Source organism: Gracilinanus agilis, chromosome 4 (genome assembly GCF_016433145.1).
Source record: "Gracilinanus agilis isolate LMUSP501 chromosome 4, AgileGrace, whole genome shotgun sequence".
Taxonomy (NCBI): domain Eukaryota; kingdom Metazoa; phylum Chordata; class Mammalia; order Didelphimorphia; family Didelphidae; genus Gracilinanus; species Gracilinanus agilis.
In genome coordinates, this window is record NC_058133.1 from 63,108,765 (window position 1) to 63,180,853 (window position 72,089).

The 72,089-nt window shown below is 36.8% G+C and overlaps 3 protein-coding genes across 4 annotated transcripts in view; 1 reads left to right on the plus strand and 2 right to left on the minus strand.

The window, feature by feature from the left end:
* Nucleotides 1–15,627, plus strand: part of BLZF1 (basic leucine zipper nuclear factor 1) — a 19,126-nt gene extending 3,499 nt beyond the window's left edge. The window contains exons 3-7 of the mRNA XM_044672199.1: nt 3,627–4,069; nt 8,679–8,878; nt 10,643–10,771; nt 12,951–13,170; nt 14,253–15,627. Of these exons, the coding sequence (XP_044528134.1) occupies nt 3,627–4,069; nt 8,679–8,878; nt 10,643–10,771; nt 12,951–13,170; nt 14,253–14,435 (1,175 nt within the window). The 3' untranslated portion in view covers nt 14,436–15,627. The remainder of the gene's footprint in view (nt 1–3,626; nt 4,070–8,678; nt 8,879–10,642; nt 10,772–12,950; nt 13,171–14,252) is intronic.
* Nucleotides 15,628–19,952: 4,325 nt separating this feature from the next.
* CCDC181 (coiled-coil domain containing 181) lies at nt 19,953–44,343 on the minus strand. Its single transcript, XM_044673925.1, has 5 exons — nt 44,207–44,343; nt 38,658–39,611; nt 29,840–29,986; nt 24,537–24,691; nt 19,953–20,287 (listed from the first exon to the last, which is right to left on the minus strand). The coding sequence occupies exons 1-5, from the start codon at nt 44,321–44,323 to the stop codon at nt 20,125–20,127; spliced, it is 1,536 nt and encodes a 511-aa protein (XP_044529860.1). The 5' UTR covers nt 44,324–44,343; the 3' UTR covers nt 19,953–20,124.
* Nucleotides 44,344–69,412: 25,069 nt separating this feature from the next.
* SLC19A2 (solute carrier family 19 member 2) overlaps nt 69,413–72,089 on the minus strand; it is a 29,849-nt gene continuing 27,172 nt past the window's right edge. For both annotated transcript variants that reach the window (XM_044672097.1, XM_044672096.1), the window contains one exon: nt 69,413–71,175. In XM_044672097.1, the coding sequence (XP_044528032.1) occupies nt 71,047–71,175 (129 nt within the window). In that variant the 3' untranslated portion in view covers nt 69,413–71,046. The remainder of the gene's footprint in view (nt 71,176–72,089) is intronic.

A 72,089-nucleotide genomic window follows, 5' to 3' on the forward strand; every position in this document is an offset into this window, starting at 1 on the left:
CAGTCTTCTCCTTAACCTGCTCACTTCTCTCTTGCAATCCCACTTCTTAATTCTTCCCTTTACAAGAACTGCTCTCCAGAATTACTGAAGTTCTTTTTTATTGCAAACTCAGTGGATTTTTCTCAGTCTAGCTCTTGATCTGAACATCTCAGGAATAATCCTTTTCCTTTGACTCCTGATATTTCTCTCTACTGTTGCTTCTCCAATTATTCCTTCAGTTGCCTTTGCTAGATCGTCATTTTTCTAACCATAGCCATCTTCTAAGGCTCTACCTTGGGCCCCTATCTCAACTCTCTTTACAATCTTTTGATGCAGATGACTCCCAAATCTGCCTGTCCCTAAGCTTTTTTTCTGAACTGAAATCAGCTCAACATCACCATTTTCTTCAAGAACATTTCTACATCTAGATATCCCAAAGACTTCTCAGACTCAGCAACATTCAAAACAACTTATCTCCCCCCGGAAAAAAATTCACTACTCTTCCAAACTTCCTATTTCATTTAATCATACAACCAATCTTCCAGTCTCCCCCATATACCATCTTCAGGCATTTCCTCAACTCTTCACTCTCCTTTGTTCTATTAGCTTTATCCATATCCTTCCCAAACTAGTGCCCAAAAGTGCTCTTTTGCCCATTTTAAAAATTCCATTTTTAGGACTTGATATACAAGGAATCAGAGCAGCTTTAGATGCTTTTTCCATTTGGAAAGATGTTAAAATCTTTAAAGATTAAGTAGTGTCCTGTGTTGTTATGGCTTTACATTTCAAAAACCATTTAAGGACTCCTACAGTGAATTTGGATGGAGATTAAGAAGGACTTTGCTATAACACCATCAGTTTGACTGTTCTAAATTAAATAGAGCTACAGTGAAACTTTATTACTATAGCTGTGTCTTTGAGGTTTCTCGTAAATTTTCTTTTGTTTGACAGCAATTCTGTCTCAAGTTTTTAAAAGTTTTTTTATGCTTAGAAAGTTTTGCTTCACATTCAATGAAGGTATTTGCTTTGGGGTAACACATCAATATATTCATTTAGAGACTGGTACAGTCCCCAGCCACATTGAGTAAAGCAGTACATAGTAGAACTGCTTATGTACAATTCATTTGGCTACCTGAGATCTACATGCATCTTCTGTATTCACAATTCAATTTTAAGCAACTTGAACATAAGGACTATTTCTTATGTCTTTGTGTCCCTGGTGTTTATCCCATATGCAATAAATGCTTATTGGTTGTGCTGTTGATGATGAGGAATCAGGCTCATTATGAACATCATTTGTTGTATTGTGCTGTAATATGTTAGTTTTTCTGTCCCTTTCTGAGCACAAGTATGCCTACATCAGCGATTTTTCTCTTTCTAATTTTTTTCCTAATCTTTAGTGGCCTGGGAAATAAGATAACCAAGGTTGTTAAGAGTTGTGCATAAAATAAAAAACAATATGCTTTAAATATTGATGTAAGGGCATCCTCTTTCAAGGAAAATGCATTGATTTTAATGCCTAGTCTTTATGACAGCTATTTCAGATTCCTCCTATTTTGCTTCTGTGGGGTTTTGTTGTTGTTGTTGGAGGTTTTGGGCAGGGGGGTGTTAGATTTTGTTTGTTTGTTTGTTTTTTGGCTGGGCTTAATATGACTGACATCAGAAATCTGACCTTTAGATAAGCAGGATGTTACTGAATAAGTTAATATGGTACCTAATGGCTAGGCTTAACTACATGCTCAAAATTCCCAGGCATTTTTTAATTTATCTCATTGCCAAATTCCAAAATCAGGTGTGGTCTATTCATTGAATCAGTGTTATTTCTTTCTCAGGAGAATGACAAAGTAAAGCATTTCCTAGTTTATTCACTTTAAGACCGGGTGGAAGGGAATAATCTGATCTGTGAATGTTTTTTATTTCCTGTGTTAATTTCAAAATATAAGGAGGAAGCCAGTTCCAGTCAACTGATATTTGCCAAAGATATAATATGAATTCAGGACTATTAAACATTGTATAGGATAGAAAAGAAGCATAAGATACAGGCGTATTGTCCTTGAGAGCTTAGGCTCATAAAGAGACATGAAAAAATTATAAAGTGGTAAAACCTAAGTTTATGTTCCAGAATAAAATAATTTAGCCAGTATTTTGCTTTATAAATCAGAAGTCAGAGATCACTATGACTGGAGCAATCAAGGATATCATAGAGAAGGAGATGGGACTGAATCCTAACATATGAGTGAGAATTAGGAAGAAAAAAAAAAATAGGGAAGCCATCCTAGAAGAGTAGGACATGACAGAGAAAAAGACATGTTTTTGAAAGTAAGATGAGCAGCTAAGTGGCTCAATGGATAGAGGGGCACACCTAGAGAAGGGAGGTCCTAGGTTCAAATGTGACTTCAGTCACTTCCTAGCTGTGTGACTCTTGTCATTTGGCCCTAGTTGCCAAACCTCTAAGACTTTTCTGCCTTGGAACCAATACTTAGTACTGATTTTAAGACAGAAGGTAAAGATTTTTTTTTTTTAAGTCAGAAAGAAAGGAAATGAATTATTACCTTGATTTTTTTTCCCCCATTTAATAGAAAAAAATCTAGGTAAATGCTTGCAGTTTTATTTACATGTAATTCAGTTCTTTACAATGTAATGGTATCCACCAGTAATTTGGGAACTTTTGTACAGTAATTTTATGTGTCCTTAATTTACTGACTAGTGTATAAGGTTGTTTGTTTTTTTTTCCTGAAAGATTATAGATTTAGGGAAGGAGTGAGTTGGGTGGCCTAGCCCTTACCACTCTTCTTCCTTGGAGCCAATACACAGTATTCCCAGACAGAAAGTAAAAGTTTAAAAAAAAAAAAGATTATAGATTGGGGCCAGATGAAAGATAGCTTTGAACCCCACCCCTGAGATTCATATATCTTTCTTCTTGTAATGGGGGAACCAGTAAAGGTTTTGAATAGAGAATTGACATGAAAAAAAATAATGTTGAAGGAATATGAATCTGGTGGCAGTTAAGCAGAATTTTATAATTGCAGCAGGTGATTATTGAACATATAGAGTTTACTCTTACACTGAATTCTTCCCATAGTCCAAAATAAAAAATAAATAAAAGAAACTCTCTCTTCTTTACCACCACCACCCCCAAATACTGCTACAAGTTACAAAAAATAAACTGGTCCTATTTAGGGGTAGACAAGCTAACATTTTACTTATATTTCTGTGGCTACTATAACACTAATTGGTAAAGGAAGAAAGACTATTCACTTGTGAAAAATCTAATGAAATGAGAGGTAAATCCTTTGAGAAAATGTGTATATTTTTAGGTGGAGCGGTAGATAGATCCTTAGTCTTGAAGTCAAATAGACATCAAATCCTACCTCATACATTCCTTAGCTGGGTGACTGTGGGGAAATCCCTTAATCTTTCTGTGCCTCAGTTTCCTCATTGGTAAAATGAGAATAATAATAGTTTCTCCCTGTCAGTTTTGTTGTGAGGATAAAATGAGATAATATTTGTAAAGCACTTTGCAAACCTTAAAGCACTATGTCAATGCTAGCTATGAATTATTATTTAATATCAATAATTTTAAATTATAAAGCAGAGCAGAACAATTTTATTAGTAAATTCTTGTTCCTTTGTTTTCCACATGATAGTAAGTCCTCCTTCTGTACCAATCCGTGGAGCTGGAGATGGAATGGAAACTGAGCAGCCACATAAGTCTGTGGAAGTTACCTCTGGAGCTCATTCCCTAAGCTGTCACAACCTCCGAAGCCCACGGAAGAAACCCATTCCATCGCTGAGCCCAGGAGTGCTTCAGTTGGGCAAGGTTATTGCTGACAAAGCTATAGAAGTCGAAGCTGTTCGGATCCTGGTTCCCAAAGCTGCAATAACCCATGATATCCCTGCCAAAAATGCCAAACTGGTTAAGTCTCTGGGACATCATAAAGGAGAGCTTTTAGGTCAAGCAGATGGAGTCCTAGATCCCAGAAAAGAGGTGTCAGAGCTAAAAAATAGAATGGAAAAGCTCAAGAACTCTGAAAAGAGATTGCTGCAGGATAAAGAAGGGCTTTCCAACCAGCTCCGAGTACAGACAGAGGTAAGAATAGCCTTAGGGAGTAATACTCTTTACACTTGAAACCTCCAAGGTCTTGACATTACACGAAGTGTATTTACAGGACATTTTTTCCCTCCCTGCACATTGAGAAATGCTATTACAGCACCCTCCGCTGCCTCCAAAACACACACACATATACCCTGTCACACCTACTCCAAGTTTCTGGAAGTAGGACTAGAATTTGGATTTTCTTGATTCCCTTCAGTTAGAAATGATTTTGCTTAAATTACTCAGCACTTTGGAACTCTCCTTTGTACTTATCCCATTCTATCTTATGTTATAGTTATTTCTGTAAGGGTCTTTATCATTTAGTTTGAGAGCAAGAATTTTATCTAGTGCTGTATAGAATCTTTACACATACATCAACTTTAGGAGCATGTGATTTAGCTGGTCTGAGGACAACCCTCACATCACAATGCCAAGGTGCAGCCTCCCTATAACTTACAGTTAGAACATAGATTAAAGCTCAGATAAGTTGAGGAATGTGGTCATAATAATGCATATATTGAGTAACAGGTCAGGATTTGAACTCAGGTTCTCTTGACTCCAAGCCTAGTACTCCACAATGCCATGCTAATTCACACATGCTTTGTACATAGTAGATGCTGTATAAGTATTTGTATAAAATATAAATATTTGAATTTAAGTAGTGATTCAGTGTTATAGGTTGATCAGACCAATTCCAAGGGTTAGAGAGGTGATCAGATTAAAGAAATAGTAATGTTCTTATTTTCCTACACCACTAAAAGGTGAAAGCAAAGCCAACACTCAGCTTGCAGGGAGGACTGGAGTAACTGACAGGTCTTGGATGGATGAATAATGGGTACGGGAAGTTCAGCTATTCCTCTCAGCTTGGATACTCCAAATAAAATTCGTCATCCTCCAGGCCCTCTAAGTTTCTTCAGGTCCTATACTTGCTTTCTCTGTGTGCAAATAAGTACCTATAACCATGTGAGGATAAGAGGTTTTTGGCAGCAATGTGATTTGAGGCTGGTTTGTGCCAAAACTTGTTTTGCTTTTTTTGAGACTTTTTTTGGCAGGGAGGGGAGGGTTGGGGGATGACTCTTATTCTTGAAGTGTTCTTGAGGAATTATAAGTACTAATTGGCCAGTAGTATTTGTCCAAATTTGTAGATGATCTTTCTGAGTGAGTACTAACTGACCATACTATTAGACACTAGTTGATGGATTTCTGTACTTTTAATATGTGTCTGACCCACATTTATCTCTTGGGTAGCCCTCTGTTGTCAGAGGGAACCTATGATGGGCTAATTAACATAATTAATCTAAGGATGACATATGGCTAGTGACTTTGGGAGATGGTGGTTATCTCAAGATGGTAAATTGACTGATTGGATACAAATAAACATCCTAAAGCCAACCTTGAAGGAAGGAAAGGAGAAAAATTGTATTTGCTTACAAAACCTTTTGTAAAGGGAAAAGGAAAGGGAAAAATCTTGAACTTTTAACAAACTAATTTAAAGCAGAATTCCTTCAAAGACTAACTCAACATCAGGTACAGGATCTAAAGAAACTTGGCAGGCCTGGAGGAGAGTGAATTTTATTTGGAAGTATCCAAGCTGAGGAGAGTAGCTAAGCCTCCTATACTTGTTATTCATCCAAGATCTGGCAGTCACTTCAGTCCTCCCTATAAGCTGAGAATTGGTTTTGCTTTCACCTTTTAGTGCTGTGGGAAAATAACCAAAAAGGAATATAATAAACTCTACTTGATGGAAAAATGTCTTCTACTTAGAAAAGGAATCTCCCAAATTTGGGGTTTGCTATTGTAGTTACAGTAGAGAGCAACAACCACAATAATAATATAGTCTTGACTGAACATACAAGCTGCTCTTCTGCATATAGAAATTCATATTTTTCAATATAATCTTAAACCACAGCATGGATTACACCAGTCAAAATAAGGTAATGCCCAGTGAAAAGCAGGTCCTCTAGAATCCTGGTCCATCAGTATTTATTACTTGCTTATTTTGTAGACTAAAGTAAGATGTCAAAGGGCATTTTAGCCAAAGATAGAAAAAATATATCAGTGACATCTAATATAAGTAATAAAGGAATATTTGAGGCCTGCAAATCTCACATATGATATCCATATATCAATTACTTAGAGGACATGAGCTAATGGCTACTTACAAAGTAGGGATGATAATTAGCACCTACCTTACAGGATTGTGTGGATCAAATAAGACAATATATTTAAGATGTTTTGCACAACTTAAAGTAGTGTATAAATGATGATGGTGATGATGATGGTGGTGGTGGTGGTGGTGGTGGTGGAAAGATGCAGGGTGTGATGTTAGTTTCCAGATCTGCTACCAGATCTTTGTTTAACCTAGTTAGGTTTCCAAGATTGACCATATGGAGAACTCTACCTTGATTGTCAACAAGATCAGAATGCATCTAAAAAAATGGCCAGCTCATAACAATTGGAAGCTAAAGGCAGTCTTCAGTCAATCAACAAGCATTTGTAAGAATTTAAATGTAGGTTCTATGCTAAATATGAAAGTTCTAAAGTAATATTGTGGTCGCTGATTTTTTAAAAAAAATTAACTCTTTAAGTCACAAGTCTGTTAGCTGCACTTAACAATTTAGTTTAATAGAGATATAGTAAAAGAGAGAAATGTAGGAAGGAAGTAGAAAATATTGCCTAGCTAAAAACCCTATAATTTCAGTTCAAAGAAGTCTAGCTCACTACCCGACAAGGACTCTCAAGCCCCAATCTCCATGTGGTATCATGGTAGTCTCTTAAGCTAGGAGTACCAATGGTGTCTTCAGCAAGGGTTCCACCAACACAGCCTCCTCCAGGAAAGGAAGGCCTCTCCAGAACCAGTCTCTCCAGAAGCCAGGAAAGGAAGACCAGCTACTGACCCAGCAAGCCACCGCAGGATCCAGGGAAAAAGTCTCCTCTTTCGGTCTAGCTCACCAACACAGAGTGTCCAAAGATGAGTTCCAAAGGAGAAGTCCCCTGGACAGAGGAAGTTCAGGACTTTTTATAGTCCTTTTTTCAATGTCACTTCTTGTCCTTTCCCCACTTTACAGGAACCAATCACAGTCTTTCAATTTGCCTAGCACTGCCCAGGGGTGGGGCAGTGGCCTGTGGGGCAGTGGCCTCTGGACTTGTCATCCTATCTTCACACATTTATTAAATGACTGCCATGTGACTACTCTATAAAATACAATTGGGAATACAAAGACAAATGAAGTAGGCTTTGCCCTAGAGGAAGTTGATTTTGATGAGAGGAAAACACATAGAAGTAAATTCACTCATGAACATATAAATATGGAGGTACATACCTAGTAACAAATGCTAGAACTGGGACCAGTAAGGCAGGCAGCATTTGAGCCAAAGTTTGACCAAAGCAGGGGAGGTGAAGAAGGCACACTTAGGCATGGGAACCAAGAAAGTGGGCAAAAAACAGCCAGAGAAGGGAGGCTACACACAGGGGTAGAAGAGAAGCCAGTCTTACAGAAACACCAGATCCAAGTGGACAGAAATGTGTAATAGGTCTAGAAAGGGATGTTAAAGACAGATTGTGAAGAGCCTTAAGTGACAACCTGGTGTTTGCATTTTATTATAGAGGCATCAGAGAGCCATAAGACTTTTTGATGAGGGGGATGACTTATGCTTTGGGAAGATCACTTTGGCAGCTGTGTAGATTTGAGAGGGGAAGAAATTAGAAACAGGGAAATGAGTTAGGAGGCAGTTAAAATAGGAAAGAAGTGATAAGGCCTAGCCTAGGTGGCAGAAAGAGTAGAGAAAAGGGGATGGAACCATGCAAGAGATATTGTGGAGGAAAAATCAGTCAGACTGGTTAACTGATTTGCTATGGACTAGAATTAAGGAAAAGTTGAACTCTGAACCCTTGTGAGCAAAAGGATAATAGTACCTGTGTTTTAGGGAAATTAGAGAGAAAAGTGAGTTTAAAGAACACTCTTGTGTATGTATGATTTTAATCATTGTGGTTGTGATTGAGTAAAGATTCACTCTTTCCCCCTTGTCGATAGCAGACTGTGAGCCTCCTGACTAAAAAATAGAAAAACTGTATAAAGTAGTTGATAGCACTTTCAATGGTTGTCATTTAGAGGGGAGTGATTAAATTTGGGGAGACTCATTGCCATGTTAATGCCAGGGGATAATAGATTTTCCAGTCATAATTTTCGGAGACTGTCTCCTAAGTCTTAGGGGGTTGTACTGATAGAAGGAATACTCTCACCAAGAATATATTGGTGATTTTCTTCACTCAGTAAATGTCCCTATGTATAGTACACTATACTAGGCACTAGGAGAAATGATAAATAAGGTATCATCTCTGACCTCAAAAAGTTGATTTGTGCCATTTTACTCGAAGTTTATACCAAAACTGTACAGATCTGGGTATACGAGTAGCTTAGATTTGAAGTTGAAAAACATTATGTAAGATATTCTAAGTTGTTCTGGTGAACATAATCCTGTGTTCCGTACTATTTTCACAAACTGAATTTTTTATCTTAGAACCCTATTCCATGTTACTTCATTAAAGTTAATTATTTTAATTAATTAGTCTTTACCCTGAATTATTGATGTTCTTTTCTAGGTGAATCGTGAATTAAAGAAGTTGTTAGTGGCTTCTGTTGGGGATGATCTGCAGTATCATTTTGAACGTTTGGCTCGTGAGAAAAATCAGCTTATTTTAGAAAATGAGGCCCTGGGCCGGAATACAGCTCAGCTCTCTGAACAGTTAGAACGTATGTCTATACAGTGTGATGTGTGGCGAAGTAAATTTCTAGCAAGCAGGTACTGTGCCATTTCACTAGTTCTGTGCATATTTCAAGCCTTTGATCCATAGACACATAAAAACAATTCATTGTTGAGAAATATTGAGGTTTTGAATTTAAAGATTTATAAGTATGTTATCCTAAAACCTTTCATTTAGGGATGTCAGCACATAAAAGCTATTACAAGATATACTTTCTCCTATAGTAATACCATATATTTATTTAGTTTTTTCCTAGTTACAGGGTATTTTTTATTTATTATTTTTATTTTATTTTCTGAGGTTAGCAATTCAAGTTTTATTATCTGCATTGTGAAAATGAGGATAGGGACAGATTTCCAGATAGGGAACTGTTCTTCACTTCCCATGTAACAATAGAATAATAAGAACAGAAGAAAACCAACTCTTTTTAAGTCTCTTTTCAGTAGGCTTCCCAGTACTTTCTCTATTAGTGTCAATAAATCAAGAAGTAATAGGAACTATAAAACTTGCACCAGAATCAAGAATCCTGAATTACTTGTGTACAGATTGGTATAGCTTTGGTTGTCTGGGCAAAAGACCACCCACAGACACCATTTTCCCCCTTGCTCTCTTACTAGAGACTTCAGATAGCAAGGGAGGACTCTTACCAGACTTAATAGCAAAACTAGGAGAGCTGTTACTTCTTCTGAAAACACTAATGAGGTGTTATATTTTCTTAAAATACACTATATTAAGAATAAAAATAGCAACATTCTAATTATAAGAATACTACAAAAAAAAAAACCAGGCTTTTGGGCCATCTAGAGAAACCTGGATTATACTTTAAACAGAACTACAGGAGTGTAGATTTGTGGCTGGAGAACTGCCCTAGGGGCCAGGAAGCCCTCAGTTTGAGTTCTGCTTTAGCACAGACCAGCTGTTTAACTGGGCTGAGCAGGTACTGGTCCACATTAGTAAAAGTTTCATTACAAAGATTCTGATACAATGTAATTTCAGATCCAATTTGCCCTCCCCTTCCCAAACCCCCAAACAGTAAAAGCAAACACAAAAGGTGTGGAAGGAATGCTTAAAAGCAATACCCCATGTTTCAAATCTGTGAAAGATAATTCACCAGAGATTTTTAAATGAGTTGTATTCTAAACATTCTAATATAGAATTGACTTTTTGGGAAAGATAGGTTATAATTGATTTTGTAAAAATACTAAAAGTTCATTGATTTTCATTGAGCTACTTAAAAAAATCCTATTCATGATTCATTTATAGCTCTTGAAAAGCTTATTGCTGAATGAACAATAATGAAGCTTGTTGTTTGTTTTATTTACCTTCTAATAGCATTTGAAAAGAATTACTGTCTCTCTTTGTCAAATCCTTGTTAAATTTAAATTTTGAGAGTGCATGAGACATTAATTGCAAAATACTTTTCACTTTATACTGTTAAGTGATCTCAGTGAAAAAGCAGAATTTTGAGACCTTAGTTGTTATTCATGTGGTTGTTAGTTGGGAGGAAAAAAAACAAAATTTGAGATTTGATAATTCTAGAATAAGACTGTCAGACATCTGCAGGAATCATTATATTCAACTTGTGGTCTTTTCCTCTGTTGTCTTATACATAACTTTATTGGAAACCTTCCACAAGCACCAAACTAAATTAAATTAATCAAGATTTTTAAAGATATTTCCATCTATGTCAAAACTAATTTGTCAATTGGAAAATAATAGTGTTGTGTAGGGTTTGGGGGGGAGGGTTGTTTGCTTTACTTCTAAAAAAGATTTTATTCATGGGGATATATCATCTTTTGCAGGGTTATGGCTGATGAATTAACAAATGCCAGAGTAGCTTTACAGCGTCAAAGCCGCGATGCTCAGAGTGCTATCCAAGACCTCCTCAGTGAACGGGAACAATTCCGACAGGAAATGATTGATACTCAGAAGTACGTCACAGTTACATTATGTTCTCTGTGGATTTTCTCCCCAAACCTGGGCTTCCCTTTGAAGTTTCTTCTGCATTTGTTCATTTGTTAAACTGTCTGCACTGTGTCTGAAGTTTCTATCTCCATGCTGGGAAATTCTCTGAGAACACATGTAGAATGTGCTTTTGAGCCTGCTTACTCTAGAAAGCTTTTTGAGATGATGCAGAAAATATCAGAAGGAATGTCCCTTACATGCTTTTGAATACTTAATTTCAGACTTCAGAGAAGTTAGTTACCAGTTACCAGTTTACATTCTTACAAGTCTGGTGTTGTTTCATAGATTTGGTTCAATTCAACAACATTTATTAAGTACCTGCTATGTTTTTAATAGGTATTAGGGTACAAACACAAAATTAATAAGTCTCTGACCTCAAGCAGCTTTATATTTTGATTCAGTCACTCACTAAGGGGAAATAAAATGTAAGCAGCCTGTAAAGATACACTAAAGCCTAATTACGAAGAGCTTTAAATGCTTTGTATTTTACCTTAGGCACACTAGAGCCACTGAAGTTTCTTAAGTGAGGAAGTGAAGTGGTCAGACTTAAGCTTTAAGAATTAAAACTGGGATGCTATGTGGAGGTTAGGCTAAAAAAAGACTAGAGACAGAGAACAATTAGGCTGTTTTAATTAATAGTTTTGATAAGAAATCATGACTAAGGATGTGACCCTATGGGTGGAGGCTAGGAGATGGATATATTGTGTAGAGATACTAGTAGTTACTAAAGAGTTAAAATTTTATATTATGCTATTCCGGGTTATAACATGACTTTGTGAAAACATTGCCTATTGTGGTAGAGCCAGTTTCAGACTGTGCCTCTTGCAGTCACCCACTATATGGCCATGATTAAATGACTAAACCTCTCTAAGCCTCAGTTTTGCTGTGTGTAATACAGAGATAATCCCTCCAGCATCTACCTCACAGGGTTGTTGAAAAGGCTTTGGGGTCTAGAGTCATGTGCAGTAAAAATCCTAAATCACAATCACTCTTGAACATCCTTTTGATTTCTCATCAAATACAATAGCACGTGTCATTAAACAGTGATAGCTAGAAATACGTATGATGTCTTTAAAGGAAAGGTCAGATGGGTCTGAAATGGTTGCTATGGAAATAATTATCAGTTCTCTTTTTCACTACACCCATTTAAGCTTTTAATCAGAATAGATGTTGTAACCAGGACTTGTACTCAAAGGGATAAACCAAGCCAAGGTATGTATTTAGAGGGGGAAAGGCTTCTTACAGCAGGTGGTGTTACTAGGGCATGACCACACTACCACAGAAGCATTTCTTCTTCCTTTTTCACCATGAGTTAAGAAAGGCCTTAAATCAAAAGGAGAATCCATGCAAGGCTGGTCTAGCTGGCCAAGAATGCTGGGAAAGCCAAATGTGGTGGATCCTCTCCTTACTTCTACCAGCCTAATAAGCAAAATGGGGCAGACTATCTACAGGAAGGATAAAGAGATCCTGTAATCACCTTCAGCAAAGCAAGGTGCTCACACATGAGAGGCTTAATGTGAGCCTCCTGCTGCAGAATACACTCATTGAGATGGCATGAAAAGAAGAGTGGGTAGAATTACCCATGCTATTTAAATCATCCTGTGCTTCCCACACATATACTAACACACACAAATGTCATATAGTTGGGTTTGCAGAAGTTAAATGTGCATATAACATAACTTCGTTGTAATATAGATATGCCTTGACAACTTGGAGATGCTTATATAAATGCCAGACATCATTATTACCATTTCCTTCTAGAGCAGGGGTCGGCAACCTTTTTGGCCGTGAGAGCCATAAACACCACTTTTTAAAATGCAATTTCATGAGAGCCGTACAGTGCTCACTGTGCGCCCTTGTAGCAGCGCCTGAAAAAAAATTGACTTTATGGCTCCTGCAGAAAGAGCCATACGTTGCTGACCCCTGGTCTATAGTAAGCAGAATCTGAGCCAGACTTCTTTTGTCAGCTAACTTACCTACCCTCCCATACCAAGTTTGTCTGTTTTGTCTGGATTTTTCTTTTGTTTTATTTGAACTCTATAGTGAAGCATTATACAAATTCAAATAAATGTTTCTTTTTATACTTTGTATACTTGGCTCGTAATAAGATGTCATCTTATTATTCAGTGTATGTTTCTGTTGCAGATTACTGGAGGAACTCTTGGTTTCTTTGCAGTGGGGTAGAGAGCAGACTTACTACCCTAGTGAACAACCCCACAGCACTGCAGAGCTAGCATCCACAAATCACAAATTGGCCACAGCACTGAATTCCCATCTCCTTGGAAATGTCGGCACTAAGACTCCAAAAAAGGCTTCACCCACATTTGAATTCTGTAGTACTCCAGCAGAGAAAATGGCTGAAACAGTAAGTTATTTTCAGAACTGTTGTCGCTTGAGCTTCTAGAAAGGGATCCTGTGAGAGCCAGTGGTTGTTAGGGGGAAAACATCAGCCTTGAAATCAAGAGCCCCAAGTTCTAGGCCCGGCTGTAGTGCTAAGTGGTAATGGGAAACTTAGTCAACACACTCTTTGAGTCACTTCTTCCTCATCTATAAAATGTGTAAGGGTACAGTTGTTTTTAAGGCAGTCCTATTGCCTAGGTAGTGACACAATTACTACAACTCTGGAAATCAAACTTTGTAGTTTCTGTGTGCCTGATTCTGAGCAATCATAATAACCAAAAATGAATTCTTTGTCTATGTCATCACTCTTACAAACCACATGCAAATATGACTATCAAAAGAGACAAAGTCACCCAATTGCACACGTATCAGTTTAGACAGATTTATAGAATGACATGCAACCACGTCAGCAGCGGTACAAGAGCCATCCTTTCATGTCTCCTTTGACAGTATTATAAGGAAGACACGTTTGTCTCATTTACCTTCTCTGATTATACTAAACGTTTATAGTAGGTGGTCACTTGGGAATTTTTCCTGTTTCTCACTAAGACCTCTGAATGTGTCACTTCTTTTCTGGGAAAGAATTCTCTGAGCCAATGAATCATTCCAGTTTTGCCTAACTTTTTTTTTTTTCAGTTAAGTGAGTGGGGGTAGGGAAAAAAAGCCTTTTGTACTTAAAATTACTTTATAGTCTAAAAACTCACATTTAATTTTTTTAATTATTCAAACACCTTGCTCCCCCAAACCCGGCACCCAATGAGATTGTGCGTTTGTTTTAAGGTAAAGGTGGAAAATCATTAACTTGTTATTGATCATTCTCTAGGTGCAAGGTACTGTAACTAGTCATTGTTAATTTGTGAACCTTTTTATCTTCTTGCCTCATGTTTAACACTCATTTTTTATATTAAATTGTTAGTAGTAGTTACATAATGTTTAATAAGGCTAAGAACTTTTAGAGCAATATTCCTTTTCAATATGCCATTTTATTATCTTAATGTTGAAACACATGTACTGCTTGCATCTGATCCGAGCTTTTATTTCCCCTAGATTCTGCGAATTTTAGATCCAGCTACCTATACAGAAAGCTCATCTGAAATATTTTCAGAGTCTTCACCAGCCACTTTGCTTTCTACAAAAAAAAATATTGGACGATTCCATCCATATACCAGATATGAAAATATAACTTTCAACTGTTGCAATCACTGCCAGGGAGAACTTATTGCCCTTTAAAAGAAGTCAAGTCAATGTCTTCAAAATGTCCTAGAATCTCTTATCATACTAGAGATAACTATAACTGTTTTGGGGTTAGGGTTAGGCTACCATGTAATGGCACTCTTTCTACTTAAATACTGGATTTCTCCAAAGAACTTCCATGTAATGAACTTTAAATCTTTTTCATAGATATCTACTCAGGGTATAAAAAGCACAAAACTCAAAAAATGTTAATTGACAATAATGCAAGCTTTCCCAAGCTTCACACTGTGCTTTCCTTAAAAAGGTAATCTTGGAGTTCACTTGGTAATTGAGATTTAGAAATCTCTCCAAAAGGTAGAATTCAGTTTAATTCTAAAGCTTCTCCAGGACCAGATTATTACTTACCTCCACTGGATTTGTGCAATGGTTTTTGTGCTCCTATTAAAATCCAAAATGATTACATTGATTTTTCTACCAGTTTATAAGTCTCCCCCTGCCCCCCTCCAAAAATATGCCATAGGCAATTTTGAAAAATGTTTTCCTTACTGGAAAGGAGGAAAAATGTTATAAGCTAGATGATTCTGAATAAACGATTGATAAGAAGGTATGTTGTTCAACATAAAGTGTACATGTAATATTGGGAGTTTTTTAGATTGAGACTGATAGAGGAAAGAAGTGACAATTTTAACCATTAAACTGAATTGTAGCAAATGTGATGCACAATAGTGGTGATATTGAACGTATATTTTACTTGTTTTTCAAAGAAATATGCTAGTCTTGATTTGTACAGATCTGGGTAATATGACTTTAAAGAGACCCCTTAAATTTGAAAGACCCTGTCTGTACAGCATGTATTTTTTTAAATAATGTAACATAACAGACTATTAATATCTTTATAAGCCCAAAGAAGAAAATCAGTCCATTGATTGAAACTTTGTTTTTAGCATTGTATTATTATGTATCAGTGATCGAGTCCTTAAAAACAGTTCATTTTATGCCTTGATACAGGGCTCATTTAAAATAGTCACCTATGTTAATTATACCAAATCATGCAGATGAGTTACAGAAGTGCCTATTAGAAGAGAAATCTTCAATGGTCAGGTATAAATATAATGTATTGAATATGTATGTTTTTTTGTCAACTGAATAATTGTTTCTGGCTGTTGTGTTTGGATTAATTTATTGTTTCAAATGGCAATAAATGTATTTACCTTCTCCAGTTGTAAAACTGCTATGTTTATTTTTACTATAATGTTCACCATGAATGTTGGTACTACTCTAGGTCAAAGTTTGGTCGGCCTCGGAATCAGAACTGGATCCTCCCCAATTATCTCCTTTGCATAACCTTTTAGCTGTGATTTTTAACTTTACCATCTCCATATAGGCTTATAGTAGTCTAAACTATATAGCTAATCCCACTACAGCTGGAATGAGAGAAATAATTCAGGAGTTAATAAAACTGATACTAGAAATTAGTTATTTTTTGACAGGCAAAATTATGTTTCATGATTATATAAACATCAATTTGCAAAGTGCCTTCATGGTTTCTTTTTTTGGGATGTTTAGTTTAGATTAATACATCAATTTGTGACACTGCAATCTTGGAACAAGAACTTAAAAGTACAAGATATAAGAAATAGTCTGTTTCTTGGGTACAAAACTTAAATATGGAAAGGTTTTGATTTTGAAATATGTAGTACAATCACAATTAGGTTGCACTGAGGTTGGGGTGCCAGGCCTAGAATCGGGAAAACCCAAGTTCAAATCCAGCCATCGACTCTTAATAGCTATGTGCTGCTGGACAAATTTAACTGTTTGCCTCAGTTTCCTCATCTGTAAAATGAGCTGGAGAAGGAAATGGCAAACCAGTCCAATATTTTGCCAAGAAAACCCCAAATGGGGTTATAAAGAGTCAAGACATAACTAAACAAAATCACTGAAATGGTTTGATCAATTTATACCACTATTTAAAAATTTGTGAATGTAAATTTTATTGTATGCAATGAGTAATCTTCCACTGAATTCACTTAAGTATGTCATTAATTTCATAATTTCAGTACTTCATTTTGATAAATTATTCATTCATCATCTTCTCAGAATCAGATATTCTATAACTACCTGCTTATCCCAAATCTTGTCTTATGAAAAGCCTGGATTTTTCCCATCTCTTCCAAAGCCAAAATACATTTATAAGTTGTCATCTTTAAAAAACTAGGTGATATTATACTCTCCAAGTTCATGGAATCATGCCTAAGCAGCACCCATAAAGTATTTTGACAAAGAGCACCCCCCCGACTGGCTGAATTCTGGAAGCTCCATTAGAAAAATATAATCAAAATAGCTATTTTGAAATCATTTTTTTTCTTTACAAGTGTCATTCAGGAACTCCCAGAAAAGCTGCAACAGATAAAAAATTAACCATCTTTAATGTGAACCTCAACAAAATAAAAATGGTAAAGACTACACGAGGCAAAGAACACATAGCTTTGAGATCAAGAAAGCATCAGAACATGGTCCTAGTCCAGAAGAATCAAAGTGCCTTGGGACTAATCACATCCACATAACATTGACCATCAATCCAACACTGAGATAAGTGTATATCAAGGTTAGGATAGAAATGTTCACAACTGCACATTGCTAGTTTCAATGATCACAATAAAATGGTGGATTCACAATAAAATTGAAGAAAAGCATCATAGGCGATCATGTAGAGTTATAAGGAACCTTAGAAACCATTTACTCCAATCCCCTCATTTTATAGATAAGAGGCCACAAATAGGTGATTTGCCCAAGAGAACACCAGTACTGTCTGAAGCAAAACGTGAACCCAGTTCTTCCTGACTCCTAAGTGCAAGTCACTATCCATTACACTATGTTGTAGGCTCAAGTTTGTGACCATAGAGTATGCAAAAGAAATACCATAAAGAATCTACACACATTTACACTTTTCTCATAACTTTGTGATGTAGCTAATATGAGAATTGTCTCAATTTTACAAATAAACCAAAGTCAGAGGAGATATTTGACATGCCCAAAGACTCAAACCTAGATCTTTTGATTAAAGAATTGAAAAAGGTTTAGACAAGGGTCCTAAAAATGGAAATTCTGAAAATAAAGTAACCAACTTTTTATCATTTATATAGTTTTCTTTCAAATTTATCTATTTCCCCTCTATATTTACCTTTTGGGGGGTTATTTTAGGTTTCTGTCTTGGCTTTCCAAATTTTTAAATACATAGTCAATTCTCTTCTATTAGCATATGTCTCTGAGGATATAACTTTCCCTCTGAAGTCTGTGTTAGCTACATCCTAGAAACCCTGATATGGTTAATGCATCATTTTCTTTTAAATGTTTATTTGATTTCTTTGACTCACTATTTTTGATTGTTATATATTCGTTTTGGTCTATGTCTTTTGTTTGTATTTCTTAACTGATTACTATTTTTTACCCTGCCATGGTCTTTAATGGATGTTTTTACTATTTCTGCCATTGCACATTTATTTGCAATATTGATGTGCCTTCATATATAGTCAATCTTTGTGAAAATTCTGTAGGGATCTGAGAAATGTATATATTTTCTTACAGTCCAACTAAGATGCCATAATTCTTTTAGTTTTACTATCTCTAGTGATTTGTTAAATTCTATATTTTTATCTTAGTTGGATTAGTTCAGAACTGAGAGGGACATTGAAATTTGTTGTAATATTGATGTCTCATATCTGCTTGTAATTTAGTTACTTTTTCCTTTATTAATTTAGATGGGAAAGCATTTAGAATATAACATTAATATTAATAATGATTTGGGGAGTGCAAATCCTTTCAACATAAGGTAATTACTTTGTGTATCTCTTTTTTCAGGTTGTGAGTCTTGATTTTGTTTTATCTCACAGTATGATAGTAACTTATTTTGGATTCACTGGATGCATAGTAAATTTTGCTACAGCATCTCATTTTGTGTCTGTTTTTAAGGTGTATTTAATATAACAGATTGTGTTTTTTAAAATAATTCACTTATTCTTTTAATGGGATTGTTTAATCCATTCACATTTAAATTTGTTCCAAGTTTTATCTCCTCCATTTCCTGTAATATTGTTTTTTTTCCTAAATTATTTTTTTTGTTCCTCTTCCTCTAAAAAGATAGTATTTGACTCTTCAGTTGTGTTTTTCTTAATCTACTTAAGGCAATCCCATTCCCATCAACTATCTTCCCCTCACTCCCAACCATTCCTCCCCCTCCAATTTATCTCTTTAGAGTTTTGCTTAGTTTATTAAATTTTTTTCTTAATTCCTTTAATCTATCTTACTTAAAATTTATCTATTTTATCTAATCCTCAGGCACTTTTTCTCAGTTATCAAGTAAAATCCTTTCTCCTCCCTCTCGATTTGTTTTTAAATTTCGTTTTCTGCACCTTTTCCTAAAAATACTGCTTTCCCTCATTCTCTTCATTATATTCATTTCCAATTAATTCTTGACTTTTATTGATTGATGACTCATACTTATTCCTCAATTTAGTCTCTGTATTCCTTGTGGAATTAAACTTTATAAGATACCTATTTTGAGTTCCCACTTCTAAACAGTTTCTGTTGTTGCCTTGAAGATCTTGTCCTTGACCCCCTCTTTTTCTATTGTGCTGTTTCACACTTAGAGATATTTCCTTGGGTGATATAGATGGTAGTATCACTCTCTGGTAAGAATTTTCCTTTGTTCCTGATTGGAGAGTTCTTTTGCTTTCTCCATAATAATTCCCGCTCCCCCTCCTCTCCTCCCCATTTAACATGAGATTGCCCCCTTAGATCTATGCTTTTCCACTCTTTGGTGAGTCAGCTCCAGAGGTTTTAAAGGTTGGGATGATTGAAGAAAGTGTCTGGTCCGCCATCTTGCTGATCACATGACCCAGAGACAAACTATCCAAAAGACAGTTGATGACTCGGAGCTAGAGCTCAGGACTATGACTGACTGACTACACCTGGATATACAGATTTGGAAATCACAGATGTGATCATTGAATCCATGGCAACCACAATAACTAAGTGAGATTGAACCAAAACAGAAGATTGGAAGATACCCATTGTTAATGGGCATGGCATAATAAAACAGCCCCTCAATCTGCTTCATGAAATGTTTTACTACAAGTCATAAAGTATTTGGGGGGCCAGACCTATGATTTCACTGATATAATGCACTCCCAGTGAGAAAACTCCATCCACCAATGCAGAGCAACAACTTGTATGCTTAAGAGAGTTGCCTGGGCCATTTGGAGATTAAGTGACTTTCCCAGGACCAATGAATCAGTTTGCACCAAAGGCCTGACTTGAATATCCAGGCCATCCTGACTTCAAGGCTGCTTTAATCCAGGCCATACACTGAGCCAGGCTGCCTTAAAATAGCATTATGGTGTTTTCAAAGCAATAAATTCTTTTGAGTTTTTTTCAATAACTATGTTAGTCTAGCAAATTAATAGTAGTGAAAACAGATTTTATTCATTTTGTTTTCCATTTGATTGAAACAATGCATATGGAATACTTTACAACAGTGAAATAAAAGGCATTTATTCAGTTCTAGGATTTTTTAAAAATAGATAAATTCACTGTCACCGAAGGATGAGTATATTTTTCCATCATTTGGGATAGGACCAAAGCACACAGACCACAACAAGGAATGAGAATCCACCGCTGTGAGGGAACCCTGGCTATCGATTTAAGAATCCAGTGCAAACAGGAACCTTCAACTGTAATGATCAGTGAAACGAAAGGGCTTGCTTTCTGAAATGTTGTACAGGAGGTTCTGTAGCTGTTTTGATCGCCGAGCTTCAACACGCAGCTGCCTGGCTCTCTCTTTGGCAGCTTGTTGCTCTGCCAGCTTCTCTATTCGTTTTCTTTTTAGCCATCTGGAGAGATATGAGGACATTTTGTGAGTACCTAAAAGAGCTACATTCAATTGGAAATAAAAGGGACTTGAAATCCATTTAAAACAAACAAAAGCTATAGTCCCAGGAGATGATATTAAGGTGACAGGCTCTAACTGTCTCAAGCATCTGATACTCAAGGAAGGAAACTCAATTTTCCTATAGTCTAAGCTGGATTCAAACATCAAGAAACAGTTTATCCTATCAAGTTGCCAATCCAGGGACCCTGTTTTATTCTAGGGGCAAAGAACTTTACAGATTTCCTTCGGTAAAGAAACCATAGTCTTTCTTTAATTACTCCCAAGATTTAAGTTTGTATAATCAAATAAGTAATTTTTAGTCAAGCCAGGAAATCAGCAGAGAAGGTGAATAAAAACAAAGTCTTTTTTTCAAATGTTGGCTTTTCTTTTTGCAATGGAAAAATGAATAGAACCATAAACCTTCCCAGTGTATGAAATATATTTGTGCTGTCTTACAGATGGGAAAATAAAACAGTAAATTTCTAAAAAGGCTTACTAAATTAAAATGCTAATCTATAGAGGTCACTTGGGTAAAATATTGCCAAAATGGCAACCTAAGATATCATCCAATCCAACCTGCTCATTTTTACAAATGAGAAAACTAAAGCCCTAGAAGGTCCTATAATGTGACCCCCAAGATCACAGAGGTACTCCCTGAAATGAGACACTCTGTCTCTAGCCTCTCCATCCAAGGTTCTTCCCACTCTAGAGTAACACTCCCTCTGGGAAGCAAAGGGACAAATCTGCACTTACTATGCAAACTCATCCTCTCCCACCTCTGCCTCTTCCTTGAACGCCATTTTTAAACTTTCACTGGTGCCTGCAAGCACCTCAAGCATAGGAACGTTTCTTTTTCCTTTCAAGCCAAATTCCTTTATGTACTCAAAATTTCTATAACCTCTTTATCACTTTTAGAACTACAGATTCCAGCCTTATTCATGGACCTCAGAGGCTACCAAGTCTCTTAACTGCAAAATCTAAAGGCCTTTCCTTAGTCCTTCCCCCTCAGTCTACTCTTCCTGACACTGGAGGTAGGCCCTTCTCCTTCTGGACACATTTCTTCTCCCCTTGCTTCAGCCACTGCCTGCCCTGGCTCTCCCTCCATCAGTGGGATTGTCCCCCCACCCACAGCACCCGTGAGGACAATCCCCTTCTTTCAAGCTACATGCACCCTCACTTGGTGATCTCTTCAGTTCCTAAAAGGTTCCACTTTCATTTCTATACAGATAACGATCAAATCTACACATGCATCCCTTCCTTTTCTCTCTTCCAAGCTGCCTGCTTACAGACATGTTTGGACGTCTAGTTGCTGTTGTTCAGTCCCTCTGACTCTGTGACCTGGAGACCCCACTGTCCATAGCCAGCATACAGTCTGGTTTGCCATTTTTTTCTCCAGGAGATTAAGGTAAACAGGTGAAGTGACTTGCCCAGGGTCACACAGCTAGTGAGTGTCTGGTTTTCTTGTGCTTGGCTCTTACCTTACTCCCCTACTCAATAAACTTCAGCGGCTGCCTATTGCTTGTCAGCTAAATTTAGTTTGACCTTTATAGTCCTTCACGCCCCAGCCCCAACCCACCCCTCCAGGCTCATTATACCTTATTTTCTCCAGCAAAACTGGCCTTCCCTGTGCTCCCCACACAGTGCTCCATCCTCTCATACTGCCATATGCTTTTGGAGCTATTGTCCTCTGGGTCTGAAAGGCATCCCCCGCCCCTGCCTCCCTGTACCCCACCTTCCTTCCTTCCAGATCAGATAAAGGCTTTGTGAAGCCTTTCACCCCAAACGTTCATGCTTTCCCTCCCTTCATCCTCGATCTCTTTTTTTTTTTTTTTTTTTTTTTTTTTTTTTTTTTTATTTTAAACCCTTAACTTCTGTGTATTGACTTATAGGTGGAAGAGTGGTAAGGGTAGGCAATGGGGGTCAAGTGACTTGCCCAGGGTCACACAACTGGGAAGTGTCTGAGGCCGGATTTGAACCTAGGACCTCCCGTCTCTAGGCCTGGCTCTCAATCCACTGAGCTACCCAGCTGCCCCCTATCCTCGATCTCTTTTTACATAAAGATGTACACGTTGCCCCTGAAGAACTTTAAGATCTTTGGGAGTCACAATTATTGCATCCTTTAACTCTAAATATTTAGTGCCCAGCACGGGAGGTGGCGGGCAGCTAGGGGTGGATAGAATGGACCGAGCTCCAGGCCAAATCCAGCCTCAGACACTTATTTTCTGGGTGACCCTGGGCAAGTCACTTCACCCAATTTGTCTCCATTTCCACATCTATCAAATGAAGTAGAGAAGGAAATTCCAAACCACTCCAGTATCTTTGACAAGAAAACATCAAAAAAGGAGCCATGAAAAGTAGGACACAACTGAAAGCAATGAAACAATATATGTAGCCTCTGATAGAGTTGGAAAAAACTTATTATGGTTAATTGATTAAAGTTTTCCCCAACAGGGCTCCAAACAATTTTTCTCAGCTGAATACACCTTGGTCCCTTCTCTCTAAAATGTTCCATCCCTGACTCTACAAGACTTTTCCTCCATGGCTGGAGTGTTCATCCTCCTCCATTCTGCCTCTGGGAGCTGCGAGCTTCCTTCAGGACCTGCTACCAGAGGCCTTTCTTGACCCCTCTAGGGAGTGCCGAAATCAGTCTGTATGGACTTTGTACTGACTTCTCTGGGTACATGTTCTTTCCTTCCAGGAGAATGAAAGCTCCCTGGAAGAAGGAACTACTTTAGTCCTTTGGAACCAAGTACCAGACCTCAGCACAGTTCCTACATAGCGAGTGCTTAACAAATGCTATTGAACTGAATTTTAATGCTATTTTAATATTTAATGTCTTCATCACTTCCATTTGTCCTAAACTTCCAAAGAGTTTATGTTTCCCAACTCTTTTGTTTGCTAACATTACCAACATCTTTATGTTCCAGTATCATAAATCCAAGCCTATTACTTTTCCAAAATACTAAAGAAACTCATTACTTTATTTATTTCTCTCTCTGTGTCTGTTTCTTCACATATAAAATCAAGGGGCAGGGTTAAATGATCCCTTAAGCTTATTTCAATTCAAATGCTATAGTATGTAAAATGCACCTCTAGATTTTTGGATTTAGGTTAGACTTTTGCTCAAATTACATATCATAAATTTACATTTTTTCAAAACTGGCATCAGCATTTTCCAAACTGGCATCAGCATTTTCCAAACTGCCCTGGTATTCCATATTACTGAAAAATGATTGCATGAGAGAATTTTTATGGTATATACCATATACCATATGTAAAAATACCAAATGTGACATATAACAGAAAATAATTTTAATCTAACGGTTTTTCACTATGAAAAAATGCTTTTACTTCCCCCTTTTTGCATGGAACTTCCCCCTTTACATCTCTTTATCCTAAAAATATTCTCTTGTCCAATGTCTCTTGAATCAGTATGAGTTTCATATATTTCATACCCTTAAATATCTTGTAGCCAAATTAGTCTATAATACCCAGCTCTAAACTGTTAGACCTCCTTTCACTCTTGGCCTTCTCTCCAGGTTAAATAATCCCAAGGATTTTAATCTCTTTGTAGAAGACTTATCCTACAACTCTCTAATTGTCTTTTTGGTTCTCTTTTGGACCTTTTTCAAGGTCTTCTCTTTTTCTTCTAGTTTTGGAAGTCAGATCCAAACAGTCCTCTGGTGAAAGTCTAACCAGAATATAATAGGAAAATAATCTCATGGTTCTTTCAAGCTGTACTGTTACGTATGGCATATTTTTGTTAGCCCCGTGGTTAGCATCCAACAGATCTTCATTGTAATATAGTACCTAGCAATCTCTGGTGATCCCTTATGTAAATAAAACTAGACTAAAAACCCAAATGTATAATCCAAGGAATGAAATGAATGCATTTTTAGTCCTAATATAGTATTTAATCACTGAAGCTTTATTCTTTATGGTATGAGGATACCAGATCCTCTAATACTCTTCCAGAAGAAGAGAAATTTTAGTAATGGGCACCAAGCTAGAAAATCTTCAACTATGGGATCTAAAAGACTGTCAAATGCATAAATATAAAGCTAACTTGCTAAATTCAAAGACATACCACACAAATGCATGAAGAAACGAAGTGTTTCCACACTAATTAAATCAGAGATTCTTTAAGTTATCAAAGTAATTTGTCAAAAGCAAAAAGGATGCCAATATTGTACAGCTCTCCTTTAACTTACTGTTTAAATGCCCTGTCGCGGCCTTCTGCCCCTCTAAGAAAAAAAAGACATTCTTCTTGTCGCCTCAGTTCTTCAATCTGTCTCTCTTTAATCTGTTCTTCATGCTTTTTTTTAAGCCATAGTCTAAAAGCTTGCTGGGGATCTCTGTTTTCTTGCTGTTGGGGAAAAAAAATTTTACCAAGTTTATCAAATGGGAAATGTTTATCCAATTCATATCTACAACAATGACAGCCACTTCCAATAGACACATAGTAAAAGGATATTATTAATAGGCAGTTCTCAAAGGACAAATGCTCAAAGGGAGATGAAGATGTGGAACTAGAGCTCAAGAGAGAACTGAAGCTGGATATAGAGATCTGGGAATCATCTGCCTAGAGTCAATAACTAAACCCGAAGGAACTAAGGGGAACACTAACAGGAAACAATTTATATAGTAACAACATGTAAAGAAAATCAATTATTATTATTATTATTATTTATTATTCCTATTGACTCCCAGAGGAGCATAGGGCCGCAACCATCTCACGCCAACGGACTCTGTTCTGGGCAACTTCCCCCAACTGGGCATCTCACGCCAACGAACTCTGTTCTGGGCAACTTCCACCAACTGGGCATATCTTTGCCAGGTCTGTTTTGGCCTTCCGACTTTTCTCCTCCCTGGTGGGTTCCATATTTTTTTTTTCACAGCGTCCTGTCTGATGGGATACTGAATTGTTATTTGTTAATTGATATTTGTCTTTCTATCTGGGGATCTGGGGGAGAGAGAAGAGATAACAACAGGATTGCCAAAAAAACAAGGGTAAGAGCATCAGTGAAGCAATTTTTTTTCAAAGCACAAAAGAGAACTAAAGGAAGTTCAGAAAGAAACACAGGCAGGCAAGACAACTTTGGAAAGTGGCCTCTGTCTGTCTCAGTTTCTGCAACTGTAAAATGAGGCACCTACCTTCTAGGGCTATTGTGAGGATCAAATGAGATAATTGTAAATGCTTAGCACAGTGTGTGACACATATTTGCCCTTCTTGCCAGCAGGGGTCAGGGTAGCAAGTGTTAAAACTGAATAGCTTTATTTTTTTCTCTTTTTTAAATTTTTTGTAATAAAGGAAAGCTGGGGAGTAGATAGAGTGAAAGGGTAGGAAGAAAAATATTGGGAAATAAAGGTAATTTGAAAACCAAAGCTATCGATTTTTAGAAGGTGCTCCTTAACATCAAAATATTAATAAAATAAATGCTTATTTCCTCTTTTCTCTGTTTCTTCCAACCTTTCTTCGAGGTCAAGTCAACCTTTGCTCTGTCACCAGTTCCTGCTCTGGCAATAAATATTATAAGGAACTCCAAGCTCAAATGCCTTTGCTCCAGTACTATATTCAAGCCATCTGTTCTTACTGCTCACTCTTGATTTAGCTAGCTCCTCTACCTTAATATTTCTAAATTCTGAATTAGTTCTTCATTCAAATAAAACCTAAAAATATCATAATGCAAAATAAATCTAACACTTAAAGGTTTTACTGTGCTTATGGGAATTCATAATGGAAGGCTAAGCAGTTGGAGACAGTAAAAAATGAAGTCAGGGCACAGAATGAAGCCCAGGTTGAAGACTAAGTTCTATAAAATGAAGCTACATTCTGCAGGTGAAATGGTAAGCTGGCTGTTTACCAAGTAAACCCAGATCAAGCAACAATATCTGAGGAGAGCTGCTCAGATGCCAGAAGCAGGGGGATTAGGAATGCTCCACAAAGAAACTCCTAGAAACCTGTGGCACTCTGGGTATCTCAATGAGTACAGCTATATTTTAAAGGTGATGGGGGGCCCTTTTGTTTCTGCCCTCTCTTGTTCTTAAAGTGACTTATGACCAGATTGGACTCTTTCATGGGGTCAGACAAGAAAGATTTATTTTGTCTTAATCCACAAATAATAAACAATTATAATCCTAAATGCCAAGAAAAGTCCACTCCAAAAATAATGACAAAACTCTCCAATTCTTTAGCTTGTATTATACTGATCTTAGCTTATACTCTTATATTTATTTTATAAAATAATTTCCCTTGTAGAAGTACTTTAGGGCTTATGTTCCTATGTAGATACTTACATGTATTTGTTCATTCATTTTCAGTTGTGTCTTAACTTTTCATGACCACATTTTGGGATTTCTTGACAGAGATACAGGAATGGTTTACCGTTTCCTTCTTTGGCTCATTTTACAGATTAGGAAATTAGGTAAACAGGATTAAGTGACTTGCCCCAGATCATACACTTAGTGTCTGAGGCCACATTTGAACTCAGGTTTTCCTGACTCCTGGACCACCACTTAATCCACTGAGCCACATACCTAGTGATATAACAGACAGAGCAGTGAAATAGGTGTCAAGAAGCAGGCTGGCTCCAGTTCTACCAGTTGTGGTCACCTGAATCAAATCATGCACCTGTCTGAGCTCCAGGTTCCTCATTTATTTGAGGACAGCAATTTCTCAACATAGTTGATGGATAATGAACATAATAGAACTTTGAAAAACATAAAACACTTTAAATGTAAATTTAAAATATCATGTGTCAATATACATCTGAGTAATAGGTCTCACAATCTTTTGCTTGGATTATTAAGATAATTGCCCTCACTTTTACACTCAAATTTGGAAGCAGAGAAAAACCTGATTTGTTTTGTCCGGTTTTGATTTCTGTCCTTTTGAGACATTTTGTAATGGTCAGTTGGAAGGAGATTCAGAAGGCTCCTGCCACTATGACACCATCTTGTCTCTGCCTCCCCATACAGCAGTCATTTGAAAGAGACCAAGATCTCATTCTCTTTTCAGAGGAAGCTAAGTGATATTGGCCACCAGCCTTTCTTGGCTCTTCACCATGTCTTGATATGCCAAAGCATAGATGTCTATACATCTTTAATTTTTTAAACTAAAAACATTTATATCATGAAGCCAGAGGAAAGGGGCAGAGTTCTTAAAAGTGACAGGTTTAGAGATTTCTCTGGTACAGTGATACCTCTGTTTTCATAGATAATCTGTGTGAAAACAGTGAGCGAAATCCTGAACCAGTGAAAAACCAAGGCAATTATTTCCATATGAATCAATGTAAATCCAATTAGTTCATTCTAGACACTCCAAAATACATACCAAAAATATAGGGAATACATTTAAATACATTTATAGGGAATAAATGTAGTGTTTAATATTAAAAACAATGATATATTAATATAAAATGAATATAAAAGACTAATGTAAAGAATAAATGAACATTTAAAATGGCATTACCCCCAACTGTGTGACCTTGGGCAAATCACTTGACCCCCATTGCCCACCCTTACCACTCTTCTACCAAGGAGCCAATACACAGAAGTTAAGGGTTTAAAAAAAATGGCATTTACCTTTCTGAAGACTTATTGGCATATGGAAGATAGCGAGGAGGGGAGAGAGAGGTTATTGTTTGGAAGGGGAATCCCCCTCCATAAGGACCTTAGGTATCAAGGCACTACCTGGAAAGACTGGAAAGAAGCTGATGTGTAGAGGAGTTGTTACCTTGATTATGTCCCTCTTCTCAGTGGATATACTATTGGGAGAATTTCTACTTGACTAAGATGAGATATCTCACTCCCAATGAGAGAGTTCATTCATTTTGTATATTGTCAGGTTTATATTCTCCTCTGTATGCTTTATCTGAATTTCATTTGCTATCTGTATGGATAAATGGATTTATTTGCTTTTCAGGGTGGGTAGCCCTTTTTTTTTCACAAAATTAGTAGCATCAAGGTCAAGTGAACACACCAACTAAAACCAAGGCAACTGAGAAAAACCTTGACAAATGTTTCATGGAAAAAAATCAACAAAAACCGAAACCAACAATAAATGGATGTCACCGAAAACTGAGGTATTATTACACTAACAATAAAGCAAGAGGCTCCAAAGAAATTTAATAAGGGCTGATTTTCCCTCTGTTAGTCTTTTAGAGGGTTCCATTAAGTTTGTTTATCATATGTGCTTTAGCCACACTCCTGTTCTCTTGCTTTAGTAATATGGGGAAGAGTAAAGGGCAACTAATATAAGAAGAAGTTAGTAGTGATAGAAAAACAGATCAGAGTTAATGCGAATACTGTAGCCAGAAGAACATTTTTTATGGATGAAAGAATTAACCAAATCTATCTGCCAGGCTTATTTCAGACACATACGAGGATGGATTTTTATAGGACGATGCATCCAACAGTTGAGTTTAGCAGAACTAGACACAATATTGCAACTACACTGTGTTTGAGTCTTTGTAGTAATAAGTAGACTAATATTGAAGAAGACAGCACATCTTCCCTGGTACACCACTGTCCTTCTTCTACTCATATCACTGTCTCTGGGTCTCTAAAATCATTCCACAGATCCATTATCCTAAGAATCCTCCTCTTTGCTGCCATTCCCAGGCTACCTGGAGGGGTTTCTAAGTACTAATCAGTTGTTATCAGCCAAACACACTGTTCTCTATTCCCTACCAAACTCATTCTGCACCAAAGTCTTTAAAAGCTTTAATTCAAAAGACAGCTCAAACATAGAATATGGAAATACCATAGGGCAGAGCTAGGTGGTATAGAGCTGATAGCACTCTGGGCCTAGAATCAGGAAGACCTGACTTCAAATCTGACTTCAGAATTACTAGCTGTGTAACCCTGTGTAAAGTCACTTAATCCTGGCTGCCTCAGTTTCTTCATCTATAAAATAAGACAGAAATGGCAAACCACTCCAGTATCTCTGCCAAGAAAACCCTAAATGGTGTCACTGAACAGTGGAAATACCAAAAGTCTAACAAAAATCCCTCTTTATCCAAGTTTTCAATGATATGAACATATCAATACAGGTCATGTGGTGCAGATGAAAGGGCTCAGGAGTCAGAAGGCCTGGGTTCAAATTCTGAATCTATACTTAATGCTAGTACAAACTTGGGCAAATTCCTTAGCCTCTTCACACCTCAGTTCCTTCATTTATAAAATGAAGGGTTTGAACAAAAAGGCTTTTGAAGTTCCTTCCCAAACAAATCTATGATTTTTTGGTCTTAGGAATCAAAAAACCTTAAGGTCTGATTATGATATATAAGCCCCAAAGGAAATTCATTGAGTTTTCATAAAAATTGAAAGTGGCTCAGTTCTTCCACATAAATTCAAGTTACTCTTTGTAATCAGATCATTTTTGTCAAACCATAACTTTGCTTACCTGATCAATATTATTTTAACAAGTATTTCCTAACAATTTCCAGGTGAAAACTTGGGGCAAGTTTTATATGCATGTTCACTCCATTTCAATAAGTGAAGTTTTACTCACTCTGCTATTCATGTCTTCCATTTCCTTTGCCCTCTGAATTCTCCTCATTTCCATAAAGTGCTCTTTTTTCTTTTGCAACCAGGCTCTAAACACCATTTCATTCTCTTTTTTCTTCTCTTTCTCCTCTTCTCTTTTCCGTTGTTCTTCCTGGTAAGAACAATTATAAAGAAATAAGTCAATTTGTAGGGCAGGGAATACAGAGTATGTGTTATCAGAGCAAAGTACCATGATTTCAATGCCAGACTTTCTTAGGGTGTAGGGTGAAGCAAGGATGCACATTATTCCCACTATTGTTCAATATTGTACTAGAAATGTCAGCTATAGCAAGAAGAAAAAGAAAATTTAAGGAATTAGAATAGGCAATGGGGAAACAAAACTACCATTCTTTGCAGATGATATAATGGTATTCTTAGAGAATCAACTAAAACTCTATTTGAAATTATTAACAACTTTAGTCAAGCTACAGGATATAAAATAAATCCACATAAATCATCATCATTTCTTTACATTCCCAAAAAAGTCTAGCAGCAACAGGTAGAAAGAGAAATCTCATTTAAAATAACTGTGGATAACATAATATTCTTTGAATCTACATGTCAAGACAAACCCAGGAATTTTATGTACACAATTACAAAATACTTTTCACACAGATAAAGTCAGATCTAAACAATTGGAAAAATGTTAATTTTCATTGAGTAGGCTGAGCCAATATAATAAAAATGATAACTCTACCTAAATAAATTTACTTATTGAGTGCCATACCAATCAAACTACTAAGAAGTTATTTTATAGAGCTAGAAAAAAATAAAAACAAAATTAATCTGCAAGAACAAAAGATCAAGAATATCAAGGGAATTAATGGGAAAAAATGTGAGGCAAAGTGACCCCGCCCTACTAGATCACAAACTGTATTAAAAAGCAGTGATAATCAAAACAATCTGGTACTGGATAAGAAGTAGAGTGCCAGATCAGTGGAGGAGACACAATATACAATAGTACACAGTATACATAGTCAATGAACATAACAATCTAGTATTTGATAAATCCAAAAATTCAAGCAGCTAGAATAAGAACTCACTAATTGACAAAAACTGATGGGAAAACTGGAAAAGAAGATGGCAGAAATGAAATCTAGGCAAACATCTCACATTGTATACTAAAATAAGGTAAAAATAAATACGTGATTTAGACATAAAGATGATACCATAAGCAAATTAAGGGAGCATGGAATAGCTTACCTTTCAGATCTATAGATGAGGGAAGAATTTAGGACCAAACAAGAAATAGAGAAGCATGACAAGATTATATTAAATTAAAAAGGTTTTGCACAAATAAAACCAATGCAACCAAGATTAGGAGAGCAGAAAACTGGAGGGAAAGTTTTATGGCAAATATCATCTCTGACAAAGGCCTCATTTCTCAAATATATAAAGAACTATGTCAAATGTGTAAGAAAACAAGTTATTCCTTAACTGAAAAAATGGTCAAAGGATATGAACAGTTTTCATAAAAAGAAATCAAAACTCTCTATAATAATATGAAAAAATAATCTAAATCACTATTGATTAGAGAAATGAAAATTGAAACAACTCTGAGATGCTACCTGACATCTATCAGACTGGATGATATGACAGAAATGGAAAATGATGATAAATGTTGGAGGGTTGTGGGAAATTGGGACATTAATATATTGCTGGTGGGGCAGTGAATTGATCCAACCCTTCTGGAGAACATTATAAAAGTACCCATACCCCTCTTTGATCCAGAAATACCACTACTAGGTCTGTATCCCAAAGAGGTTTTTAAAAATGGGAAGGGACCTTATTTGCACAAAAATATTATAGCAGCCCTTTTTGTGGTGTCAAAGAATTAGAAAATGAGGGGATGTCTATCCATTGGGAAACGACTGGACAAATTGTTGTAAATTATTGTAAAGGGATACAATTCTATTAGAAAATGATGAGTAAAATGGTTTTAGAAAAACCTAGAAAGACTCACAAGAACTGATGCAAAATGAAGTGCCAGAAGAACATTGTTCATAATAACAGCAATATTGTATAATGATAAAATGAATGACAGATATTCTGAGCAAATATGATGATCCAAAACAATTCCCAAAAAGAGTTCATGTATCCACCTCTGGATAAAGAACTGATAGAGTCTGAATGAAGACCAAAAGATAGTATTTTTCACTTTATTTTCTTCTTGAAGTTTTTTTTTTAATGTGTTCTCTTCTACACCATGACAATATGGAAATATATATATGATTTCAGGGACCTGAGCATGTTTGTAAGCAGAGAAAAAGGCACCATTAGCAAGGAAAAGACTGAAGACACTTTAAGGAGGAGGATGTCTAAAAGCTGGGAGAGATGAGATTAAGTGAGATTAGGGTTCCGGAAACATCATTAACCTGTGGGTAATAGTACAAGTGGTTCTTTTGTGCCTGAAAGAGGGGGAAAGGAGAAATTTTAAAGAAGGAAAGGGCGCTGAGTGAGTTAATGTTACATAATCTTACCCTTCTTAGTGAAAGAGGAGGCTAAGTCATTTGTTAAAGAGTGCTGGGTGGTGAGGATAGCATTTCTAGAGAGAAGAAAATGTCCAAAATAATTGCTTTAGGGGAGGACGTAGGAACTCAGTAAGGATTGAACAAAAAGATTGAGCAGCATAAATAGTCCACTTGAAGACATGTGCCATAAATCTGTACCAGGTAAAGTTAACATTATTTCATTTCTTTTCCCAGTGACATCTAGTACTCTTAAAGCACTGGTGGGAGGTATTGCAAAAGAAGGGATACTGATATATTAAACCTCCATGATGCGTCTACTTCAAGTATTCCTAAATGCATTGTTTTTCTCTTATTTTGGCCATGGGCAAGGCTGGAATATTTGCTCTCTAAGTTCCATTTATAGTCCTGTAACGTTCCTACCATTGTCTAATAATGTTTCATGGATTTTTAGGCCCAGAAGATATTTCATATATGTTAGATCACTATAAGATTAAATTGAGAAAAATGCAAAATGATTCTCAGGCATTCTTCCTCTTCTTCAGTGACCGTGGTAGTAAGGGAAAGAGAAGATGTTAAGAATCACAGGTTTTGACCATTTATGAACCTTCACTGAATTGTTGGTGCTCTAAATGTGAATCCCTTGTCCAATAACTAATGAATTATAAAGTATACGGAAAATTCAGTAAATTCTCCAAAAAGAAATCACTACTTGGTGATTTCAATCAATACTTAGAATTTAAATGCAAAAGGTAGAAATAGATAAAGATAATGAAAAATATATTGGAAAATACAGATCATAAATAAAAATTGAGAGGCATCAAAGACTTTTAGAATAAATAAAAGATTGAATGTTTATACATGATGAATAATTTAAAGAAAGAAAATGACAGGTGCCAGACATGATGAACATAAAATTTCACAAAAATAAAAATGAATATACATTTCAAATAGAAAAGAACTGAGTCATTAAATATAAAAGAAAAGAGATGTGGCAATTATTCTTGATTTACTATTTAGGTACAATCAGACCACTTGACTTAAAAAAATCAAAATAATACAGAGCTAAAAGAATGAAAATATATAATGTGGAATTAAAACAAAAATTAAAAAAGACATAGAAAAACATGTTATCTTCACTCTTTAGTTTTACTGATGCAAATCAATTATCATAATGAGGTAGGTAGCACAGTGGATAGAATGTGGGACTTGGGAGTCAGGAAGACCTGAGTTCTAATGCTGCCTCAGATACTTACTGGCTGGATGGCCCACAGAAAGTTACTTAACCTAACTGTGCTTCAATTTCCTTATTTCTAAAAACAGAGATAATAAGAGCACCTCAGGGGATTGTTATAATTATTGAATATTTTAACATAGATAAGGCACTTTTGCAAATCTTAAAGCACTATATGAATGCTAGCTATTACTACTATCATTAATATTAGCACCAAGACAAAGTAAAAAGCACTTTATTCAGTCAACCCTTGACTTAACTGCCAAGTGGAGAGATACAGCAGTCAATAACAACAATCAACTGAAAAAACAATAGAGAGAAAGATGATGGAAGATTAAAGGCTGCAGTCTCTCATTAAACAGAGAAAAGAAGTGGCAAAATTAGTTCAAAGAAACCTTGACAAGATTCAGTTAAGCAGAATCACCCTAAGAGCATTAAAGATGACAATGGAAGGAGGGCACAAATAAAGGAAGAAATGGCCATATCTACAACAATTTTTATAACAACCAGTTTTCATCATCAAAGAAAGACTACCACAATTTAACTCTTAACATAAAAGATGCATTTAGAGTAGAGGTAGAAATGATACTAAAGAGAACAAGCATTATAAATGCTGCAGGCTAGACCCAATTATGCATAGAAGTGATCTTTGCTGGGCACAACATAATTGTAAAAGCGTGAGGACTTGATTTAAGACTAACAAAAGGTAACCAAGATCGTATCAAAAGTACCAAACTATATTCCTAGATTCCCATCTATATCAAAATTAGAGGACCATACTTTATACACACCATTAATGGTATCGTATCCTCAGTGAGGATATTACAAGAAACAGGCAGGTTTTTACAAGTGATATTCTACACTGGATAGATCTAACACTACACAGCTGAAAGATTCAGGAAGCACAAGAGGTCACTGTGCCTATTGTTTATTATTTAAAACAAAAAAAGCAACAGAATTTTATTCAGGAGAGCAAAGCACCACTTAAAGGCTCTCTATCAACAAGGCAACTGTTGTAGCATAGTCAATAAAGAACTGGCCTCTGAGTCAGGAAGATCTAGGTTCAAGTACCTGAAGAAGCAAAACAAAGATAACCTTGATAAATGACTGCTAATCTCAAATGAGGCATAAAACATGGAGATCGAGGCTTGCTCAAATAGGTTCACCACTGTTGGGAAGAAGAGGTCCCATGCTGAGGCCAAGCTGAAGGGTGAACATCTATAAGTAGTTGCACCCTTCATATAGTTTTGTTTGGGAATGAGATGGTGCTGGTTACATCAAGTTCTGGAATACTGCAGAGGCTCTTGGAAGAGATCCATAACCACTCAAGAGAGTTTGGCCTAACCATCCAAAGAGGAAAAACTGAAGTGAATGAAAAGAGCATCTTTACAGATGTATAACCTATGGCAGTGATGGTGAACCTTTTGGAGACTGAGTGCCCAAACTGCAACCCTCATGCCTCATGTGAGCCACCCCCTTACCCCACACAGGGGAGGGAGGAAGTGCTCCCATTGGGCAGCTGGGCAGAGGGGTGGAGCATGTGAGAAATAACCTCAGGCAGATGGAGAGGGGGATCCCTCTGGCAGATCCAAAGCATGTGTCATAGGTTCGCCAGCACAGACCTATAGAATTCATCAATCAGTCAACAAATATTTATTAAAAGGTTTACAAAGAGGGGCAAGCTGGGTAGCTCAGTGGATTGAGGCCAGGCCTAGGGACAGGAGGTCCTAGGTTCAAATCCAGCCTCAGACACTTTCCAGCTGTGTGACCCTGGGCAAGTCACTTGACCCCCATTGCCCACCCTTACTACTCTTCCACCAAGGAGCCAATACACAGAAGTTAAGGATTTAAAAATTTAATAAAAAAAAGGTTTACAAAGATAAAACTAAAAACAATCCTTGCCCTCAAAGAGCTTACATTCTTTCAGGGGAACAAAACACACAAAATAAATATAAGATCATTTCTAAGGAGAGGGCATCAGTTACTGGGGGATCCTTAAAGGCTAAATGTGTAAGACTTAAGCTGAATTTGGAAGGAAACATGGGACTTTTACAAAGGTGGAGCTGGAAAAGATTTTTTTTAAAAAGGGAAAAGGACCTCTTTGTACAAAAATATTTATAGCATCTCTTTTTGTAGTGGCAAAGCATTGAAAACTGAGGGGACGTCCATTAACTGGGGAATGGCTGAACAAGTTGTAATGTATGATTGTAATGGAATATTACTGTGCTACAAGATAGGATGAGACGGATGATTTAAGAAAAACCTGGGAAAGACCTACCTGAACTGATGCAAAGTGAAGTGAGCAGAACCAGGAGAACATTATACAGAGTAACAGCAATATTAAATGATAAGCATTTATGAATCACAACTTTTCTTAGCAATACAATGATCCAAGACAATCCTCTCAAGCACTCATAATGAAAAACTGCAATCTACCTCCAGAGAAAGAACTGATGAGTCTGAATGCAGACTAAGACATAATATATTTCATTTTATTTCTCCACTTTTTCTCTTATTTGTCCAAGTTCTCTTTCAAAAATGACTAATATGGAAAGATATTTTACACTAATTAACAAACAAACAAAAAGGCATTCCTGGCATGGTGGTCAATCAGTGCAAAATCACAAAGTTTGGAAATGGAGTATTAGATGTGAGGAAAAGCAAGACTACAAGTTTGGGCTGACCAAAGAATGTGGGCAGCTGCCTTTAAAGAGTGAACAGAAGAGTTAATATGTGTCCCTAAAGAAACTAGGAAGCTGTTGAAGTGAATAGAATGGAGGTGTAAGATAGTCAAATTTGTACTTTTGAGAAAATCATATTAGAAGCTCTATGGATTATATAAGATGAATTAGAGAATGGAGAGACTTGAAGTAATAGCTACCTAAGAGAGACTGCAATGTCTAAACAAGGATGGTAGTCATATAAGTAAAGAAAAGGCAATTCAGAAATCAATGGTCATTTGAAGAGAAATAGTTTGATGAAGTAAGAAGTCTCATCACAAGGCTATAAATTATATCTGTATGTGTGAATATATATGTATACATATATATATATATATGTGATAGCCATCATTCTATGTATATATCTGGGATAAACAGATCATATGGACAATGAGTTATGCCCAAAACAGGAAAAGGAGAGTATGTTGGATTAACTTTAAGAAATTAAAAACTTCTTTTAATGATCTCAAAGTTCACTAGAACAAAAGGTCATATTTTTAATGACAAAAAATTTCTACCAGTGTTATACTATGAATGCAAGTAATTACACCATAGTCTTTGAACAATTAATTAAAAATGACCATCACTTGAGAGGGTAACAGAAGTTGTAAGTAGGGTACAATATATAATGAGAAACTATAATGTGTTTTAAAAAAAAAAAAAAACACCTTACCTTCCATCTTAGAATCAATACTGTGTATTGGTTCTAAGGCAGAAGAATGGTAAGAGCTAGGCAATGGGGGTTAAGTGACTTACCCAGCTAGGAAGTGTCCGAGGCCAGATTTGAACCCAGGACCTCCCATCTTTGGACCTGGCTCTCAATCCACTAAGCTACCTAGCTGCCCCCTGAAACTATAATGTCTTAAGAAATATCATTAATGACAAAATAAAGAAGTCATCAGAGAAATGCACGTTTGAAAAATATAAGCTGATCATGGCAAGAGCAAGAAATAAAGCCCTGAACACTACAAGCTTCATGAAAAATCAAGGAGTTCTACCAGAACACCAGTCTTGCTGTGTTGTGTGGGGAACTTATGGGAGGACACAAACAAGAGTTGCATAAGATAACTAGGCAGAGACAGGATGCAATCAGCACTACTGGATGCACCTACATGGATGAAATCACAGATCCATCGAAGGATTTGAATAATAGACAGAAGTTGATATTTGGGTCTCAATAACCTAAATACAGCTGTACAGTGTAGAAACAGGGAGAAAGTGTGGCATGGTAGAAGGAACACAAGAATACTAGAGAGAAGAACTGTGTCTTAGTCCTTAACCTTCAGGAAGCCAAGTGACCATGAGCAAATCATCTAACCTCTCTGAGTTTGTTTATTCATCTATAAATTACAGAGTTACATGCAATTCTCTCTACAACAGCCATTCCCACTCCACATTTTTGTGATTCTATAACTTGAATTATACAAGTTGATATCCTAATTCTCTCATTAGTATCTAGATTCAACGTACTCTGGTATAATAAAGTAGAATGATTTCCTGTGAAGGAAATAAAAAATAAATGAATAGAGGGAAAAACCCTACCAAATACAAGGACATAAAAGATAATATCTTCAGAATGTTTTTCTGATTCTAGGCTGCATGCTAAAAGTTTACTATAAAAGTTATTTCAACTGCCCTTTTCTCCTTCTAGTTACTACTGAGATGAATCAGCAATTTCTGCTTCAAATGATTGACATGAGGGGATAACCAGGCTTGTTCTATTGTTATTTCCAGTGAAAATGTCTCTTTGTAATAATATTTTACATATGCAGCTGAACATTCCTATGTTTAAGTTCAAACAAGTCTAACATTCACTGAGACCAAGAACTGGACTGATGACTTTCCAATTCCTTTTAGTGCTTCACTTCTATTCAAATATAAAAATATACTGAGGGCAATATTTAAAAGCATAATTGAAGTCCTTGAAAAACCAATTTAGAATATGCTATATTGAAAATGTGTAACACAAAGATAATAACTACATTATTCCCTTGGTCTTAAACCAAATCAACAATCCTGTCAGAAGGCCAAGGACCAGAAGGCTCTATATATTAAAGTTATGTACATGAAAGAGTAAAGGAAATACAAATTGATTTTGGTGGCTCATCCTTAAGGCAGAGCCACTTGATATCTAAATTTCATCAGTTTCAGTGTGTTATACAATTTAGTTTATTTACTGTGCTTTGTAAATCTTAAGTGAAAAATCCTAAATAATGATTATCATAATTATAAATTTTTAATATAATTCTGACATTAAAATAAAATATTTTAAAAATCATTCTGGGCAACAATTTCAATTTGTCATATTTACCCAATGAAACCTTGTTCTACTTCCAATGTCTAGTTTACCCATGTTCTCACCTCTCTCTTTATTTTTTCTTTCCTCATTTCAATTTGTTTTTGCCGCTCTTTCTGTCGAGGTGAAAGACAGTACGTTGAGTTTATTGGTGATATGTTCGCAGATTGTACTCTGCGGCTAGATTTCCCATTCCCTTTGCTTCTTCGTGTGTTAACTGCGGAGCTTGGCCGGTATTTGGGATTGGGTGGTGGTTGTGGAAAATAAACCACTGGCTCCCCTGTTGATGTGTGAGCGATAACATGTGACTTAACTAGGTCTTCCTTTTTAATCCCTATCATCCCATTGGTAGTTGAATTGGAAGATCGAGGTGATAACTGCTGGTTTTCAATCTCAGTAATGTTAACATTAATGGGGGGCAAAAAACCCTGGCTCTCAATGTCTTGTAAACTCAGAAGCTCAAACTTCCCATCTCTCTCTACTAGTATCTTTCCATCCTTATATTCTTCACTATTGCCATTAGACAGTGAAAGGAGCACATTCTCTGGTCTAAGTTCGCCAGAAATACGTAGCTGTGACAGTTTCCCAGACACATCTCTCTCGTTTTCATAATCATTTCTATAGGTTTCTGTGTCTTCCAGTGGTGGGACTTCCAGATCTACTAACTTTTCCTTGAATTTAAGTTTTCTTTCTCTCTTTTCATTGACAGGTTCTTGAGTCTCCAAAATCTTGTTGGCTGTTACAATCTTTTCCATAATGTATCGTTTTACTTCTTCATCCTCATCCTCATCCAGATCCTTTTGGGTTTCTATCTTGTTTTCTTGGAATGAGTTTTCACTATCTGAATCAGATACAGGATCCAAAGGTTGAATGCTAGGTACTGAAATGAAGTTATTTCGTCTTGGTGACAGTTCCTCCTTTGATAACTTCTCAGGATCAGGAAGCTGTTTTGTGTCCTCGCCTCCTTTTTCATTCTCTTTCAGTTCTTCATTAGTAATTTCTTCCTTTTCACTACATATCTAAAAAGAAACCAAATTCTCTTTTAGTCAGAAGATTCAGAAATGAGGTTCCCCAAATCAAATGCAAGAATTTTTTATAGTTATAAAACTTTCTACAGGAGAAAATGTTACTTACTTACAATTCAGATATGATACTCTATTGTGATTACATAATGAAAAATTCATTACAAGAAACTCTCTCTATATACATACACACACACATATGAAAGACCTTTTTGAAATTTTTACTAAATTTTATTTTGGTATAATAAAAAGTTTCAGCTAAATGCTGCATTAATGTGCTTTAAAAACATACATATTTTTGGTCTGCTTCATTAAAGGAGTTAACTGTATAGCTACCATTTTTACTTGGGAATTTCCTATTTGTATATCTCTCCATTTACAGTTTAAAAAGAGATTTAAAAATATATTTCCTCCACATGATTCTCCTCTTCAAACTAAAAAAAAAATCCTAAAAAGTAATTAAAATGTAACCTACATGAAAAAGGAGACTTTAACATAGTATATAGTACATATGGTTGGTACTTGATGTGAGTTGATTTTAATTGAAACTTATGCAGACAGAGCAAATGACTCAAATTTTTCACCTCACATCCAGAAAATTTACAAAAATGACAGAAAACGGGAATAGATAATGTTGTCAAAGCTTTGTCAAAATATGTATGTTAATTCAACATTGGTGGGACTGTGACTTGATCCAGTTATTCTGGGAAGTTGTTTTAATTTGCATTTCTTTTATTACTAGTGGTTTGGAATAATATTTGATAAGTAATATTTCATAATTTTTCATTCAATTCTTTTGAAAACTTTGCCTTCTTTGACAACTATTTTTTTTTTATCCTGGGACTCCATTCTAGGAGCATAGGGTCACAACCAGTAAAAGCAACGGGACACACAGTCGCTCAGGATCACCCAGCTGGGAAGTGTCTGAGCCCGGATTTGAACCTAGGACCTTTCATCTCTAGGCCTGGCTCTCAATCCACTGAGCTAGCCCAGCTGCCCCTACTTTAGGTTGCAGTTTCTTTAGCAGATGTAGTTTTTACAGGGTGGGGTTGTTAGTCCCACGCCCAACCCTCCTCCTTTTTTCATCTGGGCTAGGGACCATCCTTGGCCCAGGAGTGGTAAGGGTGGGCAGTAGGGGTCAAGTGACTTGCCCAAGGTCACACAGCTGGAAGTGTCCGAGGCCAGACTTGAACCTAGGACCTCCAGTCTCTAGGCCTGGCTCTCAATCCACTGAGCCACTCAGCTGCCCCTTGACAACTATTAGGGAATGATTATTGGTCACATATATCTCAAGCACACAAATCTGACCTCCAATGTTGGAGGTCAGATTTGTGTGCTTGAGATATTTGATATAAAGATTTTCCTTGATTAACAATCTCCCTCCTTATCAAAGGCATATTGATCTTGTTCATGTTAAAGCTTGAAAATTTTATGATGTTGAAATTGTCTGTTTTCTCCTTTACAATCACATCTGTTTATTTGGCAAAGAATTCTCCTTTTGGCCATAGTTGTAAGAGGTATTTCCTTCTCCATCCTACTCTAAATTTTTTAAAGAGGTGACTTGTTATAGTTAGGCCACCTGTTCATTTGGAACTTGATTGTAGTGAATAATGGAATTTGTGGTAAAAACCTATTTTTTTCCGTATGGCTTTCCAGTTTTCCAAGGAGTTCCTGTGAAAGAGTCCATCTTGCAGAAAGATTATTGGTTTAATTGAGTATTAAGGCTACTGTTTCTGATTCTTACTTATCTAGACTGCTGCACTGATCTATTTTTCTGTGTTTTAATTATCATAAAAAATTTTTATGATTACTGACTTATCATACAGTTTAATGTCTGGAAAATATCATCCCCTCCTTATCCATACTATTTTTTTTCACTATATCCCATGACATTCTAGACATTTTTTCTTTGAAATAATTTTTTTGTCTAGTGGGACAAAGTAATTCCTTAATGATCAGCATTAGGGGTGCATGTTTGATCAGCAAAGGCTCTTTGGGGGCCCTTTTCTCTTTTTTTACATTCTCTCTCTGGGACACCTATTTCCAAGGATTTTAAAAAGCATTTATGAAATGGCTCCCAGATCTATATTCTCTAACCCAAGGTTCACTTCTGAGTTCCAATACTCCATAACCAATTGCCTACTGGACATGCCCCACTGGCATCTCAATTTCAACATGTTCAAAACAATTTATAATCTTTCCCTCAAAAAAAATGTCTTCTTTACTTCCACATTTTTGTTATAGGTACTACCCCCCTCCTTAGGAATCATCCTAAACTCTTCACACACATGCCTCTCCATCAATCATCAAGACTGTTGAGTCTCTCTACACATCTCATGCATCTATCTCTTTTTTTTCCTATTCCTATACACATACTCCTATTTCAGGCTTTCTTACCTGATAGCAAAATTGGGAGAACTGGTCTCCCTCCCCCTAGTATTCTCCTCACCAAGCCATGGCCCATAGAGCTACTAAAACGCTACATAAAGCACAGGTGTGACCATTTCTCTCCCCTGTTCAATTAATTTGTGCGACTCCCTATTATCTCTTGAATCAAGTATAAACTATCCTATTTGGCATTTAAAGCTCTTTGCAGCCTGATCCCAACCTATTTAGTTTGCCTAATACTTAGCTTGAATACTGCTTTCTATAAGAAGCCTGTCCTAAACCCTACCTGGTGGCATCTTTTCTCAGAAAATTATCCTGATTTTATTATTCCGTATATTTCTATGTATTTGGCAGAAAGATGCTTTTGATCCTTCTAGAATGTCAGCTCCTGGTGGGAGGGGGGGGGAGTCACTACATTTTTTATTCTGTATCCCCTGCACTTAACAAAGCACAAGTTTAGGCACTTGGTAAAGAAATGCTTGTTGATTGATTGACTGACTGGCTCTCATTTTGAGGAGTGTGCTGCAGCAGGAAGAATGATGGCTTTGGATTCCAGAGTGACCTGGGTGCAGGGAACTTAATGCCTTTGATTGCTGGTTTCCTCATCTGTAAAATGTAATTATTAAGATCTAGAATGTCTATCTCACGGGGGCACAGAGTTGGGGTGAGAGCCTCTGTGTCCCTACACTGTATGGGCTACTACCGTCGTTCCTTTGACCCATTCTCAGCTGCTCCTGCTGTCCCTTCCTCTAACCACCCCCTAGAGATGCTCTTCCTCTCAGAGGCGAGCCTCACTGCGATGTCACAGCACCTCTCCTCCAAGTCTCCTTCTCCCTACTCCCAGGGCCTGTCTCTGGCCGGAGCCCAGCCTCTCATCCTTTAATTCCCAGCCTCCGGGAGCAACCTTCAGCCTCTCCCCACTCCAGTCTGTCCTCTTCTTGGGTGCCAACTGATCTTCTAATGCGAGTGTCAGATCTCATCCCCTCTTTCTTCATTAAGTTCCAGGGGCTCCCTATTACTTCCAGGATCAAATATAAAAATCTTTGGTTCGTAAAGTCCTTCACGACCTGGCCCATTTCTTTCTTTCTACATATACTCTATGATTCAGCTACAAGGATTTTTTCTCCCCGTGCACAACATATTTTATTTGCAGAGTCAAATCTAAGCCTTTTAGGGAAAATGGCAGCTCCCAGATCAGTCTCCTTCCTCTTTCTTGCACATGACACTTCCGTGCCCAGATTCAAAACTCTTTACTGAGCGCCTAGCCTAGAAGGCTCTCCCTTTTGACTCTGACCTCCGCCTCCCCTGGCCTCCTTTCAGACTTATGCAGGTCTTTCCCAGGCCCACTCCCCCACCTGGTGCCTTCCCTCGGAGATTACTTACTATTTACACTGTATATCGCTCAAATGTACCATTTCTGCATGCTCTGTGTATTTCTTATGTTTATCTTGTTATTTACACGTTGCAGCCTCCCCTCCCCCATTGTCACTCAAATCAGGTTTGGCATCACCAACCCCCTACGACTGTTCTCCAGAGTTATCAGTGAACTCTTTCTAGTCAATCCATAGACTTTTTTCTCAGCTCACATGATCTTCAATCTCTCTGCCTCTTCTGACATCACTGATTATATTCTCTTTAAAGCACCTTTCTTTGTTCATAAATTATTCACGTAATACCAAGTTTTGGTTGTATGTAATAACTCTGTCACTCACATTTATAACAACTCATTTTAAGGTTTATAAAAAAAATTCTCCACAACAACTCTGTGAGGTAGGTAGTCCAAGTATTATCATCCTCATTTTACAAATAAAATAACTGAGACTCAAAAGAAAGTTAAGAGACTCACTGCCTACAAAAACTTGGAATCACATACAGATTTTCTAGCTTACTTCATCCTCCCAAGTCCAGTCAACAAACATTTATTAAGCACCTACTATCTGTAGTCTTCTTGTACAGTTTCATTTATTAAGAGAACATCATTTCATAATCTGACCTAAGCTACATCCAAATCGTATTTTGGGGTTAATGTATTCACATTTTTCTTTTAATGCACTTAGTTATGTTTCAATTCAAAGACTCATTCAAAAAAAATTTCTTCTTCTATGTGAGGAAAACATTGTGCTAGATGCTAAGAGAAAAAGAAAATGAAGAAACAGTACAGATATAGCAATATATTAAAAAAAGTTATTGTCTAGAGTAAATACCTCAACACTGCTGACATGGCTTTTTTCTTCTTCGTTAATTAACCATTCAAGATCCTTTTCAAAGTCATCTTCATATTCTCCACTTTCCATCAAATCAGTGTCTTTCTTTTCATTCATTTTCTCTTTATTAAACAATCCTTTAAGATATAAAAGATACAGTAATATGTTCTCATAGGAAAAGGAATCCTATAAAAAATCTAGAATTTCCAAAGGAGATAATACTGAATATAACATTGATTTCACTAAAAAAAACTTATTTAAAGTTTATAAACTAAAGAATCTTTAAGTAATGAAAAAATTTCCTGAATCACATTCAGAATATCTTCTGATAACTGCAAAGAAGTTTGAAAGAAATATATAGGCATACCTTCTTGTATTGTGCTTCGCTTTATTGTACTTCACAGATACTATGGTTTTTTTACAAATTAAAGGTTTTTGACAGCCCTGAGTCAAGAAGTCTCTTGGTGCCATTTTCCCAATAGCATGTGCTCACAACATGTCTGTCACATTTTGAAAATTCTCTCAATATTTCAAATTTTTTCATTATTATTATGTCTGTTATGATGATCTGTGATCAATAATCTTTTATATTACTAATGTAATTGTTTTAGGGGACCACAAATTGTGCCCAATGGAGCAAATTTAATCAATAAATGTTGTAGGTGTTCTGACTGCTCCACTCACTGACCATTCCCTATCTTTCTCCCACTCCTCAGTCCTCCCTATTCCCTAAGATATGCTATTGAAATTAGGTCAGTTAATAATTCTACCATGGCATCTAAGGGTTCAAGTGAAAGGAAAAGTCAATCCATGTGGCAAACTTCACTTTGTCTTATTTTAAGAAATTGCCACAGCTACCCTAACTTAGCAACAACCACCCAGATCAGGAAGCAGGGATCAAAACTGTGGCAAGTCTCTCCACCAGCAAAAAGATTACAACTCTCTGAAGGATAAAATGAAAGTTAGCATTTTTTAGCAATGACATATTTTTTATTTAAGTGATGGGTCTTTTTAGTCATAATATTGTTGTCCATTTAATAGACTACAGTATGATGCAAACATAAGTTTTATATGTCCTGGGAAACCAAAAAAATTGTGGGACTCAATTTAATGCCATATTTGCTTTATTGTGGTGGTCTGGAACTGAACCCTCAATTTTTCTAATATGTCTATATCACAAAAAGCCCTGAGATTTTAGAGATGAAATTTTCAGTCCTTTTCCCCCTATCCCACCTCTCTCTTCTAATTTCAGAACTCATGGTGTCAGCCAAGGGCAATTTTCCTTTTGAGTTCCATTCACTAATTAGAGCATAGAAGATTGGCAAGAAACCACCAGTGGGGGATGCTCCCACTCAGAGATCCCTTCTGGTTGCAAAGGGACTCTTTACAGAAGAAAAAGAAATTGGGAATTCAGCAATGATGGCAACAGAACTGCTTTGGCCTGGTATTTCCCAGTCAAACAGAGCTGGTTGCTAGGGTTTTGGATTGTGAGATTTTTAGTTTCCTCAAACACACAACTGATTCATTCTTTCCTCTCAACAAAGACAATTGGTTATGCAATGGGAAAGAATTGTAGAATCTCAGAGCTGAGAAGAACCAAACCAGACATCTAAAACTATCCTCTATCTAATGTACCCAACAAGTATCCATGTACCTTTCATTTGAAGATATCTAATAAAGAGAATCTACTCCCTTCCCAGGTAGCCCTTGACACTTTTGGATAGTTTTAATTAATGGAAAATTTTCCTTTAACTCTAAGAAAATCAAATATTGATTTTGTATTTCATATTGTATTCCATTCTGTAATTGACTCCATTCTGTAACTGCCTACGCCATGTTATTTTGGTCTCTGAGTTAGGTTCAGAAGTTCATGAGTCCAGAAGTTCAGTTTTCTTTTCTGAGTTGTTTCCCTAACAAATAAAACTGTTATCTTTGAAGGATATAGGTAGATTCCAGGGAGTTTGGTCTATTATCTCTGCAACACTGTCTGCCCTTCAAGAAAAGTCTGATCTGGTATTGCTGTGACACTAACTAGCCATCCAAGCAGACATCACCAATGAGTGTTCCCTAGCAACAAGATGGAAGGAGAGATTTCCATCCAATCATACTGTTTTCCATCATTTGTGATACTTCCAACTTTAAAACCAATCATATTGTTTTCCATCTGTGATGCTTTTGGTTCTGTGTTCCATTGTACTTCCTAAGACTATATGAAGGCTAATAGTCCTATCTTGTGGTTTTTTAGCTTACTGAGGAGCTGAAAGAACTACTTTATTGATAATTGCTAGTCAATAAGTTGCCAAATAAGTTATCAAGAAATTAAACATAATCACAACTTTATGCCTCAGTTTATCTTAATTTCAATTGTAACGCCTCAGATCTTAATTTGCTTCTTTGTACTTTCCATCTATTGCTCCTAGTTCTCTCCTCTGGGGCTAAGAGGAACAGCTCTATTACACCCTCTTCCACATGGCAACCTTTCAAGTTCTTGAGGTCAGTTACCATGTACCCCTAAATTTTCTTTTTTCCAAGGAAAATACTTCAAGTTTCCTCAACAGATTTGCTCTCTCTAGCTACTCTCTAGTTTACCAAGGACTTTCCTAAAACATGGCACCCAGAAACTGAACCCAGAACTCCAAATGTGATCTTATCATCAGAGTTTATACAAGCAGAGTTGTGGTTCCCTTGCTAGTTCTTACCCCATTCCTCTCATGACACAATGGCCTCATTCTCTTTTTTGACTTCGATATCAATCATTATTTATTCTATAAGCTAGTAGTCCACAAAAAACCCCAAATATTTCAAAATAAATGGCCAATTATTACTCACAAGTCATTTATTTCCACTTTTTAAAAAATTCAAATGTTAAAAGATTTTACATTATTTATATTAAATTTCATCTTATATTAGGTTTTACCCAATGTTTTATTCTGTCAGAAATTTTTTTGGAGAGGCAGCATGGGGCAAATGGAAAGAGCTCTGAATTTGAAATAAGGAGAACCTGGATTTTTTTTTAATCACCTCAGACACTTAATAGCTATGTGACTGGTCAATCTGAGCCTCACATTTCCTGATCTGTAAAATGGGGGCAATTATATTATCTCCCAAGCAGGTTTTTTTTAATGATACTGTTATGAAAATATTTTTTGTAAATTGTAAGGCACTGAATAAATATAATTAGCAGGTGTTGCTATGGAGCAAGGTTTAGCAGGGCACCCTTTTTTTTTTAAACTTCCTCATCCGAATAGGAAAGGGAAGGGAGAGATTCTTGTCAACCTCCCCTTTCTCAACCCAATGAATGGCTCTAGGGTATAGTCTCCCCAAGGTCCACATCGTTATTCCACCCCCCCTTCCTTCCTCAGAGATAGAAGATTTGTCCCTCTCGGCTATTTTAGGAGTTTATATAAAGATTATTATTCATGAAAGCATAACCTTAAGACCTTTTTATATATATGAAGCTCATGGAATCTCTGCAGGGTCAAAGGGAAGAAAATCTTGGTCACCCAAAAAAAGGTTAGTCCCTTGACCAATTTTTTAATTCTATCTGTCCCAATTAATCACTAGCATCCTCAGTTTTGCCCTCTCTGATATAGAATGAACATAAAGATACACCACCACAGAGTTAGAATCAAGTAGTTTCTATTTCAAGGGAAAATGTTTTCAAGGATACTAATTAAGTCAAAATGTATTAAACAGAGAAATCAAGAAGTGAATGCCAGAAAGGAAGGAGGAAGTTGAAACATTTCACAGGTTCCTGCAATCTCCTGGTGAAAAACAGTTTATCCACATTGCACTCACACTTATTTCTTTATGATCAGAGGCTCAATCATAGAAACTATGCTGAAAATCTAATCTCTGCAATAACTATTGCTGCTTTTCCCATTTCCCTTATGGCAGGTCTTTTGCTCAGGGAGATACCACGGCAACCATTGCTGCACTGTCTCTCCTCTAAAATTCTGATCTCTCTGCAATGTCTCTCCTCTAAAAGCAAAAGTAAAAAAAAAAATAAAAACAAACAAACAAACAAAAAAAACATTCAGGCTTTCTTCCCAGTCACAGAACCCAATCTAGCAAGAAAGTGGTCTCTCCCAAAGTAGAAAAAGTTGATGTCTATCCTGTTGACAATCCCAAATTCCAATTCCCAGTATTCCCAGTTAGATTATAAACCCCTTTCTCCCTGCCCACAGGACATCAGTGCAAAAAGGTCTGGTGACCTAATTATACAAATAGAAATTCTTCTTCTTCTTCTTATTATTATTATAACTACTATTATTTTATAATCTGACTATCTTCTTAATCTGTAAACTATCATTTGCCAGCTTTCATGACATTTGCACATTGCACAAAAATGCTGCCTATGACTATCCAACTTATTAATTGAAAATAAAGTGACAGCTTCCCAAGTTGAAATTGAAATCATGATTATTCCTTTGTTTCAGCCATTCGATCAGCTTTGAGTCCACCTAATTGTGCCCCACCTGTTCAACATTCATATAAGACTGGAGTGAGAAACTCAGCTTCTCATCTCAGGATCAGGACTGAAAAGGGAGAGACATTCCCAAATGACTAAGAAGTCCTTTCTAATTTTTAACTATTTAGCTGTCTTGTCTATAACTGTTGTATCAGTTTTTATCCAAGAATGTCGATATTAGAAGGGGTCTAAGGCTAACATTCTACATCAGTGGTGTAAAACTCGAATTATTAGGAAGGTTTTCCTTAGACTGACCCTGTACAGTGCCGTGACCAGGGAAGAAGAGCCCCATGATCTCTTTTTTTGTTTTGGGGGGTCTGGAGTTTCACAGGACAAACAGGAATGGTTGTGGGGCTCTTACAGATGGCAGATCTCAATTCTTTATCTTTCACTTCCCAACCCACCCCTCTTTTCAAACTTCCCTTTTACTATCAAGGGTTTCACCACCATTCTTCCAGTCACACAGATTCACATCAGTGTCATCTGAGATCCTTCACTATCCCTCCCGACACAGGGCTAATCAGCTGTTAATCTTGTTTCCACCTCCATCTCTCTCCCATCTGTTCCCTTCTCTCTCACAGAAAATCACCACCTAATTCAGGCCTTCATCACTTCTCACTCAATAATTAATGTAACCTCCAAATTGTCTCTCTCAGGTCTCTCTCCTTTCTCCAAATTATCATCCACAAGGACCAGAATGGTTTTCTTACAGCTCTCCTCTGACTAGCCATCCTTTAGTCATAAAGTGGTTGCTTATTTGTGCTAGCATCCCCCATAAGAATAAATATGATTTAATCTTTTTGATATCCTTTTTAAATTTATATTTTGTATTAAGTTTCATGATGTCCATAATTATAAGTGCATTTCCTATTATAAATAATGTATAAGTAAATAAATATCTATAAATTGGGAATATGAAAAAAATCATACTGATGATGGAGTATAATTTTAAAAGTTTAGAGGCCACTCATTTGCCTCTTAAAATACACTACTTTGAACTTTTTAAGCTAATGTTTTCTCCACCTAGTTCTCAAATTAGATTTTTAAGCTCAATGAAGGGCTGTATCTTTTACTTTGTTTCTCCCAGTGCCTAGGATATTTTGCATACTGTGGGCATCCAACAATATTTGATTGAAATAATGAAATGATAATGTAATGAATCTGAATTAATGTGATAATTAAACAAGAATCCAAGATTAATAGAAGTGTTCATGTAGGCATAAATGCCATTAGCACTCCAGGTTATAAAATATAACAATAAATTCTATTTTTTGAATATATATGCTCTGTATTCAATGCCTTTTAAACAAGTCAGTGCAATATTCCATTTCATTTTATGAGTTCTAAAAACAAATTATTTCCTACTTGGATTATTTCTAGTTCATAAAAGTTCTTTAGGTATGTTATGTGTATTATTTAACTTCAAAATGTTATCTTTTAATTACTGAAAGGAAAATAAATCAGTGTTTACCCTAATTCCAAAACTGGTCATGGAAATCAGAACAGCAGGGCTTCAAGACTAGCAAAGCCACTGGTGTTTTAGTGGGGTTACTCAGGGTCATATACATCTTTTATTCTTAACCTATCACCCATATTCTTAGCCACACAAAAAATAAAAACAGAAGCAGGCCTTTAGAATAGTGGAATTACAAAAAAAAAAAAAAAACAATTACAAAGCCACTAAAAGAAATTAATGATGTTTGGATTATGCAGAAACAGTTTTATCTATTAGCTTCAAATTCCTCTTCCATCAAATTTTTTTTTTACTAAGTCTATTAACTGAGCAAATTCATTATTTTTCTTCACTTGTTTTTCAACTTCTAGTAGCTAGCTAACCACTAATTAAAAATAAAATACCAAAATTTGATTATCAGCGAGGGGAAAAGCAAGTTTATTATTTTCAAGCAAATTCAAAAATATATCCTTTAGCACCATCCATAGTAAAAACTGAACACAGATCAGAACACACATCCCTTAAGTCTTATTCAGATGCGTCATAGGGCACTCAACTCCCTTTAGTTCTCTTAATCTTCATCCCTAGTGTACAATCCATATGGTACAAAATCAGTATGCTTGAAAGGAGACACTTGGGCCAAATTCATTAATAATGGTATTCCTGTCTTATTTTTCTACTGTGAGTTTAATATATCTGAACTTCACAATGTTTATCCCTGGTAAGCAAAGATGTGATGTCTTGGACACCCCAACCTTTTCAAGACATATTTTAATAACAAAAGGAAATTAATTCCCTCCCTATGGATGTCTGCTAAATCCCCTAGTCTCCTAGTAGTTAGGAGACTAGAGATCTTTTAGTCTGAGTCTGAATTAACACATCTATACTTATTTCACAAGGTTTTATTTTGGAGATTCTTATTCTTTCATAAGCAACTGAATCCAACCAGGGACATAAGTCCTTAGATAAAATTCTCTAAGAATTCTTATGGGAAATTTTGGAGTTCTCGAAGTAAGACCATACATTATCAAGTTGTAAGGTAAAATAAACTGAAGAAAGGAAGAGGAAAGAAAGAGAGAGAGAGGGAGGAAGGAAGGAAGGAAGGAAGGGAGGGAGGGAGGGAGGAAGGAAGGAAGGAAAAATAGAGGAAAGGGAAGGAGAAAGGAAGTCGTTTTAGGAAAGAGAAAATAACATCTGGCTCATAGCATCTGGGCTGTCTATCCAGGGCTATTGTCATATGTAAAACCCCAAAGCTCATAATTGTGCTCATGCCATGACAACTAATGATTTTTACAATCACTCCCTTTGGGGTAGGATCCTTGCTTTTTAATCAGAAGCTGAACACGAAAAGTTCACATTAAACAATGCTTTTTTCATGTAAACTCAAATTCTCTCAAATGTCTTTTGGGCTAGGGACAAGGATGGCCATTCTAAAGCCGAGTAGTCTCCGGTCCGAGCGCCCAGGACGCCAGTCCCCTGGGGGGCGCCCCCACCCCGTTCCCACGCCGCCCTCTTCGGGTTCCCCTTCTTTTTGCCCAACCCGCCTCCCTTTCTCCTTCCCGTGCGTCCCCCCTCCTGCCTGTGGAGGTGTCACCGAGATGGAAAGGAACAGGGACGGATGAGGGCGGGACAGGTCCTCTCTTGCTTTTGGCTGGCTTCAGTGAGTGAGGCGAGAAAAGGCAAGGCTGCAGCCGCAGCAGCGGCGGAGGCAAGGGGAGGAGGAGGCGACGGCTGCAGAAGAAGAGGTGGCAGCGGTGGCTGGGACCGAGCTGCCATGGCAACAGCCGGACCCCGCCTCTTCCATCCGGGGCCTTTCACCTGCACTGATGGCGACTCCCACCCTCACCCCAGCGCAGGCGCAGACCATAGCGTGCCCTACCTGGTCTCCCCGAACCCTCCGTCTGACCGGGAAGGAACTTTTCTGACACTGTTTCCATGGTGACCGCCTGAGGAAACACAACAGCGAGCCCCAAGTTCGAGGTGGAGATGGGATTTAAGTGTCGGCCATCCTGTGGGCGTGGCTTTCGGTTTCCACTCTTGTTGTTGGTCTTACGGGAAGCCCCTCTAGAAGTTCTCTTCATGACTTAGTTTTAGACTTGAAGCAGCACGTAGGTCCGCCTTTTACCTAAGGAAGGACCAGTTAGGATTTATCGGCCTGTTTTGGTTCATTTTTTTTCCTTAACCAAGAACCCCAATTTAATATTTGAACACTGAGGAGGTGAGAAGGGTCTTCTAATAGGGTGGGACGTGACCTTAATTTCTCTCCAAAATGGACCTGCCTTTGGAATGGAGAAGCGAGATGCGCTTAATTTAGATCAAACTTGTTCAGGAATGGCCGTTTCTCCCTCACCCCGTGCAAATAAAGATACTTGGAAACTACTCCTATTATTAAAAATCACTGGCATCTTCAAATAATTACTTTTCCTCTAGGGAGCTTTTTGAATTTTTAAATTAAACATTCTCCAAATCCTAGGATATAATATAGAACAGAAATTTAAAAAATAATTAGAATTACTCAGTTTGGCTAACCAAAATAGTGATTCTCAGTGATTCATCTGCAATCTTCTTTCTTCTGTGGTATATTTGGAAGTGCTTGTTTTAGTTGGTATCTGTTAATGTCATAATAAAAAAAAAGTTGGAATTAGTACATTGCCCTAATATTAACCAAAATATTAAGACATATACATTTTTCCTGCAGTATATATCTGAGTTCTTATTTAAGTTGATATCTGTTAATGTCAGAATAAAAATAAGATTAGAATACATTGCTCTAAAATGAATGAAAATAAGATAAATGCAGATTTTTTTCTTCACTGCAAATGGGAGCACTTATTTTACTGTCAATGTCAGTTTAAAAAATTATAATTAGTACCTTGTCCTAAGATGAACTAAATACCTATATTTATCAAGTTGGTACAAATTTTTTCTTGTGTGTGGTGGAGTTGGGGAAGAAGAGTTTACTGCTCAATAATGCATAATAGTGAAAAATGATATTTGAAAGTGGCCCAGAGAATTTTTCTAAATTATTTTGTGATGGTTTATTGAACTTCAAGCCAAAAGCATGAAGCATGTGAAAAGGAAACAAATTCCCAAAGATTTGTTTTTCAAACACATGACCAAAACAAAAAAAAAAAAACAAAAAAAAACCAAAAAAACCCCAAAAAAAACAGCCAGGAACTGGATTTCACTGGATTTCACAGGTATAGGGAATTTCCCAGGTGAAGACACTACCAATGGTGGACAACACCTTGCCAGTTTTTAGGAAAGATGCTTACAGCTGAGTGGTTAAGTTATTTTGCTCATTGTCACACAATGAGCACACACACACACACAGACACACACACACACACACACACACTTTTAAAAGTGGAAATAGTTTTGAGTCTCCTTAAAATACCAAAGTAAAAAATAATTTTTAAAAATGTGTAGACTTCTGAAAGAAAAAAAAGATTACAAGTGATGAAGTTTAGTACCTTAAGGCCAATTAGAAAGTGTTGATTAAACCTGAAAAAAATTTCATTAGATTATGTAACAACACTTTTGACTTGAATTCTGTTTTGATAACTGAATGATTAATAAGGCTGTAATAAATAAGAAATATAATACTGTCTCACGTTGAGAGCAGCTGTCAGTGGATAGAATGCTTGACCTAGAGTCAGGAAGACCTTATTTCAAAGACAACTTCAGACATTTACTAGCTGTTTGACCCTGACCAAATAGTTTAACCTCTGTTTACTTCTGGGAGGATCAAATAAGATAATATTTATAAAGAACTTGCCACAAAATAGGCACGATATAAATGCTTATTCCCCTTTTCCTATCCTGCTGCCTTTCTCCATCTTAGGTTGCTCTATGCCAGCAACACTGCCTAGAAATTAGAAATATTTTTTAAAGGATCAACTTATTTAAAATAACTTTAAAAACCTCACACATTAAAGCCTTTTTATTTTATAGAAAGCCTCTCAAGTCCCCTTTTAAGGAACTAAGAAGTCTTTCTTTACAGTTTACCCAGCATTCTTTGACAACCCTGGTTATCTGGATTCTGAGCAGATAACATATTAGCAACATAGTTAAAAAACCTTAGTTGACTACTAAAGGCTGGCACTTTTGTTACAAAAATAAAATTAAATTAAATTTAAAAAATAAAGACAATTGGCAGTCACTTTCCAAGGATAAAACAGAAGAATGCTAATCACGAACCAGAAAAGTCCCAGACTGTTTAGTCTAAGAGCAAGTAGTCCTTTAATCCTCAGTAACCTCTGGGAGCATCAATCTTAAATGCCATTAGAAAGCAAAGTACTAGGCTGAAGACACCTTTGAGGGTAGTTACCAATATCCCCTTCAGTGCCTACAGTGGAGTTGTGCACATAATAGGAAATAAATGTTTGTTGATTGTTTGAATTAATATTCATAATTATTACAAGCTCACAGAAAAAGATTTAGTACAATAAGTCAATATAATCAACTGAAAAGACAGAATTATGAAATACATTTATATTTCTGTTACCTGAAGATTGATGATAAGAAAGATTTAAGGTTTAAAAGAATGAGTTTTAATCACATGGAAATTTTATTTCTCTGGATTACTAAAATAATGCCTCCTAAAGGCAGTTGTTATTTATGCTTTTGAATCAATTAAAGAAGACAACAATAAAATATAATAAAGTATCACATAATCTCTTTCTCATTAAACAATTCTAGTTTCCATGGTTGCATAACAATCAACTACAGAAATGTATAGTCAGTTTATGACAGAATAAAAAGATATTATTTGACACCAAAGAATGATATGTGATGTGTCAAAACTGCTAAACATTTAGTAATTCCTCAAAAATGATGCATATTTTATTATAGCAGAAAATTCAAACACACTTTTAAAAAGCAAAATCTACTTACTTTTTTTCCTTTTATACTTCAGTGGATTTAAGTTCTAATTAGGGGGGTAATCCTCTCCAGAGCAGATTCCAATTTTTCTAGGCCTTTTCATCCTCTGAAATTAGATCACCCATCCAATAAATTGAAGGACTTCCTATGGTTCTTTGAATATTTTGCGGATATTTTCAAAATATCTGCCTCCTTGTTATAATAAAATTTATGCTATATTTCTTAATGTTTATGACAACTTTAAAAAAATATATATGTACATATATAATCAAATAAGAATGGAAGCAAATAAGTATTAGAATTTTTTTCTCTAAATTTCTCTGATAAAGATCCTATTTCCTAGATATGAAGGGAATTGGTTCAAATTTATAAGAGCAGGGGCCATTCCCCAACTGATAAATGGTCAAAAGGATATGAATAGACTTTTTTTTTTTTAACCCTTGTACTTCAGTGTATTGTCTCATAGGTGGAAGATTGGTAAGGGTGGGCAATGGGGGTCAAGTGACTTGCCCAGGGTCACACAGCTGGGAAGTGGCTGAGGCTGGGTTTGAACCTAGGACTTCCTGTCTCTAGGCCTGACTCTCACTCCACTGAGCTACCCAGCTGCCCCCATGAATAGACTTTTTCAGAATAATTTCAAGCTTTTAATAGTTGTATGAAAAAAATGTTCCAGATTACTAATACTTGTTTGTTTTCTAGTTCTGACTTTTCATGATCATATTTGGGGTTTTCTTGGCAAGGATACTGGAGTGGTTTGTCATTTCCTTCTTTAGCTCATTTTACATATGAGGAACTGAGGCAAACAGGGTTAAGTGACTTGTCCAGAGTCACCAGCCAGTTAAGTGTCTGGGGCCAGATTTAAACTCAGGAAGACGATGAGTCTTCTTGACTTCAGTCAGGCCTAGCACTCTATCCATTACATCATATAGCTATCCATTTCTAATAATGAGATAATTAAATTAAATTAAATTAAATTATTAAATTAAAAAAGGTGAGCTTTTCTTTTACATCCATCAGATAAACAAGAAGTTGGCAAAATATAATTTTTATATAAATATTAGCCCTCTATTACTGTTGAATAATGTAATATGGTTTCAAATGACATTTCAGAGGTGTGTTATTAAACAGTTTCTCCTCATTACTACCATTATCTAAAGTACAAACATTTAAACAATGGATGATATTTACACAAAATCAAACAAACTCATTTCTATTGTGCAAAGACATTAAAAAAGAAAACTTTGATTTAGTTTGATACAGCTAACTGAGATTTCAAATTAAGTAAATACTTAGATCACTTAAGCATAGAGATGAAATAAACAGTTAAGTGCCAGGAACAAAAAAACAAAACAAAACATGACCATGCATGTTTTTTTTTTTTTTATGGTCAAAGCATATCCAATCTGTACAGATTAAATGGATTCAGATACTGTACTAAGGCCATGAATTAGAGCCAGCTCTATTTCAATAAAGGTTTGAATATTTCAAGAATGTGAGTATATCTCCCGCCAATGCACATAATAACACTCCCTACCATAATGGACTTTAATCAGTTGCCATGGGTGAAAAAAAATCTCGTCACTTGGTGGCTAAGCCATCTGTGCTATGAAACATATGTGATTGCGCCTATCACTGATCTTTTCCAATAGTCACCTTGCTAACGAATGCTGGTTGATCTCCATAGTCTTTGAAACTTGGGGCTAAGTCAAAGATGGTTGGTGACCAAAGAGAAAGAGTTGCCTAACCAGGAGGCATAATAAGTCAGAGGCTATGAGAACGAGCTCGATTCCCTTTTTTGAGGATCAAGATCTCTCAGTGCTGAATTCAATGTGAATCCAGAGTAAAAAGTAAATAGAAAGTGATTTTTAAATGGAGGGCACTAGGACCTGGGCGATTAGGAAAGCCTTCATGTATACATTGATACTTGACCTGTCTTCAAGGAAACAGGGGATTTTAAAAGACAAGAGAGAGAGAGAAAAAAAAAGAGTATATTCTGGCCTTGGACAAAAGCCCTAGTAAAGATCTGGGAAAGAAAGATAAAATGTTATGTGTAAGGAACAACAAACTAGTTTGGCTGGATTGTAGCATTGAAGAAAGACTGGAAGGATTTAAAATGTCAAATAGAAGAATTTATATTTTATCCTAGAGGCAAGAGCTATTGGAGTTTTTATTAAGTAAGGGAGTGCATTTAAGGTATCACTTTGGCAGCTATGTGGAGGACAGATTGGAGAGGATATATAACATTAGAGGCTGTGTGAATAAAAGGAAGAGGGAAATTGTAATTTGATCACAAATGTTAACTTTTTTATATTTATGTTTTGAAGCAATATAGTTTTTCAGTCATTTAAGTTGTTTTTGATTCTCTGTGACCCCATTTGGAGTTTTCTTAGCAAAGATACTGAAATGGTTTGGCAATTCCTTCTCCAGCTCATTTTACAGAAGAGGTAACAGAATTAAATGACTTGCCCGGGGTCACACAGCAAGTCTCTGAAACTAGATTTGAACATAGGTCCTCCTGACATTAGGGCCAGCACTATATCCACTTCGTGATAATAGTTGCCTCAGCTGCCTTATTTAACAATAAAGGAACCAGTTTGGCATATCTCTTATTTCAACCGGTCCCAGATGTTTTTGTTTTCTCTCCTCTCTACCTTCTTTTAATCTTCTATATCTTCTCCCCAGTTGTTTACCACTTATCCAAAACCTTGGGAAAATGCTGATGAAATGTAATTACCTGGTGAGTTGTATCTGAAATGTTCAGGGTCATTTTCTGTAATAAATTTAAACTTGGCCAGGAGTCATTGAGAAGTTTCTTATCAAAGGATCATAGAAGCATAGATTTAGGGCTGGAATGGGCCATGCCACTCATCCCTTCATGTTACAGATGAAGAAATCCTTGATTGAGTGATTTGTCCAAGGTCACATTAGTTATAAGTGTCAAAGGCCAGATTTGAAACCGTGTCCTTTGACTAAAAGAACCAATAAGTGTTTTTTACACTATACCACGTTTGCTCATGTTACCATATGGCATATCTGATACCTAATTCATTGACTTATCTTTAGAAGGCTAACACCGGATGGCTGACAATTTTAGAAGAAACAGAATTAACAAATGAGTCACTATGTGACAAAGGAGAAAGTTGCTACCATCTGGACTTGGTGAACTGGTGAGTGCTGGTGATAAATGTTCTGGTGAGGTAAGCTGGGGGTAGAAAAGAAATCTTTTTGCTTATTATCTTTTCAGCTTTATAAGTTACCCTCTTGATCAATATTTATAATTGTCAAAAAAAAGTCCTTAGCCTATCTTTATTTTTCATGTTCTTGGCACGTTTTTCAATTTTGAATCATCTGTTCATCTTTTTAAATATTTGTACTATATCCCTAAATACTTTTAATGGCCACTGTACCTCTCTTTTACATAACTCAACCATTTAAACAGTTCATCAGTAGCAACATGATGGAACAATTCAGTTACATGATGGTGTCATTGGATTTTCATGAGTAGGACTTGCAGCAGAGAAGCTGAATGAGTGATCACAATGAAATCCAGCTGGTCTGCATCTTTAAGGCAACTTATTGAGAATATGGAACAGTCTGAACTTTCTTGCCATTATACGAAATGTTCTTGAACCTGAGCAGGAGTAGATAACCCCCAAAATTGCTGTAAAAACTAGATAATTCTGTGATTCTCCAGCTCAATATGAAATTGAATTTGCTGAAATCTCTGCATCCGGTGGAACTAGGAGTTGGGATTTCCTGAAGAGAATCTGTTTTCCTAACCTTTTTTAAATTTTGAGAATATTTGAAAAATAAGGCCTTTGTCAGAGACACTTACTATAACATCCACGACCCCCCCCCCCAGTTTGTTTTCCTTCTAATCTTGGTTTTATTTGTGCAAACCCTTTTAAATTTAGTCATTTATTTTACATCTGGCAATGTTCTGTGTCTTGTTTGGATATAATTCTTCTTTTAATCATAGATCTGAAAGGTAAATTATTCCATGCTCCCTAAATTTGTTTATTATGTCATTCATTATTTTTAAATCATGTATCTATTTTGATTTTACCTTACTATATAACATGAGGTGCTGATCTGTGCCTAGTTTCTGATATTTTCTAGTTTTCCTAGCAGTTTTTGTTGAATAATGAGTTCTTCCAAAAACTTGGATCTTTGGATTTGTCAAACACTAGGTTACTATGGTCACTTACTATTGGGTGTGTTGAGTGTATAAACTATATTCCTTTGACCTACTATGCTATTTCTTAGCCAGTATCAGATAGTTTTGATGGTTGCCACTTTTCAATACAATTTGAGATCCAATATGTACCCTAATCTTTTATAAATCTTCCTGTACTTGCAATTTTTAGGGCCATATAATTCAAGTAAATGTGAATTCATTTGTATAATTTATGTTTCTCAATGGTATGCTACTTTATATTAATATTTACTAGTTTTATTCACATATATTAAAGTCTATTCTCTAACTCCAGGGATATTAAAACTGTTAAAAAAAAACACAATATGGCATGGTGGATAGAGCTGGGCAGAGTCAGGATAGACCTAAGTTAAGTTCTACCCCCGAAACATATTGACTATAATGAAGTTACTAAATTTGCCCTGTGATTTAAGCACTCTCTCACTATTAAAGGGAAAATACTAACCTGCATTGGTATTGGAAGTTTCCCTTATTTGGGAAATTTCTATACCATTGAAATCAAAGGTATAGACCTTAGTCCCCAAGAAATATAGCATGTATACAAAGGGGGAGGAATATTACAAATATTTGGACAATTAGTCATTGGAATTGCTCATTGGCTACAGGAGGGGGTGGAAGAAGAGGAGGGAAAGAACATGAATCATGTAACCATAGGGGGGGGGGGAATCCAAATTAATTAATTAAATAAAAATTTTCAAATTAAAAAAGTTAACCTTTATATTTGATAATAATTATAATAATAGCAAACATTTATATGGTGCTTACTCTATGTCAAGTGCTATGTATGCTAAATGCTTTAAAATGATCTCATTTGATGCCCACAATGACTCAAAGTAGGTGTCATCCCCATTTTATAGATGAGGAGGAAACTGAGACAAACAGAGGCTAAATGACTTTCCTGTTACACAGCTAGTAAGTGTCTGAGGCTAGATTAAATTCAGGTCTTCCTAACTCCAGGCACAGCACTCTATCTATTGCTCTACCCTTTTAGAAGAAAGTTATATAGTACATGAATCTGCCTGCATTTCATTTTGAAAATTACATCTCTCCTGTCTTTAAGAGCACAAGTTAAACTCTATCTTATACTGGGTTTGAATCCATAAAGCTTTTCATGAATGTATTAAACTGAATTATAGATTCATGCCCATACTTGAGGCTATTATATATATATATGTATATACAAATAATAAAATAGACTTTATATAACATATATATAAAATAGACTTTATATATCACATATATATAAAATAGACATATATAGTAGACTTTATATTTACATATATAAATAGACTCTTAAACTAACAAATTCTATTACTAGCCTATTTATTAGGTTAGTAATAGAATTTGTTAGTTTAAGAGTCTATTCATTCATTCATTCATTCATTTATTTATTCATCCACTTGTTTATTTATTTATTTGTTTGTTTGTTTGTTTATTTATTTATTTTAGCCATAAGAGGTAACTTTTTTTATTGTTTCCTCTGAATTCTATAACCTTTTGGAGAGAGTAATCTTATGAAAATTTAATTACTTCCTAAGTGATTCTCAGGCTCTGTAGTTCCATTAGATTATAAGCTCTTAAGGTCTGGAGCTGTCTTTTTGTATCCCCAGTGTTTAGTCCAGTGCCTAACATATGGTAGGTGTTTAATAAGTGTTTATTGATTGATCAATTTGTACAATTCAAAGGAAGCACTCTATTTAGCATAACTACATTCTATGGATCCTCTCTCTGTCTCTGTCTCTGTCTCTGTCTCTGTCTCTCTCTCTCTCTATTTGTCTCAAATCAGACTTCTCTTCACACAACCTCCAGGTCTACACTCTTTCCTTTTCCACAAATACCTGAGAAGGCTTAGCTATTTTCTCTTCAGAAAATTCCCTTTAGAAAATTGTACTCACAATCTTTTGATCCTAAGTGCTGATCTGTCTCCCAAGGCTGATGAATCCCAAGTTGTCTCTTCTCCATGAACCAATGAAGAATCAGCCTACTGATCTCTCACTACCTTTGAGGAAATACTTCCCTATTATTCTTGAGAATATTTTTCACAATTGCTGATGTATCCTGAGCAGCATACTGGGTCATAATTTCAACTCCTTTGAATGCTGGAAACTCTATAGTACTTTAAGATCTTCATTATTAAAAAAATTTTAGTCCAAGGTTCACAAGAGTTATGCTGAGGTCTTCCTGAGTTTTTCAAGTGACTTAGATAATAAAAATAAATCCATTTCACAATAATCAAATCTATTCCAAGAAAGCTTCCACAGACAAGATATAACTGCCTCATCTTCCATCACTGACTGACCTAAGTTAATAGATGCAACAACATCCTGTAGAACCAGGCAACCTCAGTCCTGTTATGACATCAGATAGTTCCATAGCCTTATGATTCAACTCAAACATGGACACCACTGGAATCCCAACACTTTCTTGATCTAAGGTCTTGATCTTCTTGATCCTTTTTTAAAAATTAATTCACTAGTTTTTTAAAATAAGTATTTACTATCTCCCCATTTCCTTGCCCCCCAATTGAACAATAAAAAAGAATAATAAAGCTATCAGGACAAATGTTTAGTTCAGCAAAACAAATTCCCACATTGCCCATATCCAAAAAATGAACAACTCATTCTTTTAAGTCCTTCACCTCTCTGATAAGAGGTGGGTGTCATGTTTTATATTTTTCCTTTGGATTCATGATTTATTCTTACATTGATGAAAATTCTACAGTATTCCAAAGTAAAATTTTTCTTTTTGATAATTCTTTTCATTATATACATTTTCCTGGTTCTGCTATACTCTATCATTTCAGAAGGATCTTCCTAGTTTCCTCTCAAACCTCTGAATTTTATTCTTTTCTTATGGCACAATAATATTCCATTCTAGATATGACATAATTTGTTTAGCTATTCCCTAATTGGTGAGCATTCTCTTATTTTGTAGTTTTTAGTTATTGTGATCTTTTTGTATGCATGTTTTTTGTACATATGAGCTTTTTTCTTCTTTCTTTAATTACTCTGGGTGAAGGTTTATTCCAGTAATTTTTTTTAACCCTAACCATAGGAATTATAGCCTCCTCTATGTTACACCAATATCATCCCTCTTTCAACTGGTTCACACAGAGAGATATACTGCAAAAGAATTTGTAGGTTTACAAGTTCTTCCCTACCCTATGATCTCTGGAATGAATGCGCACTACCTTTTAAGTTGTTTTTTAAAATAGCAACTATACGTTAACCTACAAAGGGTAAAATAACAAAAGAAGAACACTTATTTTATTTATTAATAGAATTTATCCACAAGAGTCCCTGACCCTTTCCACCTTCCTCGCATCACAGAAGGCATTGTCTGGGAGACAGACATGTTCATTCAAATGACATATCTTATGTTTCCACCTTTCAGTTCACTCTCTGGAGGTAAGATTCACAATTTATTCACCCAGTATTAATTCTGTACCTGTGCATAATGTTCTTTTGGCTCTATTCTTTCTCTGTTCATTATCCTTGCTTTTTATTTTTTATGGTGCCGTAATAGTCCATCACAAACAAACATGTACCACAATTTGTTTAGCCATTCTCCAATGGATGGGCATCCTCTCAGTTTCCAATTCTTTGCCACCACAAAGAGAGCTGATATAAATGTTTTGGAATATATAGGTTCTTTTCCTTCTTCTTGGGACATAGATCAGAAATGGTATTGTTGAGGCCAAAGGAATACACACTTTTATAGTCCTCTGGATGTAATTACAAATTGTTCTCCAAAATGATCAGCTCACAGCTCTACCAACAGTGTAATTAGTGTCCCCAAGAGAAAAATTTTAAATCACAAGATCTTAAAAACTGAAAGGACTTGATAACTTTGGCCTTGAATTTAAAACAAAAAAAATATTTGTAAAATAGGTTTTGGTCTTCTTAAAAGTCTTTCCTTATTCACTAATTTATCTTTGTTGCTCAATTTGTCTGATCTTAGTCCTGCCTGGGTTGTATTATACCCCAAGTTCATAGCCTTTTATTGGAAATATATTTGCATTACCAAAGATATTGAGAGGTAATCAGAAAGGACTTGAGTTTGAATTCTTCTTTCAATACTTAATAGTTGTGTGGCCTTGAGCAAGTCTTCCATACTTGATTCTTTTTATAAAATGGATATAATAACAACTTGAACTTACCTCACTGGATTGATCTGAGAATATCAGGTGAGATAATGTTTATTATAAAACAATTTGTAAACCATAAAATGACAAGTCGTCTGATGCTGAGCTTTTCGTTCCTTTTAGGAATCTGTTTCCTAGGTTTTTTTTCTCAGGGTGTCGGGGCTGATGTTTGAAGAAGTCTCTTCTATATTTGATCCCAGTTTACAAGCCTCCTGGTAACTTGGGTTAGGGGTTAAGAAAACCATCACCATATCATCTTGACCACCACCTCTCATTATATCTTGAGAGATAAAAATGGGAAGTTTTACTCTGTGTTCTGGGCAGAACACAGGCTATGAATTAAGTTTGGGAGGAAACCCTATCTTATCCCATGAACCCCCATCCCAATGCCAGATGAACAAAATGGTTCACTTAACAAACATTTACTTCTTTAAATTTCATTGATGTCTTTTGTTTTTTATACTGCCTTCATTTCCAAACATATTGCCCATTCTCCAAGAGGCCATCCCATATAACAAAGAATAAAAAAAGAAAAAAATTAGCAAATGAACCCAATTTCAAGTAGGCAGCTTCTCCATCCTTAAGTCTCTCCTGACCCTCCAAATTTTGCAGTGAATGGAAGGAGATACAATCTTGTCTCTTCTCTGGGGCCAAGTTGGGTCATTATAATTGCACAGCATTCAGTTTCAATTTTTTTGTTGTCCTTTTTTCCATTGACATAATTGCGGTCATTGTACAGTTCTCATGTTTCTGCTTCACTTTACCTCAGTACATATGTCTTCCTATGTTGGAGGCCATTGAGAGAAAAAGGGTGTATAGTAGATCTTTTTTATCAGGATCCCATCAAAGTTGATGTAGTCGACAGCTTCATACATTGACTCCCTTTGACCTGAAAGGATCAGGTCAGGTGATGGATGGGGTATCTGAGATAAAAAGCCAAACCCCTCTTGATGGCTCTTCTTTATTGAAAACATATTAAATTAGTTTTGAGGATAGCCTCAAGTATTATAAAATGCCTCTGAGTAAACCAAAGAGTAAAGAGGTTAACAGTTTCTCTTTAAGACAGAAATGCAGAAAATTAAGCTGCCTGGGCTCAAAACTGTGACAGTCAAGGCTGGTGTTTTCCTCCCAAGAAAAGTATAAGATTCGGTTTATAAGAATATCTTTAACTATTCCCAGAATTAGCTTCCTGATAATAAGGTGGCTAAAATTCAGCTTTGGACCTTGTTCTATTCCAGGCCTATCTTTACCTTGAAGCCACTGAGGCTCCTTTGTATTTTAACATGACATAATTTGTAATTTCTGTGCAACTGTGAAGCTTCTTGGTGTTCTTTGTGTGAAATGAGTCTTGAAATCTGTGTAAATAAACTCCATGCTCCCTGCCAGCAGCAGCAACCATGAGCTGACAAACAGATTATCTCCCGCTTCCTCCTTTCTCACCTAAGCCATCCTTATCAGATTCCTGGAGCAGTTGGATAGCTTTCCACATTCCTATGCTTCTTTGTAAGCTTCATATTAATTTTTTTTTTTTACGGTACAGACACATCCCCCAAGAATATCAAAGGTAACACTACTATATTTCATTATATTCATGTACTGTAATTTATTTAGCCACTCTCCAATCAGTAGGCCTCAATGAGTGTTGATTGTTTACCACTTTATTACTACAAAAATTGTTGCTATAAGTATTTTGAAGAAGTCACATAGCACTGTGGTTAGGACATAAACTTTGGAAAAGTGGACCAGGGTTTGAATCTTATGTCTGTCACTTACTCTAGCCTATTAGAGCTTGGGAAAATCACTTTATCTCTATAGCCTGACTTTCCTCATCTATTAAATGTAGTCCCTTCTAGTTGAAAATCTACAAGTCTACATATATGTGGGACTTTTCTTTTTGTCTTTGACCTTCTCATGGTATTTGCCTACCATCATTTGCCTCCATCAAAAGGGTATGGATGGCTGGACCAATTCATTTCTTCACCAATGGTGTATTATTAACTAATATACCCATCTTTCCACAACCTCTCCAACACTGATTAGTCTCAACTTTTGGCTTCTTTGAAAATTTTCTGTGTATAAAAATGAAACCTTTGATTTGCATTTCATTTTAGGTGGTCATTTTTATAAGTTCTTTGGATGTTGTGAACTGAGGTGCATTTGAGATATGAGTTCCTCCCAATGACCTTCCAAACACTATCCACACTTCTATTCATATAAATAGTGTCATTATTTTTTATCTTCTGGTGTGTTATTGGAAATTTTGGGGTCTTTGAACCACATTTCCCATGAGCCCACTGGCTTCCTGTCATTATGCACTGACATAGACAGGGGGATAAAATTGAGGGGATGGCGTTCCTCTTTTTCTTTGTTTCCTATCGCGGCAGGCTATTTGAACAGTCTAAGCTAGCATGAAGCGTGGCTTTATTTTCTAGTGACTACTAATAAATCTTATAAAAACCATAATATTTTAAAGTTATTATTATATATTCATTTTATTTTTTACACTGGTTCCCAAGAGTAAAAATCAATCAATGGACAGTGCGAGTTCTCATGCTAACATCAGGAAATATGGAGTAGATCCCATGGCATCATTCTTGAAGGAATGAAGAGACTACATTCCAGGGCTCCTTCTGCCCTGGCTGGTGAGACCCTCCATCTACTTAATGAGCATATCCTGGCTAGTGTTCAGGTTCAGAATCCTCCAGTCTGGGCAACTAAGGAGTGGTCCATAAACTCTTCATTCCTGTCAGGTTGAATACCTTCCAACATTCAAGTTGAAAATCCCTTCCCTGATGAGTCTTTATCCTTTTTAGGAGACAACATGCAGAGAAGTGCCTTTCTTATCAAACTTTGGCAGCAGTGGGTACTGTCTGTGCTTAGGTTATGTAGCTCTGTACAAAGTGACTAAAATGGCTGCTTACCTCCAAGACACTATTTGCCTCTCCGAGAATCTCTTCTATATAATGTGGTCAGCAAATCAACTAACCTTGGCTTGAAGGCCTTCAGTGAGAGGGAATCCATAGCTGTCCAAGTAGCCTATTTTGGACAGTTCTATTTTTTGCCAAGATGTTCACCTCTAAACCTGCCTCTCTACAAATTCTATCCAGTTTTTTGTTTGGGTTTTTTAAAGCTCTTAGTTTAATTTTTAAGTTAATTTTCCCACAATCAACAAAATGGATTTTCTCTCTCATCCCACAGTCCCCAGTCATTGGAAAAAAAATAAAATAAAATCCTTGTGACAAATATGCACACTTAAGCAAAGCAAATTCCTGTGTTGGACATTTTTTTAGTTCTTTGTCAGGAGGTAGGGAGGAAGCATGGTTGGTCATCACATTCATCAAAGTTCTTAAGTCTTTAAGTTGTTTGATTTCAGTTTTGTTAAGTTAAATGTTTTCCTGGTTCTGTTCACTCTACTCCATATCAGCTCATACAAGTGTTCCAAGATTTCACCAAAATAGCTTTTTAAAAAAAATCATTTCTTGAACATTAGAATTCCAATTAGGTGACATAGTACATAGAATACTAGGCCCGAGTCAGGAGGATGACTTCAAATTTGGCCTCAGACATATTTCAGGTATGTCATATCCTATGCAAGCCTGCCAGTTTTTCTCTAAATGTAAAAATGGAGATGCCAGCACCTACCTCACAGGCTTGCTGAGATATTTGTAAAGGGCTTGACCCAAGGCCCAACATATAGAGAGCACTTAATAAATGCTTGTTTTCTTTCTTTCATTACATTCATATATCATAATTTGTTCAGCCAACTCCCAGTGAATGGGTACCCCCTTAGTTTTCAGTTTTTTGCTACTACAAAAAGAGCTACTATATTTTTGTACACATACGTTCTTCTTTCTTGAACTCTTTGGGATGTAGGCATTGTATTGGTATCATTTGGGGAATGGCTTTTAATTTCTATCCATTTCAATTAAAACAGCACTCCATTTTAGAAAGATCCTACTAAATTTACTGCAATTTTAGCCTGGAAATGAAATATATCCAAGTAAAAAGATAACTACTATAAATATAGACTCGTGAAAACATTTAGACTGTGGGATCATTGAGAGCTAGAAGAGAACTCAAAGGCCAGTGAAATTTTTTTTTATTTTGCAGATGACAGAACTGAGGCACAGAAAAGTTAAATGATTTGCCTAGGATCACTCAGTTAATACATTCCTCACGTGGACAAGTCTCAGCTCTAATCCCAGTGCCCTATCCACTATTCTATGCTGCTCCACTAATGTGTACAGGGAAAATATCATATGCAGTGTCAGTGGATAGAGTCCTGCAAGATTACAATCTGTTAAAGAATTATTTTGTAGTAGTTGTGTTCTCCTCTTAATGCAGCAACATGGAGGTTACCCTAGGTAGTCAAAAACTATGGCAGCAAAGTATCAGATCACCTATACGGAACCAGCAAATCAGCTGTCAGACCAGTCTAGTCATATTTGGAGGAGGTCATGGAAGGCAAGAAGGGTGGTTACAACATGATTTGGTGGTGGTGGGGGGAACCTCATTAAGATTGTGCACTACACTGGAGGTTGGTGATCTGAAGTGTGGGTATGGCTATGAGGATAAATGCCTGAATCCTTTAAAAGTGACTTAAAATTTAAAACAACAATAATAAAACAATACCAGTAGTTCCTTCAGGTGTTTTGTTAGGATAATCATTTGCTATTATTTTCAGTGACTATGGGTCACATTTTTCTTTAGATGTCCAGTTTTTTTTCACATATATGCTAGAGCTTCAGAATTTATCCCTGCCCTAAGACAAAGGGATTTCTGCCCCCCACCCCCAACCCTGTTGATTTCTCTTTAGGCATACAGTCAAGAACAAAATTTAGCTAGTCTTCATCTGATTTTTTTGAACCAATTAAAAAAAGTTTCAATTTTCTTCATCACCTCCTCAAAAATTCTTACGAGTGGGATTTAGTGCTTATGTCCAAAGGGGGAAAAAATCTCAGATATTTTACCTTAGGGAATTAATAATATGAAACTGCATCATTGAAACTATGTTCCCCAAGCTGGGTAATAAAAGAGCTCTCACCAAAGTTCAATCAACATATCACACCTGTTTGGGAGGCCATTTGGAATAAAGCATCCAATGGACTAGAGTTCTTTGGCACATTATTTTAATTTATGTCTTATGTTAAAGAATCTTCCTAAAAATGATGGGTATTTTTGCTATAGTCCTGGCGGGTGAATAAATGGAGACCATTCCACACACAAACCATTTATCTTTCAGCACTCATAGTGGCACCAGATAGGTTATGTAATTAAAGACAAAGGAATAAATGGTCTGGTTTGGAGAGCTTACAATCTAAACAAGGAGAATGGGAGTTGTGGGGGAAGAGGAACAAGGATAAAAAAAAACAAAAAACCACAGGACTAGTAGACAAAAGAATAATTGTTCAGGTCAGATTTTAAATGAATTTTTGGTGATGGTAAATCATTGAAAGTACTTAATGAATTAGGTTTTAGAAGAGAAAAAGTATGAACTTGAGAGCTTGGGTTGGCTTCAAGAATACTTACAAGGGCAGCTGGGTAGCTCAGTGGAGTGAGAGTCAGGCCTAGAGACAGGAGGTCCTAGGTTCAAACCGGCCTCAGCCACTTCCCAGCTGTGTGACCCTGGGCAAGTCACTTGACCCCCATTGCCCACCCTTACCACTCTTCCACCTATGAGACAATGCACCGAAATTAAGGGTTTAAAAAAAAAAAAGAATACTTACAAAAAAGATGAATAATAGTGGTTATTTTTTAAAATGAATGGGAAGAAGCAATAATAGTAGTAAACCCAAAACACATTTGGAAAAGACTAAATGGTGCAATGGAAAGCTAGATCAAATTAGAAAAAAAGTGTGACACAGTGGAAGGTGTAGAAATTGGTAGAAAAATTAAGTTAGTAAAGTTGGGAAAGAATAAGAACAGTTTTGAATCTGAAACTGGAGACAACAGAGTGAAAGAAGTGATTACAAAGAGATTTTCTATATTAGATTTTAAAACATTTTTAAATCAAAAAAAGGAAAAGATACTATAAAATATTTATTTGATAAAAATAATTTTATAATCTATACAGAATTGAATAAAATATACAACCAATAATATTCACTTGTTTGCAAAACTGTATACAGTAAGGACATCTGTGCAAATTGGATTCTTCTAAAAACTCACTGCACAACGAAAAGTTTGTTTTCTACTTGACATTCGGAGAACAGGGAAATAATGCTTTGGTAGCCAGATACTTTGATTATGTTATCATCCAGTTCATCATTTAAAAAATAACCTAAAACACCTTGTGACAACTGTGACTTGTTTTAGAATGAACAATCCTCATGAGAAAGCAATGCAAGAAATCCCTAAATCCAGTAGTCAGAAGTTGTAACTTCCAAGAAATAATTAATTTCCTGCTTTCTCCTTTTGCTTGTTCCTGCCCATCCTCTTCATCTTCAAGGAAATGTGTAAGGAATAACCCACCATCCCCATCAAATAGCTTATGTCCCAACCAAGTAGGTGGACAGCTGCCACTTATCATCCCCTTCCTCTCCACATCATTAACATGGTTTAGTTATAACCTTCTAAATTAAAAAAAAAATGCTCAGCTAAGAGCAGCTACCTAAAAGTAGCCACATAAGGCAACACCATTTCGGCTTGATTGGCTTCTCAGTGACATAAATACAGGTAAGTTTCACACACACTGGCAGCCACATAGGAGACATTTCAGGATCAAATGGAAAGATTTCTTTCCTTCATGTAACTTGGAAATAGAAACACTATCAAATTCTAATCTCGATCCAATCTTTAAGACAATCCACTTCTGAACAGAAAGGCATTTTTCAGGTAAGGAACCCAACAGTCAACTCCATCTCAGTCCTGCCTTACACATTACACGGTTCCTTTTGTGCAAAATACAACAAAACCCAACCACCGCCTGGGAACGGTTCTGTGTGCCCGCCTCACCTCGGATGAGAGGGAGACAGTGAGCTAGTGTACTGTAGTGAGGGGCCGCAGCCCACCCCACGATTCTAAGTTCCATTATAAAATCAGAGTCCTTCATCTGGAAGAATTCTGTGTCAGGAAGGTTCTTGACAAAGTCTAGTTCATGTGGCAACAGGCCTCACGCTAGCTCCCACTCCTGTGGCTAGGCGAGCTTCTGTGGGAAGCAGAGTAATGCGGCATGTACTGATGCGAGGATACACACATAGGAGAGAACACTTACTCGGGCTGAAAACAATAACTTAAAATAAATACCCCACGTGGATTCATTGGGGAACAGAACCTCAGCAAACAGTTTTTACAAACAAAGATGGGATGACAGCAGACAAAAATGAAGCCGTGGTCCCGTGGTCCCGGGCGGAACAGAGAGAGAAGCACTGCAGGCACCCCCAGTCTGTCCAAAGAACTTGACCCCCTGGTGCCGCGGCCCATCACAGGCCCTTTGAACTCTGTGCTTTGCCTTCTGATCCCGTGCAGAAGGCCCTCCCTTGGCCCACCTTTCCCTTGATCCGGAGCTGCTTTCACATCAGCAAGTAGACGTTTAAAGAGGGCGAGAAAGTCGCCCTTAAATTCTCTCACATAAATAATGTAGTAAGAAGGCCAGCTTCTAGGATCCGGCTGCTCCCGCCCTGCCTCCTAGGGAAAGCGGCGCTCCGGCTCTCGTGGGTCCGGCTCTCGCGGGTCACGCGCTGGTCCCCGGGGAGCTGGATTCTGGCTCCTGCCGCCTTCTGTACTTCTTCATAACACTGACTGCGCCATTAATGAGGAAAATTATGGCTATGAGTGCAAAGTAGCCAGAGTAGATCAGGAACTAGAGGAAAGAAAAGAACCCGGTGAGAACCGAAAACCCCGGCGTGGCCAGCCTTCCGCTCAGCGCCAACAGGAGCTTCACCCTCGGAACAAGAGCCCAGGCGGGTGAGGCCTGTCCAGCAGGGGGCAGCAGAGTGTAAGGCACGATCCAGGCTTCCCTGCTCACACCCAAAGGGAATCTGGGGCAGAGCGGGAGGGCTCCCGGGGGTGCAGCCACACCCCGGAGGATAGGTCTGCGGTTTCCCAGCTTCCTTGGCCATACAGGAGGAGCCTGAGCCAGCCCTTCGGGCCTTTTATCTCCGATCCTCTAGTGTAACACTAGACTCTGGGGGGCACAACTTGAGGGGTTGGGGGTTGGGGGGAGGGGCACCAGGGGGGTGGGCTGGGGCGGTGGGCCCGGAGGCGGGGCACAGGGCTCAAGCAAGAGAACCTTGCAGGCACACGAGATCTTTCTTTGTACCTTCGTACTCTCTATATAGTGGGGAAGTTGGGCTAGATGGTCTCCACATAAATGGAGAAGGGGGGGGCAGTAGCCACTGGCTCAAGAGTGGGCGTTTGAGGGCCTGCTCAAGGGCACCGGCCCTACCTCATAGGCTGGGCCCTGGCTGCTGTGTGCTGCCCACATTTGTTCCCTCTCCGTCCCCCAAAACCTGCCCTTCCTGGAGGGGCCCAAGTTTGAAAATTCCCATTTTCCATGACCGTAGCTTGGAAACGGGTCCATCCCAAGGCAGGAAGTACTCGTCAGGAGGTTCTCCTTTCTGGTAGGCCGTTTTGATTTGAAATGTGATATAATATTTAAGATGCGCTTGTCCTTCCAAAGAAATGCATATGAGGGCACACTTTCAGGCAGTACAGCAGATGGGTAAGAAAAGATTTGGGGGTGGGGGTTGAAGAAGCTAAGAAGTACAGTGGATG

Coding starts and splice junctions, on each gene's coding strand:
- CCDC181 (XM_044673925.1), bottom strand. CDS start 44,323: ATGAATGAAAAGAAAGACACTGATTTGATGGAAAGTGGAGAATATGAA. Junction 24,692..29,839: donor TGGAAGACATGAATAGCAGA/GTGAGTAAAACT, acceptor TTTCCCCAACAG/CAAGAAAACAGAGATCCCCA. Junction 20,288..24,536: donor CGCGACAGGGCATTTAAACA/GTAAGTTAAAGG, acceptor ATATCTCTCCAG/ATGGCTAAAAAGAAAACGAA.